The sequence below is a fragment of the Phyllostomus hastatus genome, unplaced genomic scaffold (genome assembly GCF_019186645.2).
Source record: "Phyllostomus hastatus isolate PE091 unplaced genomic scaffold, TTU_PhHast_1.1 phas_contig_549, whole genome shotgun sequence".
NCBI lineage: Eukaryota > Metazoa > Chordata > Mammalia > Chiroptera > Phyllostomidae > Phyllostomus > Phyllostomus hastatus.
Window position 1 is genome coordinate 1,013,194 of NW_025333907.1, and position 53,885 is coordinate 1,067,078.

At 38.8% G+C, this 53,885-nt stretch overlaps 2 protein-coding genes and 1 pseudogene across 2 annotated transcripts; 1 reads left to right on the top strand and 2 right to left on the bottom strand.

Moving 5' to 3' along the window:
* Positions 1–4,744: 4,744 nt before the first annotated feature.
* LOC123824194 (vomeronasal type-1 receptor 4-like) lies at positions 4,745–5,770 on the bottom strand. Its single transcript, XM_045847319.1, has one exon. The coding sequence runs from the start codon at positions 5,768–5,770 to the stop codon at positions 4,745–4,747; it is 1,026 nt and encodes a 341-aa protein (XP_045703275.1).
* Positions 5,771–24,428: 18,658 nt separating this feature from the next.
* LOC123824128 lies at positions 24,429–26,079 on the top strand (annotated as a pseudogene).
* Positions 26,080–32,420: 6,341 nt separating this feature from the next.
* On the bottom strand, positions 32,421–33,407 carry LOC123824199 (vomeronasal type-1 receptor 4-like). Its single transcript, XM_045847322.1, has one exon. It carries the CDS (start codon positions 33,360–33,362, stop codon positions 32,421–32,423), a length of 942 nt encoding a protein of 313 aa, XP_045703278.1. The 5' UTR covers positions 33,363–33,407.
* Between the last annotated feature and the right edge of the window lie 20,478 nt (positions 33,408–53,885).

Consider the following 53,885-nt stretch of genomic DNA (forward strand, 5'->3'; position numbering starts at 1 on the left):
ACCCCCCAGCTCCTCCATTGCACAGACTCAGTAGTACCTCTTAACCAACAATAGCAGCAGATCACACAATGAGCCTACAGGGACCCAATTCTGGTCAATCAATTCTTTGGGGGGAACAATATGGGGACTCATGTGGGGTGGACATTTTGGAAGGTGTTTCTAGAGAGAAGGCAGTCTCTTCATCTGGACAGCTGAGCTCTGAGAGCTCTCTCTCCAAGTGCCAGCCATAGTGCAAAGATCAATCCATCCTTGCCCTCTCAATATTTCTACATCTAATACATAAAAATACACAAGAATTGAAGGGTTGTAAAAGCTATTCTATGAAAACAATCAAAAGAAAGAGGAAATCAAGAGAAAAAAACAACTAATAGGACAGAGGAGCATTTCATGATGAATAAAGATTCTCACCAGGATAATCTAACAATTAACTACATGAGTTTGAAATACATAAAGCAAAAATAAATAGAATTACAAGAAGACATTTAAAACTCACATTTATAAAAAGAAACATTAATATACCTGCCTTATTCACTGCCTGAATAAGGTGACAAAAACTAAGAAGACTGACAAACATGTTACAATAAACAGTAAACATGACTTAAGGGTAATGAAAAGAGCTGGAACCCATCAAGAAAATTCTCATTCATTCTCACTCTCTCTCTCTTAATTTTTCAAGTACTTAACTTTTCAAGTACATGTCAATCTTGTAAGAAAATTCTTCATATATTTGGCCAAAAGATAAGTCTCCACTCGTTTCAAAAAACTGAAATAATACAGAGTATATTCTCCAGCTGTCATGCAATTAAGCTAACAGTCAGTAACAAAACTGCAAAATCCTCATATATTTAAAAATTATTAAATACATTAAATAACACATGGGTCAAAGAAGAACATACAATGGAAATTAGAAAATACTTTAAGCTCTGACCAGTGTGGCTCAGTTGATTGGATGCCATCTAGCAAAGCTAAAGGTCACCAGTTCAATTCTGGGTCAGGGCACAAGCCTGGATAGAAGGTTTGGTCCCCAATCAGGGCACATATGAAAGGCATCCAATTGATGATTCTTTCTCTCATCAACATTTCTTTCCCTCTCTTTCTCTCTCCCTTCCCCTCTCTCTAAAAATAAATAAAATAAAAGGAAAATACTTCCAACTGAATGTGACAGTGTACAGCAGTAGTACAATAATGTTGGTAAACCCAGAATTTCCTACACTGCTGGGGGAAGTAACAACTTCTTCAAACATTTTGAAAATTTCTTTGGCACTATTTCCAAGACATGAAAGCTGACTATTCCACTGTCACATGCATCGCCAACAGAATTGTGTATGTGTGTCATTGAAAATTATTCTATATTCATATACTAGGACTCGTCCTAACAGTCCCAATATGAAAACTTCCCATATGCCAATGAACAGAAAATGATTAAGTATTTTATATTCACACAAAAGAACTCTACAGAACAATGCAAGAATTCATTCCAACATGCAACAATAAATACAGCAAATAATGTAAGGAATGAAAACCGTGGAACACTAAAAGCTATTGCTCTATGACTGCCTTTATATGAAGTGCAAAACAGACCCCAGGGAGCTATGCTGTGAGATGTTGGAGCAGTGCTTATCCTGAGCAGTAGTGACAAGAAGAGAGCACAGGAGTCTTCTGATGGTCTGATAACATTCTATTTCCTGATTCAGGTACTGAGTGTAAGAATGTATCACTCTGTTAACTTTCATTTGGCTGAACTTATGACCTGTGTGTGCACTTCAAATTGTTCAAAAATATATCACCAATCAGATATATGGAATATGATGAATAGGTAAATGTTATAATATCCCTATGTTGTAAAGGTGAAGTTGAAGAGCATCATATGAAACAAGGGTATGGATACCATTTAAATGTATGCTAAAATATTTTGATAGAAACTAAAAAATAATGAGTATGTAACTTTCCAAGAAAATGAGTCAATCATACTTGATAATGATAGTGTGAAACTATAATATATAACAGTAATGTAGATTTATATTAAAAATCTTACAGGAGAGTTCTGGCCAAGACAGAGGCATAGGTAGAGACCCTTCACTTCCTTGCACAATAAAAAGGAGGATAACAACCAATTTGAAAACAATAAAAAACCAAAGTGCCAGAAAATCAAACTGCATGAAACTCCAACAACAAAGGAATTAAAGAAAAAATCAACCAGAACAACCAGACCAGAAAGGAGGTGGACCTCACAGGCCAACTCAGAAAAACCTCAGCAACCCGGCAGACCTTGGGGGCGCGGCTGGCTGCCCAGCTGGACACTCAGAGGTGGCTATGGGCTACAGAGGTTGAGGCGGTAGAAGCTCCCAGTTTCACCAGAAAAGTAGGCTAGAGACAAGCTGGTGAGCTGCACTGTTCCCTCTCTGACCACTCCACCACTGGCTGCCCTGCAGGGCAGCAAAGAGGGTTGCTCTGCCTGGGTGAATACCTAGACCCCACCCCCTTACAACCTATCAGCTGTGCCAAGACAAAGAAATATGGCCCAAATGAAAGAACAGAGTAAAGCTTCAAAAAGAGAGCTAAGCGATGAAGAGATAGCCAACCTATCTGATGTTGAATTTAAAGCCCTGGTAATAAAAATGCTTACAGAACCAATTGAGCTTGATCAACAAATGAAAAAACAAATGAAGGTTACCCAAAGTGAAATAAAGCAGAATGTTCAGGGAACCAATAGTGACAGGAAGGAAACCAGGACTCAAAGCAATGATTTGGAACAAAAGGAAAAAAATAAACATCCATCCAGAAAAAAAATGAAGAAACAAGAATTTGAAAAAGTGAACAGACTCTGATAAACCTTTGGGACAACCTGAAACATTCCAATACCCCAATTATAGGAATGCCAGGAGGAGAAGAACAACAGCAAGAAATTGAAAACTTATTTGAACAAATAATGAAGGAAAATTTCCTCAATCTGGTGAAGGAAATAGACTTCCTGAAAGTACAGGAAACCCAGAGAGTCCCAAAGAAGTTGGACTCAAAGAGGAAGACACCAAGACACATCACCATTAAGTTACCCAAAATTAAAAACAAAGAGAAAATCTTAAAAGCAGCAAGAGGAAAGGAAAGAGTTACCTATAAAACGTGTTCATAAGGCTATCAGCTGATTTCTCAAAAGAAACCTTGCAGGCAAAAGGGAACTGGAAAGAAGTATTTCAAGCCATAAAAAGCAAGGACATACATCCAAGATTACTTTATCCAGCAAAGCTCTCATTTAGAATGGAAGGGCAGATAAAGTGCATCCCAGATAAGGTCGAGATAAAAAAGTTCATCATCACCAAGCCCTTATTATATGAAATGTTAAAGAGACTTATCTAAGAAAAAAGAAGATCAAAAGTATAAACAGTAAAATGACAACAAATTCACAACTATCAACAAATGGATCTAAAAAAAAAAAGAAACAAAAACAAATTAAACAAACAACCAGAGGAACAGAATCAGAGAAATGGACATCACATGGAGGGTTTTCAGTGGGGAGGGGGGGGAAGGTACAGGGAAAAAGCATAATTGGTAGGCATTAAATAGATGGAGAGAGGTCAGAAATGGTATAGGAAACAGAGAACTCAGAGAACTTAAATGTACAACCCATGTACGTGAACTAAGGGGGAAGAATGTGAGAGGGTTGAGGGGGTGCAGGGTGGAGGGGGGATAAAGGAAGAAATATTGGGAAGCTGTAATAGCATAATCAATAAAATATACTTTAAAATATATATATATACTCATTAGTTGAAATAATTCATTTCTTTCTCAAATTGTGAATTATCAACACTTTGCATCAGTTTAAGAATGTAAATAAATAAATAAGTAAAAACCTATATAAAAACCTGTCAGGCAATTGAGAAAATACCCACTTTGCTTTTTGGAAATCAAGAAGCCACACATTCCACATATCTGTTTTTCCTTTCAAATGGCCCTCATTGCACTGTTCCAAATTTAACAAAAGCCCCCACCATGAACTAATGTAATGACTTTAGAGACAAGTTTGCACCACCAGACCTCCTTCTGCCAACATACCCAGAGCACCTTCACAAAGAAAACATCTGTCTCCTGTGGATCCAATTCCATGCAATTCATGTCTTTTAAAATTGTCACTCACCTCACCCTGGCTGGTGTGGCTCAGTGGATTGAGTGCCAGCCTGCAAACCAAAGGGTCACTGGTTCGAATTCCATCAGGGCACATACCTGGGTTGTTTGGCCAGGTCCCCAGTAGGGGGCGCACAAGAGGCAACCACATATTGATGTTTCTCTCCCTCTTTCTCCCTCCCTTCCTAGAAATAAATTTGTTTGTTTGTTTGTTTGTTTGTTTATTGCTTGCTTGCTTGATGTGGTTAAAACATCAGCTACAATGTAATTTCATGCTCTCCTTTGTCCCTGTTCAGATCAATCTGGTCATTTTCTACATAAAAGTTATTTACAAGCTCATCCATTTATAATATCATTATTTCTAATAATGCCCACCACCTCTCCAGAGGTATCATGTACAAGAGCATAACTAGCTTTCCACAACCTTTCTCACAGACTGAATTTACTTCTGGCACCTATGGCTTCAGCTTCAGCAGAGACCTGCCACCTGCTGATTTTTTTTTCATGTATTTTGCTTAAATTTCTTGCCTAGTTCTCTCCTGGAATATTCCATTTGATAGATTTAACATACATGCAATCTAACTGACTTACAATTTAAGCTTCATAGTTTTAAAATGTATAAAATTTACATATTTCTCATAAAAGTAGGGAATTTTGCATTTTTAATCCAGGCAAAGCTGAGCCTGGAGACACTGGAGTCACGGCTCATGATCAGAAAGGGACTGACAGTTGGGAAACTCAGAGTGATTAATATATAGATGTTGTAGAGAAGCAAGCTGGGATTGCTTAAAATGGCAAAAACAATATGAAAGATGAAAGAAGAGGTGTTCAAAAAGACAAAGGTGCTCACCAGGAGAAGAATGGTTTTGGTAGCTCTGGACTCGGGGGAGGATTGGGAGGAGACAGGGGTCCTGTGAATGTGCTGGATCCTCAGTTTGTGTCTGTGCAGGATGAAGACCATGGAGCCGCTGGCCCAGAGCATGAGCACGAAACATAAAAAATCAGGGGATGCTACCAACACTGCATATAATGTGTTCATTGTTTCATTAAGATAAATGTAGGAACAGAATCCCAACTTTTTTCTGTTTCTGAATTTTTCATTGCTCAAAGTACTAGACATATGCATAGGAAAAATGACATTTACCAGCATTTGCAGGATCCAGTACAGGAAAATAGAAGCAACAATGTACTTGGGAGCCTTTCTTTTAAGCCCTGCCCACCTGGAGTTCATGGGGCTGATGGTAATGGCCTGGAAGACGCTCAGGAGGCAGGTGGTGCCAATGGACACAGCCCTGCCCACTCCACGCAAATAGGAAACAAATCTGCATCCAAAACCACTGAGATGGTCATATGATCCAAAAGATACCTTGGTAAAGCTGATTCCACTAGAGAACAGAACCAAGGAATTGGCCATGATCAGGCTGTTGACAATCAAATCTGTGGGCCTCAGCCTGTACCCAGTGAAATAAAGGAAGAGATAATGATAAAGCAGAGAGAAATTCCCCAGGACTCCAAGTATTGTCTGTAGTAAGGAGATCAGTCCTACTGCCAAATCCATGACGGACCCACTGTCTGTTCTCAGTGACTGGTTTCTGTCTTCTGAACAAGAGGACCCTGCATGAGAATAGGAGGCATAAGGCACACATATCATGTCTGTTGAACACACTTAATTGTCTCCACTTACCAACAATTGAAATACTGAGTTAAACTTTTTATGCCATTTAGAGGCTTCCAAGTGAATGTGTAACCATTTAAGAACACTTACAATAGCATACTCACTGCTACAAAGGTTGCACGCAAAATAACTTTGTTATCCCTCACAAGTTCAAGAGGTAGTCACTACTGCATTTCTTATAAACGTGAGGACCACATATGCATAGAGAGGTTAAAGGTTTCATCCGAGATCACACACTGGTTAGGGGCACAGCGAGGATTTGATCCTGGCTGTGCTGCTAACAAAACAATGAATTTAACCCATAATATATTAACATACTTGTTACCTGTGTTCTTCAGAGAAACCAACTATTCTTAAGCTCTGTCATTCTGAATCCCATTGGTGGTATTTTACTTTAATTTTTTGGCAATGCCAGTGTCCACTTATTTTCATTATGAAGACTTAATCTATAGGCAACTATAAACTTTGAATAAAGCTTTAGAGATCTTCATAGAATGCAGATGCACTGACTGCAGAATAAACTGCAGGTACCTGTCCCCCACAAGTTGGGTGTGATGAACGCAGGAATGGTGCAATATTAGGAGAGCAACAGACTCATTTGCTTCATTCCAAGAAAAATAAATTCAATTACACAAGTAACAAGAACTATAGAACAAGGAGCATATATCTAATAAACAGCATATATAAAAATAAAGTTGTTATTAATTTCAGATCATATATACATCTATTAATAACTGAGTAAAATAAGATTCTTAGCAATAAGGCAAAATTTGTATAAAACACATGAACATATAAGGAACATACAAAATGTAATGTTAAGGTAAAATACTTCTGTATGGTGTAAAGGACATATCATGTAAATGACCCATGTGTAAATGGCATGTATTACATGCATACATGTGTGTGATTTACAATGTATTGTGTATTGGTATTATAATATTTAAAATCAGCAGAATATCAAATTATATATTTCAGCCTGAAATTTTTAAAGTTACATTTTTTAAATGCTGCCTCTTTTGATAGGGAATGTGTCACCATACTAAAAATATGCACAATTATTAAATATGTTTAGCAAATAATATACCCAGAGTCAGAGGATACATTTCTATTTTGGCAACTGCTGTCAGACACACTTTGCTATAGATGTACAAACATGCAGGTACTATGCTCTAGAAACCTAAAAATTACATCTATGTTTCCTGTAAAATCGACTAAATAGAGATCAACTCTAAAACTCCAGCCCTTAAGCACATTAAAAATCAGGTTCATGATCACTGGATTGAACAACCACAACTGAGAGTGAGGACAACACTACATCACATCAGAAGCCATCAGAGATTGGAGCAGCTCTATGACCCAACTGTCTTTACCAACTCAGCTCAAGCCTCATGAATTCCTCCCTCTTTCCCCTACCCTTGGGCTTTGGTGCTGGCCCAGGTTCACCCACACAAGATCCCTTTGTGCAGTATGTTCACTTACCCACACTCCTGATATACCTTCCCTTACAGTTTCTACCTCTCAGGTTGATAAAGAGAAAACCCACTGACTTCTTCCTGCTGCCTGGACACTGGCTCATTGTGAAGTCAGCACTATCAGTACAGGTAACAGAGAGGCAGCCAGACCCTGAGATATAGGTTGTGACTCAGTGACCTCATCTCCCCTCTGAGCTGCAATTATCACTTCACCAGTACCAGCATTGGCACTGACAGGCTTGGGAGCTGAGAGTATTTATGAACAGTTTCTTTCCAGTAGCTAATTACCAAGAACAACTCCAAGTTTTCACCAGCATCTCTTAGGAGACTATTGGGGTGTTTGTGAGAGGCTCTTTCTTTCCATGATCCCTGGAGCAGACAGGATTTTCCATGGAGTACAGATAGCAGGGAGTTCTGATGTCTGACCCCTGAGGGGTAGGGTGAGTCTGGTGTTTCACTGGACAATTGCTTCATCGGGAAGTTTTAACCAAAGAGTTTTTTCCAAATCTCCTTACAAATGAGCTGCAGCATCATTGATATATGGAACAAAGAAAATAGAATGATTCAAAATATGTTAGAGGGATTTAGAATGGGGATAAGTAACAGGAATACTATGTTGTCATAATGTGCATTACATATCATTGAACCCACTGGCTCAAGTCCATATCTCCTCATATGGAATCTGTAGGAGAGAAAGAATCCAAGATGGCTTCAGAGTAAGTGAAAGCTACACACACCTTTTTCTGGTGCCAAACCAGATTTATAGTTAAAATAAAGACCAATCAACCTGAATGACCAAATAATAAAAAATTGAACAGAAGTATTATGTCTAAGGATCTAATGAAGAAGCTACACAGAGCTTGGTAGGAAGGGCAAAGACATGTGGAGGACTCGTCCCTGCAGGCAGATGTGGTGGCTGAGAAGTTGGAGGGAGACTTCAGCTGCAAAGTCCCCCTTCAGGGGAGTGGGGTCTCAACCCCTCACCAGTACCCCAAACCAGAGCACCAGGGCCGGGAAGAGGAGCCTGCATAGCTCTGCCAGCAAAATTCAGCGGGGACTCTGTCCACTGGAAAGAGGAAGGAGTCTGCTAGAATCCCAGGCGCTCTCCTAAAGGGCCAGTGAACAGGAGCTCACTCTGAGTACTCACAAGGGCTCTGGTAGGAGGAAGGAGACTCAGGGCACACAGAAACCATAAAGAGAATATATGGGTGGCATGCTCTGGATAGAGATCAAGGGTTGACTACTAAAGTTAAGGTCCCATTCATGAGGCAACATCCCACACTGCCCTCAGGCGCCACCTTCCAGAGCAGACCACTCCTATTCTTACAGCACCAGCTGGGGGAAGTGCACTAACCCAGCACTCCAAATACTGATGACACCACCCTGCCAAATTCAAGTCCAGCAGAAAGGACTGTCAGCTATACCCAACAGAGACTTGAGGTGTGCTTTTTTTCTGGAGAAACTATAGGCAAAATCTCAATGTTCAGTGAACTGAGTGGCTTTAGAACAGGGGCTAGTCTTTTACCCTGACTATGGATAAGGCAGGCTTCCTTGGGGAGCCTTCCCCAAGGAAGACTCCCTTGTCAGCATCTCTGGCATTGTGCAGCTGCGAGGTAGGGGCAAGCATACAGCTTGCTTCCCTCCTGCTGGCCTGAGCTACCCCTATTGTAGGGCTACCTTGATGTGTCTTTATGAGCTTCCCTGACCCCATCCTGCTGGGCTCATGTTCACAGGAGAATAGCAACTCCACTCAAAGCTGGGACATTCAGAGTTTATCTAAAGCAGAGGCTCCAGTCCGGGACTCAAGCAGCCATGACTACAAAGCTAATGGGAGAAGTGCAGTTTTCTCCCTACATGTGGCCCAGCCAGTACTACCTGCAATGGAAGGCTTTCTTGATCTATTTTCCCAAGTTCTGGTAACCCCATCCTGCCAAGCTTGCTCCTGCAGTGGGGACAGCTGACTAAGCCTAACCTGAACCTGTGGTACACTCATCCTGAGGAAGCCAGAGTTAGAGATTCCAGCAGAGACTGATGGTGTGGCTCTGGAATAAGAGTCACATTCTTCCATTGAGTGCCTGACCAGGCTGCCCCAAGGTAGGGGACCCACTGACCACATCCTTCCAAACTGTTTGCCCTGCCCTACCAAGCTTGAGCCCTATGGAAGGGTGGTGGGATGCAGCCAGCTTGGGCCCACTCTACAGTCTTTCTTCATAAGGCTCTGGAGGAAGTCTAGGCAATATTAGCAGGGAGCGGGGTGACAAAGTAGCTGACAGGTGGGAACGGATTTTTACTCACCTGCCTCCAGCTCAGAGTGCCAGGAAGCAGTCCTGGTACACAGCCTGCCCTCTCCCCCACACACCCTCAGGCCCAGTAGACACAGACACAAACAGTGATTGGCGTGGTAGCTCCACACAGGTAGCCCAAAGCCAGTTACACAGAACATCTGACATCGACCTGCACTGAATCCCCAGCCAAAGGGGCCCAAAACCAACACAACCAGTGGTGCGCTTCAAACCACACCAGAGTACAACCCAGCTAGCCACATAAATGGCACAGCCAAAGGCAGACACATGCAGACACCAGACCCTGCCAGGAACAACTCTGCTTTGGGGAACAACCCCTGAACACTGGCTCACACACAATGAATGAAGTCTATCCTTATAGTCAGCCAGCACTCAAGGGTTAACTCTACCCACAAACAGGCCAACAGCACTCAAGATTCAACTACAAGAGGGCACATAATTCACAAAAGAAACACTTCAGGTGATCTAGAAGATTGCGCCACTGAGACCTACGAGACACATCAGCAAGACCTCATGACAAGCTTGAGAGTCATAGGAGATCTACCTAATACACAGAGACAAACAGGAAAATGCAGTCAGAATGGGGAGACAAAGAAATATGCCCAAATGGAAGAACAAGGAAAATCCCCAGAAAAGGAAAGAGGTGAAATGGAAGCAACCAAAATACCAGATACAGAGTTTAAAACAATGATTATAAGGATGCTCAAGGACCTTAGGGAAAAGAATGGTTGATGTCAGTGAGAATTTAAACTAAGAGAGAGTAATCAGTAAAAAGGACAGCTAAACCATAAAAAAGAACCAGCCAGAAATGAAGACTACATGAAAAGGAATCAACATCAGGTTAGATGAAACTAAGGATTGAGTCAGTGATTTGGAAGGCAAGGTAACAGTAAGCATCCAAGGAAAGCATTAAAAAGAAAAGATAATTTTAAAAAATGAAGAAAGTCTAAGGGACACCTGAGACAACATCAAGCATAACAACATCCACATCATAGTAGTACCAGAGGAAAAAAAGAGTGAGCAAAGGATACAGAACCTATTTGAAGAAATATGGCTGAAAAATTCCCTAACTTGGTAAAGAAAAAAGTCACACAAGTTCAGGAAGCACAGAGAGTCCCAATCAAGAAGAACCCAAAGGGAACCATACCAAGGCACATAATAATTAAGATGCCAAAGGTTAAAAACAAAGAGAGAATCTTAAAAGCAGCAAGAAGGAGACAGTTACCTACAATGGAGCTCCCACAAGGCTGTAAGCTGATTTATCAACAGAAATACTTCAGGGCAGAAGGGACTGGCATGAAATGCCAGAACATATATTCTCAAGTGCACAGTTAAATATTCACAATGATAAAACAGCAAGAACCTACCATCAAGACTACACTAAACAGCAAGGTTATCATTCAACATTGAAGGTAAAATAAAGAGCTCCACGGCGGGGGGGGAAAGAAGTTTATTACCACTAAACAAGTATTGCAAGAAATCTTAAAGGAACTGCTTTAAGAAAAAGAATAAATAGAGAGAGAGAAACTTAGGTACAATAAAAATGGCAATAAATAAGTATATATGTATAATAACCTTAAATGTAAATGGATTAAATGTTCCAGTCAAAAGACATCAGGTAGTGGAATGAATAAGAAAACATAACCCATACAAATGCTGCCTACAAGAGACCTAACTCAGAACAAAAGATTTCCACAGACTGAAAGTAAAGAAATGCAGAAAATATTCCATGCAAATGGAAACAGACAAACAAAAAAAGCTGGGGTAGCTGTACTTATATCTGACAAAACAGACTTCAAAACAAAGGTCATAACAAGACACAAAGAAGGTCACTACATCATACTAAAGAGATGGATCCAACAAGAGAATATACCCCTTGTAAATATATATGTACCCAACTAGGAGCACCTATATCTATGAAGAAAATTTTGTGGACATAAAGAAGAGATTGATAGCTATACAGTCATGGTACGAGATTTTAACACCCCACTGATATCAAAGTATACATCTTTCAGACAAGAAAATAAACAAAGCAACAGCAACCTTCAATGACACACTGGATTGAATGGATTTAATTGATATTTAGAGCACATTTCTTCCCAAAGCAGCAGAACATATATTCTCAAGTGCACATGGACCATTTTCAAAGATAAAAACCACATGTTAGGACACAAAACAGTCTTAATAAATTCAAGAAGATTGAAATCATATCAAACTTCTCTAATTACAATGGTATGAAACTAGAAATCAACTACAATAAAACCTGAAAAACATTCAAACACATAGAGGCTAAATAGCATGTTATTAGACAATGAATGGGTTGATAATGAAATCTAGGAAGAAATAAAAAGTTACCTGGAAACAAACGGAAATGAACACAAAACAACCCCAAATCTGTGGGACATGGTGAAAGCAGTCTTGTGAGAGAAGTTAATAGCGTTACAGGCCTACCTCAAGAAGAAAGAAAAATCTCACATAAACAATATAACCCTACACCTAAATGAACTAGAAAAACAACAAAGCCCAGAGTAAGTACAAGGAAGGAAACAATAAACATCAGAGCAGATATAAATGATGTAGAGACTAAAAAACCAAAACAAAAGATCAATGAAACCAAGAGCTGGCTCTTTGAAAAGATAAGCAAGACTGATGAACCTTTAATTAAGTTCATCAAGAAAAAAAGAGAGAGGACACAAATAAATAATATTGGAAATGAAAGAGAAAAAGTAACAACTGACACTGCAAAAACAAAGGAAAGAAGATACTATGAACAACTATATGCTAACAAACTGGACAATCTGGGAGAAACAGATAAATTCCTAGGAACATACAATTTTCCAAAACTGAATCAGAAAGACTCAGAAAACCTGAATAGACAGATTGCAACAAATGTAATTGAAGCAGTAATCAAAAAACTCCCAGCAAACAAAAGTTCAAGATTGATGGCCACAGGTGAATTTTACCAAACATTCAAAGAAATCATACCTATCCTTCTCAAACTATTCCAGAAAAGTCAAGAGAGGGAATGACTTCTAAGTTCTTTTAACAAGGCTATCATTATTCTAATTCAGGATCTAATTCTTTCAGAATGAAAGAATTCTATTCAATTCTTTATCTGGATTAGAATATCCTTTGATATTCTAATCCAGATAAAGACACTACAAAGAAGAAAATTATTGGCCAATATCCCTGATGAATACAAATGCTAAAACCCTCAAAAACATATTAGCAAACCATTAAAAAATTCATACACGTTGATCAAATGGGATTTATTCCAAGGATGTAAGGTTGGTACATTTGCTAATCAATAAACATGACATATCACATAAATAAAATGAAGGATAAAAAAATCACGTGATTATATCAATAGATGCAGAAAAGCATTTGATAAAATTTAGCATGCATTTATGATAAAAGCTTTCAGCAAACTGTGAATATAGGGATCACACCTCAACATAATAAAGGCCATATATGACAAACCCATAGTCAACATTATACTCAATGGACAAAAACTACAAGTGTTTCCCTTAAGATCAGGAACAGGACAAGAATGTCTGTTGTCACCAGTTTTATTCAACATTATACTGGAAGAACTAGCCACAGCACTTAGAAAAGAATAATAATAAAAGGCATTCAAATTGGAAAGGGGGAAGTAAAACTGTCTTTATTCACAGATGACATAATATCATACATTAATAACCCTAAAGACTCCATCAAAAACTACTAGATCTAGCCCAGACTGGTATGGATCAGTGAGTTGGGCATTGTCCCACAAACCAAAAGGACACTGGTTTGATTCCTGGTCAGAGTACATGCCTGGGTTGTGGGCCAGGTCTCCAGCTGGGGACATGCAAGAAGCAACTGACAGGTATTTCCCTCCTACATTAGTGTTCTCTCCCTCTCTTCCTGCCCCCTCTTTCCCTCTCTCTAAAAATAAATAAATAAAATATATTTTTAAATTTTATTTTAATTGTTGTTGCAGTACAATTTTCTATATTTTACTATTTTAAAAATATATAAATATAAATTTTTAAAATATATAAATTTAAAAATCATAATTAAAATTGCATCAAAAAATACCTAAGAATAAATTTACCAAGGAGGTGAAAGACCTGTACTCAGAAAATGTAACACACTGAAGTAGATACAGATAAATGGAAGCACATACTGTGCTCATGGATAGAAATAATTAATACTGCCCTGGCTGGCGTACCTCAGTGGACTGAGTGCGGGCTGCGAACCATAGTGTCGCAGGTTCGATTCCCAGTCAGGCTACATAACTGGGTTGCAGGCCATGGCTCCCAGCAACCACACACTGACGTTTCTCTCTCTCTCTCTTTCTCCCTCCCTTCCCTCTCTAAAAATAAATAAATAAAATCTTAAAAAAAGAAATAATTAATACTAAAGTGTATATATACTTCCCAAAGTAACCTATAGATATAATGCAATTTCTATCAAAATATCAAAGGCATATTTTGCAGAACTAAAACAAATAATATTGAGCCACAAAAAGAATTCCACAGCAATCTTTAGAACAAAGAACACAGAAGTACCATCCCACCTGATGGCAAACCATACTAAAAGGCTACAGTAATCAGAACAGCACTGGCATAAAAACAGACACAGAAATCAACAGAACAGAAGAGAGTCCACAAATAAACACAAAGATATATGGTCAACAAACCTATGACAATAAAGGCAATTATATACAATGGGGTAAAAACAGTCTATTCAACAAATGGTCTTAGAAAAAGTGAACACATAGCTGCAAAACAAATAAATAACTACTTTCTTACAAGGATAAAGTAAAAATAAATTTAAGTATAAATATAACACCTAAAACCATAAAATTCCTAGAAAAAATTTATATTGCTCTTAGTAATAATTTTTTGATATATCTACTCAGGCAAGAGAAATAAAAAATAAATAAGTGAGACTATATCAAACTAAGGGTTGGACAGGAAAGGAAATCAACAAGAAAATAAAAAAACAAGCTACCAAATTGAGATAAATAATCACCCCTGATACATGTAATAAAACGTTAATATCCAAAATTTATAAAGAACTTACACAGCTCAACACCAAAAAAGAAAAACAATCCAATTTAAAAATGGGCAGAGGACCTGAATAGACACTTCCCCAAAACGGACAAACAGATAGCCAACAGACATGTGAAACAATGCTCAACATCACTAATCATCAGAGAAATGCCAATTAAAACCACAATATTACTTTACGCCTGTCTGAATGGTTATTATCAATAAATCAACAAAAAAGTGCTGGCGAGAATGTGGAGAACAGGGGATTGAAAATTGGTGTTGCCATTGTGGAAAACAGTATAGAGGCTCCTCAAAAATTTAAAATACCTGGCTGGCGTAGCTCAGTGGATTGAGCGCAGGCTAGGAACCAAAGTGTCCCAGGTTCAATTCCCAGCCAGAGTACATGCCTGGGTTGCAGGCCATAACCCCCAGCAACCGCACATTGATGTTTCCCTCTCTCTCTCTCTCTATCTCCCTCCCTTCCCTCTCTAAAAATAAATAAATAAAATCTTTTAAAAAATTTAAAATAAAAGTACCACCCTGGCTGGTGTGGTTCAGTGGATTGAGTGCCAGCCTGTGAACCAAAGGGTCGCCAGTTTGATTCCCAGTCAAGGCACATGCCTGGGGCACAGGCCAGGTCCCCAGTGCAGGGCTCACGAGAGGCAAACATGCATTGATGTTTCTCTCCCTCTCTTTCTCCCTCCCTTTTGCTTTCTTTAAAAGTAAATAAACAAAATCTTTTTTTAAAAAAGTACCTTATGACCCAGCAATTCCACTTGTGGTTATACACTGAAAGAAATCCAAAACACTAATTCAGAAAGATATGTGTAACCCTGTATTCCCTGCAACATTATTTGCAATGGCCAAGATATGGAAACAGCCCAAGTGCTCATAGATAAACAATTAGATAAAGATATAGTATATACATAGTGTAATAGTATTCAATAAAAAAAAGAATAAAATGTTACCATCTGAAATGACATGGATGGATCTAGAGAGTATTTGTTTAAATAAAATAAATCAGAAATGAAAATACAAATATATATATATATGGTTTCACTTATATGTATAATCTAAGTAACAATATAAGCAAACAAAACACAGACTCATAAACACAGAGAATAAACTGAGAGTTCCCAGATGGAAGGGGAGTCAGGGGGCTGGATGAAAAAGGTGAAGGGATTAAAGACGCACAAATTAGTAGTTACAAAGTAGTCACAGGAATGTAGAGTACAGCACAGGGAATATAGTCAATAAGCCTGTAATAAGTACAAGTATGGTGCCAGGTGGGTACTAAACAAAAAAATTTTCAAAAACCTTCACAAATTATATAAGTGAGTAACCACTACGCTGTATACCTGAAACTGGTATAAAATAATACGGAACTGCAACTGTAACTGAAATTTTTTTTAAAAAGATGACATCATAGCCAAGTAAAATAAACCCCTAACTCAAAGGACTGGTGTTATTAAAGGGGACTTAGAGGCATACATGCACACAGGAGAACTCCACAAAAATACTGGAGTTACACTACCACAAGCCAAGGTACTGGAATCTGGGGTGGTGTCCTAGAAAAGATTCTTCCTTAGGACCTTCAGAGGGAGCAGGGCCTTGCTGACACCTTGACCTCTGTCTTTCAGCCTCTAAAACTCTGAGAGAATACATTGTTCTTGTTTGAGTCACTGGGTTCACAGTCTATGGCAGCCCTAGCAAAGGAATATAACTTTTCTTGCCACCTCCTTATCCACAAGCAGAAGAACACTGATATGCCAAAAAGGCTGTCTTTTCCTGCCTGTTCTTGTCCTTTGTCACAGATGGATCAAGGACAAACAGCTCTGATCCGAAGGTCATAATGTGAGTTTCTACACCTGTCTTCAGGGATTTCCCTCCTAGCAACATCTCAGATCCTGTTACAGGCACTGGGGAAGTGACTGGACCAAGATTCATCCCTATAAAACCTATCTGAGTATCCCGCCTTGTACCCTCCCTCCCCAAGGGCCAGAGCTTGGGCTGTGCTCCTGTAAATGTGTCCTGAAGGCTCCGCAACCAGTCACAATGGAAGAGGGGGGATGGGAGAGCACAGGTAAGGGTGTTTCCTGACACCCCCAGGCAATCCTAAATGTGAAACCAATATTGAGGATAAAACCAATAGCAAATCATTTTTTAAAAACAAAGTAGAATTTAGCCTTTAGTTAAAATTATTAAGTTAGTCATTTTAAGAATTAGGTCTGCCTTGTCTGTCACCAAGCAAACTAGAACTGAAGAAAGAATGTTAGTCATGTCCTGGGAGGCCTTCCTGAAAAAGAGGTTCCAGGAAACATCCTGCTAAAGATAATGGAAGAATGTGGCCTGTTAAAGCCAGAGATGAACAAATCTTGGGTTTTCTCCTGCTCTTAAAATAACATCACTGACTCACAATCCCAAGATGAGATGCAGAAACCTGGGGTTTTTGCAAACAAAACTGATCAATCAACACAGCCCACAAACTTGAAGCCCTTACTTCCCCTTCTCTTGCAGATGCAAGTCTAATGACTTCTGTACTTTAGGGTCATGTGATTACATTCCACCCATGGGGTGATGTTGGGAACAAGGAAATTAAGAACTAAATTTAACCTTAATAGACAAGAACCACATTGTAGCTAAAAAGAAATGATAAAAGAGACTAAGTACAGTTAAAGCAAACATCCTGTGTCTAGCAGACGCTCTCCCCTGGGTAGGCCAGATAAGCAGTGCATTGTAGTTTTTAATGAGAAAATAGAAAACTAGCTAGCTAGAGCCAAGAGATTACTAGGTTAATGAACAAACATCCTGCCTTCCCGCCTTATGAAAGAATGCTTGGTTTGAAATTCCCATGCGCAGTCTTTGTAAGCGAATTACTAACTGCCACGTCTGCTTCTGTATAACGCTTGCTTGCCCGCCCATATATAAGAACGTAGTTGTAAGCGCTCGGCGCGGCTATTGTTTGCAGCTCCCTGTGGGCACTGTGTCGCTGGACACTTTGAGAGTTCACCCCTGCGCAGGTTAAACTTGGCCAATAAATTAACATCTTCGATACCCTGAAAGTCTCCGACATTTGTTCTCGCGCTTGCTGGATGCTACAGGTGACATCAAGGAAAATGCTCTGCCTATCTTACTTTGAGACAAGTTGAGTTTTACAACATGTCCCTCATGAATAAAAACCCCAGGACCAGATGATTTAACAGGCAGATTCTACCATTCTTGTATCTGCCAGATACACCAATCTAAACTTCTCAATTCAACCACACTGAATGATTACCATAGTTCTTTTGAGTTATTTGATCTGAAATTTCATCAAGAAGCAAGCACTCAGTGATTAATTAATAAAGAACTATAAAATAGAAGAGCCAAAAATCTATTCTTTACATTTTCCAACAGACAAATCCAACATCTGATGCAATGGACAAATCCAGGTATTACTATCCACTTCCCCTGCAATAGATTTATTCCAACTGAGAAGTTAGAGGAAGACCAACAGTCCACAGGAGACCAACCTCACTTATGACACCAACAGCAAAGAAGTTCCCAAAAGCTACCCACAGCTTCTACAATTCTCTAGAAGGACTCACAGAATTCACAGCTGCTCTACTCACTGTAATTGTATATTACAGGGAAAGGATACAGACTAGCACCAGCCAAGAAAACAGGTACCTGGGGGAAGAGTCCAGGAAAAGTGCCAAATGTGAAACTTCTAGTTATCCCTTCCCAGTGGGGTCATGGAGGTGTTACTTTTTAGGTTGACAAGACTCATGGAGTATTGCCAAAGAGAGATGCTCACCCAAGCCTCAGTGCCTAGAGTTTTTACTACAACTCTACCACTTACTTTCTGGGTGACTGTCCTTCAGTCTCCAGTCTGTCCCCCAGGTTGTCCTCTCCCCCTAGCTAAACCCTCTCCAACTACAACACCCTGGAGTCCCAACTCCCCCAATTTGCTGTTACCCTTCTCCATGTAGAAGCCCTGTGTGGCCTGTCCTGTCCCTGTTCTGCCTCATGGAGCCATGTGTGATAAAGAGTTCCTTCATCTATCTAAGGGTCACTGTATTGTGTCCCACCACCAAAAGAATCTTTCCATCTTCTAAAACATATGTACCTCATTCTGCTTTGTCCTTTAACCTACTGCAGACATGAACCCTCTTATGCCCTGGGATCATCTGTGTCTGCTGTCACCCTCCCCAATATGTCTTTGGTTTCTAGGACCTTTGTATCCCTTCTCCCCACAGAGTCCAGTATGTGCCACACTCTTTCTTTCCTTGCACTCTGCCCACTGTGCCCTTAAGCCGAGTGGCGCATTTTAAACACTCTGGATACTTGACCCTGGTGCACTTTAGCCCTCTCTGCACTTACCACCACCACAGCCCCCATGCTCTCTGTACCTCCATCTTACTCTTACAACTGTTGGTTTCTATAGATTTTTTTGTTGTTATTGTTTAGACTTCCTGTCATGGCTGGGGTCACTACTGCCAAACTTTACTTTTTCTAGAAAATTTCCATATCATCATTTCCAAATTAATTTGCATTTGGTTATGCAAACCAGTACAAAAATTTCAGAGGTAAATTATGAATGTCATGTTTTTGCTTTTACTCTTTACTCATTAAAATCCTTTTCCTTCCTGACCAATGTGGCTCAGTTGGTTGGGCATCACACCACAAAGTGAAAAGTTTGCAGATTCGATTCCTGAACAGGGCACATACCTGGGTTGCCAGTTCAGTCCCTGGAAGGGGCGTGTACAAGAAGCAACCAGTCAATGCTTCTCTCTCATATCAATGTTTTTTCTCCCTCTTTCTCCCTCCTTTACCCTCTCTTTAAAAAATAAATAAATCTTTTTATTAAAAAAAGAAATCCTTTTTCATTAGTTTATCTGATACTATATATCTTGAATATTGAAGTAGTTGTTCAGCTTAGGGTTTTGAAGATTAAGAATAAGTTTGGGTGGGAGTGTAAGTAAAGTTTAGGGAATATAGTCAATAATATTATAATAATTATACATGGTGTCAGGTGGACACTAGACTTATCACACCGATCATTTTGTATGGTATGTAAATGTCAAACCACTATACTGTACACCTAAAATGAGTACAATACTAAATATCAACTGTAACTGAAAAATTAAAAATACTTTTAATTAAGTTTTTAAAATGAGTTTTATTTGAGGTAGAACACCTCAACAAAACAGGGAATCCAGTGAAACAGATGTGGTTCCCCTGCAAGTCCCTCCTGAATCAGACCTCAGTATTTTTTGCTTTTTTCATGTGAGACCGTGTCTGCCATTAGGGACCATGAAAAAAAATGTGTCTCTCCCAAAGTCAATAGTCTATTTGAAGATACACACAAGGAACTTGTAATTATTCTTGATAATTAGCAACTGGGAAAAAAGTTTTTCAGCCAAGTTCTTAGCTCCCCAGACTGCACTGTCATCGCCATGGCAGGTGAAGTGATAACTGCAGGTCTGAGGGGAGGTGAGGAATCACAGAATCACAATCCATAACCAGGTCTGGCTGCCACGACCTTCACACTGAGCCCAGGGTCCTGACAGCAGTAGAGAGTTGGGTATTTTCTATTTCCATCTGAGAGGCAGAGTCTGTAAGAAAGGACATCTAAGTAAGGATGCATGTCTCCAAAAGGATTGTGGAGTAGAAACAAATCCATTGGGAGGAGTCGGAGGAATAACTCCTTAAGTGTGAGCTGAGCTTGTAAAGAGAGATGAGAATCTTTGACCCTACACCAATCCCTGATGGCTCCCAGAGCAATTTCATATAATCTTCACTGAGCACAATTATTGATAAATAGTACCAGTGATAGTGAATTCTGTTTTGCTAGATTTTTAAAGACTGTAGTTATGAAACTGGTCTGCTGTTCACATTACCTCACCTGAGTCCTAAATTACATTCTCTGTATTAATAGAGGTATGCTTATATCTTCATGCTTATAATAAAGAGCAGGATAAAACTATCAGCATAACCTCACTTTGTGCAGAAACCAGGTATCTGAATTTATGTGTGAAATAAAAATGGTTTTTCAACTGTAATAGCATAATCAGTAAAAGATTTTTAAGAAATGGTTTTTCATCTAATTCTGGGTTTATGATGCAGTGAGACCATCTTTGTGTTTCCACTGAAAACACCTGTGCTCTCATGATTATGGTGAGACTGCTTTCCCTCTTGAAATTAGGGACTCAACATCTCAAAAAAGGAAACTCTAATTATGGGCTTTGGACAATAATGAAGACCAAATGTATGTTGTATTATTTTCTGATTAATAACATTCTAACATCAATTCCCAGGTTCCTGATCATTTCACTAGGATTCAATGTATTCAGTGCATAAGATTCCATGTTTTCCAGGCTCCATTCTATGTCTCTTGTACTCTACATTGCACAACCTTTGCTTTATAGTTGTTACACTTTACTCGTGCATCTAAAAATTGATGTTATGTGAAATTAGTAATAACTTAGTTTCTATGCTAGTGTTTTATTCTATATTAGTGTCTTCTGTATCATAACTTAGGAGAAAAGTAATATTGTTCAATAACTTTTTTTTGGTCCATGCCATTGTATTTTTGCTCCAGCATTACAACCAGAACAAAATGAGTTTTCTTACAGCCAAAGTGATACTGAGCTAACCTCACACTGATTAAACCCAACTTGTTCATGGGCCAGTTTACTTCTGAATATACTGTATTAGTGCATCTACATTTTTATTAGGATCTCTAAAACTTCATTCACATTTGACATTGACTTACACAATAAATATTAAAATAAAAATGGAAACATCACAACCAATTCATAAAATACACTACTAAAAATGTAATTTAAAATGTCAAGTTATAAAAACAAAAGTAACTATAGATGTAAAAACACAGCTGATGTGGTTTCTTTGTGCAGCACAATGACTTCATTCGCCTCTGCTGGGCAGACCATGATCTCTGCACACAGCCTAGCCAGGTTCAAGGCCCCACTCTGCACCAACCTGCATGTGAATTTAGACAGATCACTTAACCTCTCTGAATCTAGGTTCTCCTTGTCTTCACAATGAAAATAAGGCCAGTGCCTACCTCGTTCCGTTATGACAATCTAGAAGGTTCTCAATGTGCAGCTTCATAGCAGTGATTCATATATTGTAAGTGCTACTTAAAGATTATATTCTAGGAAGCCTCCATATCCAAATCATTTTAAAAATTAAGAGACCACTTAAGTATTATTTTACCCTTGGTGAAAACATTACATTTCAGCTGGTCTGTTACATGTAGCCCACCCATGTTCTCACTCAAGCTCCTCGGGTCCTCAACTTGTATGCCCATCACCAGGAACTGGCATGGTGGCCTCAGTGGGTTGGCAGTGGAGCTGGTCGACTTGCCAGAATGCATAGTTGGGATCCTGGCATGTTCACTCTCCTTCACCACTATCTCTTTCTTTACTGCACTGGGTTCAGATGAATAGTCAACAATTTCATTCTCAAACACCTATTTACAGTCACTTCCCAATCATTCTCTTTAATGGTATCCCCAAGACAAAGACAGATTTTAGGTTGAAGCCTTTCTTCTCTGAATATAAGTTTGATTTCTCTCCTCACCATGTTGGCAGAGTGTGTCCACTGGCACCACCCACCTCTTGAGTATCTCCAGCCATTCTGATGAGTCCCCAAGAACTCTGGGTGCCAGGAAATCAAAATAAATCTCCAAGTTCATTGGTTTTCCCATTTTCCTCTACTGGGTCCCATATATTGTGGTATTTATCATTTTTTTTCTGTGTATATGATTGCCAAATATACCCTCTTCTTAGTCACTACCCAAAGGGTATAGTTCTGGTGGGTATAATTGCAGGAGTGAAATTGTTGGGACATAGGATTGCATCTATTCCTACATTTAAGAGATCAGGTCACTTTGCCTGTTTCATACTTTATATAAATGGAATCATACAACATGGCCTCCTTCAAATTTAAGTTGCTAAAATTTCATGATTTGTATTAATGTATCTATATTGTTGCATATAATTATTGGTATTTATTAGCACTATACAGTGGATAATTTTATGTGTCAACTTGACTGGGCCACAGGGTACCAGACATTTAGTCAAACATGAGGGTTATTCTCACGTGTCTGTGTAGGTGTTTTCAGATGAAAGTAACATCTGAGTTAATTTGAGTTAACTGAGTAAAGTAGATGGCCCTCCCTAATGTGGGTGGTTCTCATTCAATCCATGGAAGACCTAAATAGAACAAAAAAGGTAAAAGGAATCTTCTCTTACCTGACTATGCTGGGACATAAGTCTTCTCTCATCCACAAGTTGGAATTTACACTATAAACTCCCAGTTTTCTGGCCTTTGGAATCATACTGGAACAAACACTGTTGGTTTCCTGGGTCTCCAGCTCTCTGACTGCAAATATTGGGACTTCTCAGCCTCCATAATCATGTGAGCCTTACTTACAATATCTAGCTAGCTAGCTATTTATCTATATACACAACATATATAAACCCATTGGTTCTGTTTTTCTGGAGATCCCTAATGCAGAGTGTTATATAGGATTTCACTGTGTAAATATCAAACAATTAATTGAATTATACTGCTATTAATGGACATGGGGATGGGTTTTTGGTGTGAAGCTATTATAAGTAGTGCTGGTATGTAAATGCTGTATCTTGTCTTTTGGTGACACATGCACAAATTTCTGCTGGGTATATTCTTATGAACAAAAATTTTGGATGTAGGTTTATATCTGTTCACCATAAGTAGTTACTATCAAAGATGTTCCCAGAGATTAAGAAGTACAAATAGGTAGTTAGAGAATAGCCATGGGGATGTAAAGTACAGTGTAGGAAATGGAGTAACCAAAGAATGTATACACATGACCCATGGACATGAACAATGGTGTGGGGGTGGTCTGAGGGAATAGAGTGTGCTGGGTGGAGGGGGACAAAGGGGAGAAAACTGAAACAACTGTTAATAGCAAAATCAATTTTTAAAAAAATTAAAGATTTTCCCAAAATGTTTGTATGAATTTTAACACCCAACAGCAGTGCAGGAGATTCCTGCTTTATCTGCATTTTTGCCAAAACTTGATATTTCCTGTCATTCTCCTTTTTTACTTTCTGATTGCTATATGATGGGAACAGGTAGGAATTTTGACTTTTTCTCATTATTAAGCATACCAAACATTTTTCCATAATTATAATTCATTGAATAACCTCTTTTGAAGTTTCTGTCACAATATTTTGTCCTGTTTTTTATTCTTTTGGGTAGTCTATAACAGTTCTTTGTGCTGGAAACAAGTCGTGTGTAAGAGAGATGGGGGGCGGTGAGGGTGGGTTTCTTTTATGAGAACTGCACAAATAACTTCAATATCATCTAATTTTTCATTTCACCTTCATAGTTAATGTATTTTGGATGGATGATGAAATATTTTTAAGAGACCACAGAAATATTTGTTCTTCAAAAATTTCAAAATGTATCTTTAATATGTAGATCAGTAACCCACCGAGAATTGATTTATTCTATCGTGTAGACAGTGACTGAGGTTGTGCTCTGTTTCAAACGTGAGCAACAAATTTCAGTTTTCTGTAAATGTTGTATTGAGCATTGTTTCCATTTGCTGTCACTTGTCACTGTTTCCCTCAGGCTCACACCACATCATCCTTAGTGCTGACTTTTCCATGAAATATACTGGTGATTCCCTTTATCTCCTCTTGCCTCTTCAAGTTTTTGGTAACCCCACAGGAGCAAATATCTGAAGCTGCCTTTGATGTCCAAAATTTCCAATGAGTCTTTTTGTTCACAGAAATGATATTGTCATAATTTAAAGGAAAACATGTTAAATGAGAAAATAGCCTCCAAGGATTTGACAGTAGGAATAATCTTCCCGTCACTGACTCTATTTGGAATCCTGAGCAATTTCTCTCTTTGCCATTATCTCCTCCATTATCAAACTGAATGCAGGTTGAGGGCCATAACTTCTATTCTCAAGCACCTGTGTGTAGCCAATTCCTTGGTCATCCTATCAAAAGCAGTCCCGCATACAATGGCAGTTTGGGGGGTGAAACATCTCTTCAATGATTTTTGGATGCAAACTTCTTTTGTCTGTTCAGAGAGTGGGTAGGGGCATGTCCGTTAGCACCATTTCTCTCTTGAGTGTCTTCCAGGCCATCATGATCAGTCCCATGAGCTCTTGTTGGCAGGATCTTAAAGTAAAAGCTTCCAAGTGCACTGGCTTCTTCATTTCCATCTGCTGGATCATGCATATGATGGTAAATTTTATTTTTCTTACATATGTGTTGTATGTGTCTGGGAAATGGAATAGCACAAACATTACAAAGAAATGGGATTTTGGATATTGTTCTGTTTCTGGTTATGAAACAATCACAGGTTCACTGTTTGCAGCATTATTAGTATTCCCTGAAGTTTCATTTTCTGTGCTTATGTGCTGGGCTAGTAGAACTATGGTCTTCATACTATACAGACACAAGCAGAGGAGCTGACACATTCACAGGAATAATGTCTCCTCCAGATGCACCCCTGAGACCAGAGCCACCCAGAGCACTCTTGTCCTGGTGAGCACCTTTGTGTCCCTCTCCTTACTGCTCTTTTCTATAATCCCACTTGGTGGTTGGTGAACACTGCTGCCCTACTTTTTGTGTGTTTTCCAACTGTCAGTCCCTTTCTGATCATGAGCCAAGACTCCACTGTCTCTAGGCTCTACTTTGTGTGGATAAAGAATACAAAATCCCTTAATGGTATCAGAAAAATGTTTATTGTATGTTTTTTCACAATGTTCAGTTGTTTATTCACTTCTCCTCCTCAGAAACTCAACACAATCTTAAGGAGAAGCCACATATTTTCCTAAGGAAGATCCTAATGGGTACTGCAGTTTCAATGGCTAAAAGTAGAAACCAAATGGGCATAAATGAGGCGAATAAAGCAGGTTAGCCTCATCTTGATATATGGTATTCTCTTAAAACTATTGTTAATCAAATATTGCCTATGGATTCAAATTAAATGGATTCAGTCCCAGTCATTTGTCAGATTCATCAGTGTTGGAACATGTGATGTGTTTCTAAGAAAATTGTGCCAGGGACTGATACAGGCAAGAAAAGAATGTTGAATGTTGTTGGAAAACAATTGTCATATTTGTAATCCTTTTAATCCTGCAAACAAACACAAAGAAAATATTTACAATATAAAGCCTGAATCTGTGAGGGGTAGAGCCGCACAAGGAGCCTGAGTGCTGGTCCCAGTTTAAGCTGGGAGCAGGACATGTGGCCTGGGACAGAGCACATGACTTCCAGAACTCATCTTCCCACAACAGGCCCCTAGTCTGGGTCCACCACTGCTGGATGAGATGCCCCCCAATCACCTGTGTGCAGATGCTGGAACCTGCTGTCTCTGCCCAGGTGGCAGGGGAGCTGGTGCACTTTGTCCCTTCACATGCAGGAGACAGTGGCCCTCAGTGTCAGAGGTTGTAGAACTACCACTGCCCAGTGCCCAGCATTTTCTCCCATTTTGTCATCAGGGGCATTCCGGTATGTGCAAGGGGTTTTCACAAATTTGTTTGAGAATGAACAAGTGAAAATATTTTAAATGGAAAACGTTAGAAGATGTTTGAATAACTTGTGAACAGACTGAAACATCTGACAACATGACCCTAGGTACACAGTTGATGACACATGAAGGCATTTATGACATTAATCCATACAGCTGATCATCACCAGGCATCTAGAGACCATCAGATTATTTCTGTTTCAATGCAATTTATTCATTGTAGGTGAGTCAGGTATAGAATATGATGTGTGAACAGCATTTATATACTTTAAATAGCTAAGCAAGCTTTTCACTGAGTTATAGGATGAAGGCTGGATTTTATTTTATAGTTTCTCAGTTCTGTAAAATTTGTAGGTTCAGATGAAGTTTAAAAATGTGTTTACCCCTGGCTGGCATAGCTCAGTGGATTGAGCGTGGGCTGCGAACCAAAGTGTTGCACATGCCTGGGTTGCAGGCCATGGCCCCCAGCAACCGCACATTGATGTTTCTCTCTCTCTCTCTTTCTTCCTCCCTTCCTTCTCTAAAAAATATAAATAAATAAAATCTTTTTTAAAAAGCTATAAAAAATGTGTTTACCTTTTCTGGTATGTTTGAGAATGTTTGATCTCTTTCAAATGTTACACAAAGTTTTATTCCCTATATAACACTGTCACTGATTCATATTGTTATAAGATTAAGGAAGGTAAATATTTAAATTAGAAAATTATCGGTTTATTTCAAAATTTTTTATTACTCTGCTTTCAAAATGTTTTGCCTAAGATAATGATTCTTAACTGGAAATGATTTTTTCCCCCAGTGAACATTTGGCAATAGTAAGAACTTCAATTTCTTCTCAACTGGTGTGTGAGGGCGGTGGGGGCAGTATAGGTTGTTACTGGCATGGAGTGAGCAGAGTCTTAGGTGCTGGTTACCACCTAAGACAACTATGAACCAGGGTCCTGCATTTAGGGGAACCTCAGAGGACTAAGCCACTTAGTGAGAGTGGTGTTGGCTACAGCATAGAACTTAACAGTTTCCTCCAAGAGGACAGGTAACACTTGTTCATGTAAAGCTGAGATGTCACTGGGGCCAGTCTAGCTTCATTCTCTAATATCCATTTTCCAGAAGAATCAGGACTTTCTGGGTCCTTCCTACCTTGTTGGTAATGGAGTCTAACTGAATTCTCTTCAAAAAGAGAAAGATCAAGGAAGAGTCACTATGTTTCTAAAGGTCACGCCAAATGACAACACTGTCCTAGCTGGTGTGGCTCAGTGGACTGAGTGCTGGCCTGCAGACTGAAAGGTCACTCGATTCCCAGTCAGGGCACATGCCTGGGTTGCAGGCCAGGTCCCAGGTTGGGGATGTGTGAGAGGCAACTGATCTATGTTTCTCTCACACATGTTTCTCCCTCCTTTCCCTTCTCTCTAAATAAATAAATACATAAATACATAAATAAATAAATACAATCTAAATAAATAAATGACAACCCTCTAAGTCACAGAGACATGTGCTGTCTCCTATCTTCTAGGAGTCTAGTAAGGGCTGGGCCTCCTGTAGATGATGGGAAGCCAGAGCGACAACAGATAATCCCTCACTGCTGGAAGGACTGAGTTCAGCACATCTGCACACAGGGCCCCAGTCAACTGTCCCTGGAAATCAGGACCCTGAATATGGTCAGGGTACATCAGCCTCCCCAACTGACAGAGAGGTCATGGCCCCTTGTACAGGGCTGTGGAGACTGAGGCCTCCAACCTGAGAATAAAGAGAATATCATTCATATTCTAAAAACTCTATATATATCATATATAGATATATATATCAGGTGGCACTTGATCTAAACTCTCACCCACCCTCTGATGACAGGTGACAGGACAGTTTGTCTTACTAATACTTCTCAACCTGACCTCACTGACTGGGATAATCCATCCTGGCACTAAGGGGCTGAGGAAGCACAGGCATGTCACATGTAATCCCTATTATATTCTGATGTAGAAACAAAAGAATGTTACCTTTTCCCAAGCGGTCCTGCTATGATCTGTGTATGTTCCACAAAATTTACATGTTGAAACCTGATCCCCAAAGTCATGGAAATAGGAGGTGAAGCCATTGGGAAGTGTTTAGGCTATGAGAGTACAGTTCTTCTGGATGGGACTGGTGGTCCATCACTGCTGGATGCCTGGGAGATGCCTGAGAGAGCTTCCTGGCCCACTCTCCTTTGTGAAGATATAAGGCAAGGTCTGCTACCCAGACAAGGGCCCTCCTCTGACTATGCAGTACCCTCACTTCACACTTTTAGCCTCCAGAACTGGGAGATCAAAATGGGGGTTTACCAGCCACTCAGTTGGAGGGATTAGGTCACAGTTGCCTAAGACAACTGAATAGGCCCCAACTATCTCACCAGGTCAGCTTCGTTCTGCTACAATGAAGAAGCATACAGGCTATTTACAGATGGCTCAGTCCCCATCTGTCCTCACTGCCAAGACTTTCAGAAATGAAAAGAGTGTAGGTTTCACCCCATATGCAAACCAACAAGCAAGGCTGCCATTTCTAAGGATTCTGGACAAGATACGAGACTCCTAAAACTGAGAAAAAGACATTATTATTCATAGAACAACAGGAAGCCAGAGTGTTCTGTTTGCATCTTTTCCTAATGCTCCCCTATACCCCATAAGGCCATGCAAAGAGGTCCAGGTGGATGCAGTACCCACAGCCGGTTTTGGGCACAGCTGGAGAACATTAAGCTTAAAAAAATCCAATCTCTCTGGTTATATTTTGCTTGCTTGTTTGTTTTGTTGGTTAGGTTCCACTTATAGGTGAGATTATATGATAGATGTCTTTCACCACCTGGCTTATTTCACTTAGCATAATGTTGTCCAGATCTATCCATGCTGTCACAAAGGGTGGTAGCATGGATGTCACCCTTTCTTTCTGTTGTATAGTATTCCATCATGTAAATGTACCATAGTTTTTTCATCCATTCATTCAAATTAAGAACAAACTGACAGTAACCAGAGGAGAGGAGGAAGGGGATAATGGGCAGAAAAGGGAGAAGGGTTTTCAGGAACATGTATAAAGGACACATGGACAAAACCAAAGACAGGGTAGGATCGAGGGTGGGAAGCAGAGATGGGTGGGGTTGGGGGGACTGGGGGAGGGGGTTTGGGGAATGGAGACAACTGTACTTAAACAATAAAAAAGTGAAAAAATAAAAATAATAAAAACAATTTCATGAGAGGTATAAGTACACCTGCCCAACTCAAAGGAAGGTATTATCTTTATTATATCAGTCTGGAAATTGTCTTGTCTAATCTGTCTTGTCCTAAGTAAGACACCAGTGCCATGTTCCAAAGCTGCAATACAAAATTTCCCTGCAAAATAGTCCAGAACTCAAGCTGACACAAGAGATGAAAAGAATTTCAGATGCTCATATAGAATTATTTCCTAATAGGCGAAACCTTTACCCTTAAAATTTGGAAATAACTGATTGAAATAATCCATTAAAGATTTTGACACCAAGACTGAAATTGGTTGTGTAGAGCTGGGGTTTGTTAAAGACTTAAGCAGGCAGGAGACACACAGATTTTCCAGGATACATCACAGGAAACACAGATACAAGGAGGAGGTGATGTTAATGTGAGTGAGCAATGAGAGAGAGCACAAAAGAAAAGACTATATCCCAGTTTTTTAGTGAATGTAAATTTGCTAGATCATTTAAAAAAAACATAACATTCTCCATCCATACATACAATAAATCACTCCTGGATTAGTTATCATTCTGAATTTTAAAGCTATGCTAGTTTTTAAAATGCCACTATGGAGTATATATCCATGGTTTTACAATAGAAAAAAATCTTAAACAAAATAAAAAACATTCCTAGGAAGAATATATCAAATTATGCTAAAATTAAGACACCCTCCTTATCACAACACATACCCATACACACACAGAAAGCATTAAAGAGAGAGCCAAAAAAAAAAAAAAACCATGTCCAGCAGATGTATAGAACTGTTACAATTTGATAGGAAAAAACAACACAATTGAAAAATAGGCAAATTAACACATATTCAAAATGTGGCTGTCCTTTGTGTAATAAATATGGGAAAGTATGTTCAAATTTCATGATAATCAGGAAATGCAGGTACATAACTTATTACTTGTTTCCACTGCATATCAACCAGAAGTCCAACATAAAAATGAAAAAAATATTAAAAGTGGTACAATATGTTGGTAAACAAAGAGTTTCTTACACTGCTGGTGGAAGTGGCAACTGCTCCAAACATTTTTTAAATCTCTTTGGCACTACTTCCAACACATGAAACCTGATTATTCCACTGTCACATGCATCGCCAACAGAATTGTGTATGTGTGTCATACACACATACACAATTATTCTATATTCATATAGAAAATTATTCTATATTCATATAGAAAATTATTCTATATTCATATAGAAAATTATTCATATACACAATTATTCTATATTCATATTGAAAATTATTCTATATTCATATACTAGGACTTGTCCTAACAGTCCCAATCTGAAAACTTCCCATATGCCAATGAACAGAGAATGATTAAGTATTTTATATTCACACAAAAGAACTCTACAGAACAATGCAAGAATTCATTCCAACATGCAGCAATAAATACAACAAATAATGTAAGGAATGAAAACCGTGGAACACTAAAAAGTTATTGCTCTATGATTGCCTTTATATAAAGTGCAAAACAGACCCCAGGGAACTATGCTGTGAGATGTTGGAGCAGTGCTTATCCTCAGCAGTAGTGACAGGAAGAGAGCACAGGAGTCTTCTGATGGTCTGATAACATTCTATTTCCTGATTCAGGTACTGAGTGTAAGAATGTATCACTCTGTTAACTTTCATTTGGCTCTGAATGTATGACCTGCACATGTACCTTTAAATTTTTTAAATATGTATCACCAATCTGATATATGAGATATGGTGAATAGATAAATGCTATAATGTCTTTATATTATATTATAAAGGTGAAGCTGAAGAATATTAAATAAAACAAGAATGTGTCTACTTTTTAAATGTAAGCTAAAATATTTTGGTAGAGCTGTGACCAGTGTGGCTCACTTGGTTGGGCATTGTCCCACAAGGCAGAAGGTCACTGGTTTGATTCCCAGTCAGGGTACATACAAGAAGCAACTGATAATGCATAAATGACTGAAACAACAAATCAGCGTTTCTCTGTCTCTCTCTCTCACCCTCTCTCCCTTCTTCTCTCCATCTAAAATAAATAAATAAATAAACTGTTAAATAAACAAATAGATTTTTACTATATTCAGTCATTTTTTCAAGAGATACGGTGCGATAATGAACATATAATACATATTTCTATGGATTTTAAACACTTAAACAACTAGCATTACAATATACACATAGGATAATGCACACACTAAGATTTTTACTGGTATTATTTTAAATTTCTATAATGTGCAACCTTCCAGTATATTGATTGATGAATGACAACTATAATTGGCCCATGAGGTCAAAATAATTTCTTTCTTTCTCAAATTATTGGATTGTCAAATCTTTGAATCAAGTTCCAATTGTAAATCCAGAAAAAGCTATACAAAAATCTCTCAGGAAATTGAGGATATATCCCTTTTGCTTTCTAAAAATCAAGGAGCCCTAAACCCCACATGAATAATATAGATTTCTTATTTTCTTTTCAAATGCCTCTCATTGCACTGCTCCAGATTTCATGGAAGTCCCCACCATGAACTAACGCCATTGCTTTAGGGTCAGGAGTGTGCACCTGCAGACCAACCTTCTGACCAACATACCCAGATCCTCTTCACAAAGAAGAAACACATCTGCCTCCCACAGATACCAATTCTGTGCAATTCACATTTTTTAAAAAGTCACAATCAACTGATATGGTTAAAACATAAGCTAAAAAGTAATCTCATGCATTCCTTTGCCCCACCCCGCTCAATCTGGTCATTTCTACCAGAATTTATTTCCAAGATCATCCATTTATAACATCATATTTCTAATAAATGACTGCTTCTCCAGGGGTGTCATGCACAAGACCATAACTGACTCCCACAAGCTTCCTCATGGACTGAATTTCCCTCCAGCACCAATGGCTTCAGCTTCAGGGGTGACCTGCCACCTCCTGATGCCCAGTCACATAAATTTTCTTACAATTCTATGCTAGTTCATTTCTGGATGATTTAGTGTAATAGATTTAACATACATACAATTTAATTAATTTACAAGTTAAGTTTCATACTATTAAAATACATATAATTTATATATTTCCCATAAGATTAGGACATTTTACATTCCTTATCCAGGCAAAGCTGAGTCTGGAGACACTTGAGCCACGGATCATGAGCAGGAAGGGACTGACAGTTGGGAAACACAGATTGATTAATAAATAGATGTCAGGGAGAAATAAGCTGGGATTGTTCAAAATAGATATAACAATAAGAACAATGGAGGAAAGTGTGTTAAAAAAGACAAAGGTGCTCACCAGGAGAAGGATGGTTTTGGTAGCTCTGGACACAGGGGAGGATCGGGAGGAGACGGGGGTCCTATGAACATGTCGGACTCTCTGCCTGTGTCTGTGCAGGATGAAGACCATGGAGCCGCTGGCCCAGAGCATAAGCATGAAACATACAACATCAGGGGATGTTAACAACACTGCAAATAATGAGTCTTTGGTTTTATCGGGATGAAGATGGGAACAGAATCCCAACAACTTTCTGTCTGTGATGTTTTTGTTGCTCAAATTGCTAGACATAAATATAGGAACAATAACATTTACCAGCATTTGCAGAACCCAGTACAGGAAAACTGAAAAAACAATGTACTTGGGAGCTTTTACTTTAAGATCTGCCCACCTGGAGTTCATGGGGCTGATGGTGATGGCCTGGAAGATGCTCAGGAGGCAGGTGGTGCCAATGGACACACCCCTTCCCACTCCACGTAAATAGGGGAAAAATTTGCATCCAAAATCATGAAGATGGTGATATCGCCCAAAAGATGACATTGTATAGTGGATTCCAGTAGAAAAGAGAACCAAGGAGTTTGCCACAATTAGGTTTATGACCATCAAATCTGTAGGCCTCAGCCTGCACCCAGTGAAATGGAGGAAGAGATAATGATAAAGCAGAGAAAAATTCCCCAGGACTCCGATTACAGTCTGTAGTAAAAAGGTCATCCCTACTACAAAATCCTTGGTGGCCATGCTGTCTGTTCTCAGTGATTGGTCTTTGTCTTCTGAACAAGAGGACCCTGCATGGGAATAGGAGGTATAAGCCACAGGTGTCATGTCAGGGGATCTCCAACATTCTCCACTATCAACAGCTCCAAATGGAATACTGAGTTAAACTTTTTCTCTTAAAGGCATCGAATAGTTGGATGTGTAACCATTTAAGAACACAAAAAAGATTACTCACTGCTACAAAGGCCACACATAAATTAACTTTGTTATCCCTCACAAGTTCAAGAGGCAGACACTACTGCATTTTTTATAAAGGTGAGGACCCTATCTGCAGAGAAGTTAAAGGTTTTGTCTGAGTTCACATTCTAGTTAGGGGCAGAATGAGGATTTGATCCTGGTTGTGCTGCTAACTCCTTTAGAGACAGGAGTGTGCACCTGCAGACCAATCTTCTGACCAACGTGCCCAGATCCTCTTCACAAAGAAGAAACACATCTGCCTCCCACACATATCAATTTCATGCAATTCACATTTTTTAAAAAATGTCACAACAAGACAGTGCATTTAATTTTTAATATAATAAAAAAGTTACCTGTGTTTTTCAAAGAAACCAATTATTTTTGAACCCTCTTATTTTGATTTCCATTGGTGGTATTTTATTTGAAATTTTTAGAAACATCTAGTGTCCACTATTTTCATTATGAATACTTAATCCACAGACAAATATAAACTTTGAATAAAGCTCTAGAGATCTCCGTAGAACATAGGTGCACTGACTGCAGAAAAACTGTAGGGACCTGCCCCTGACAGCTTGGGTGTAATGAATGCAAGCAAGGTGCAATATTAGGAGGACAACAGAAAGTGTCATGCTTTATTATAGGGAAAATACAATTACATGAGTTACAGGAACTATGCAACAAGAAACACTGGTATCTGATAAACAGCATATTGCAGAAATAAAATCATTACTAATTTCAGATCATATACATAACTAATTTTTAATAACTGAGATAAACGAGATTCTTAGCAGTAAGGCAAGATTTGTATAAAGATAAGAACATACCAGAAAACATGGAAAATGTAGAGTTAAGGCAAATAACTTGTATATTATATAATGAAATACACAGATTGGTTAGATTGGTATTATAAAATATAAGAGCAACAGAAATATCAAACTATATATTTGACTGAAAATACTGTCTAAAAGTTTTAAGTTATATTTTTAAATGCTATTTCTTTAAGTGGGAAAAGAGTCACCATAGTGAAAATATACACAAATATTAAATATGTTTAGCAAATAATATATCCAGAGTCATAAAATACATTTCTACTTCAGTAACTGCTGTCAGACACATTTTCTGCATCAGGTCCAATGATTCCTGTGGACGTAAAAGCAGGCAGATATTATTGATGCACCACTAGAAACCTAAAAATTAGGTCCATGATTCCTATAAAGTCAGCTGAACAGAGATTGACTCCAAAACTCTGGCCTTTAACTACATTAAGAATCAGGTTCATAAAAAAACATGATTGTGAGTGAGGACCACACTACACCACATCTGGAGTCATCAGAGATTAGAGGAGCTCTAGGACCCATGTCTCTTTACCAGCTCAGCTCAAGCCTCAGGAATTCCTCCCCCTACCCTCTGGCTTTGGTGCTGGACCAGGTTCATTCACAAAAGGTCCCTTTGTCCAGTATGTTCACTTACCTGGACTCCTAATACAACACCTTCCCTTACAGTCTCTACCTTTCAGACTGATAAAGAGAAAACCCACTGATGTCTCCCTGCTGCCTGGACGCTGGCTCATCGTAAAGTCAGCACTGTCACTATATGTAACAGGGAGGCAGCCAGACCCTGAGATATTGGTTGTGATTTGGTGACCTCACCTCCCCTGTGAATTGCAATTATCACTTCACTGGTAGGAGCACTGGCACCAACAGGCTTGGGAACTGAGAATATTTCTCAAAACTTTCTTCCCAGTTGAAAGTGCCAAAAACAATTCCAGGTTTCCAGCCAGAATCCCTTAGGAGACTACTGGAGTGTTTGTAAGAGGCCCTTTCTTTCCATGATCCCTGGAGCAGACAGGATCTCCCGTGGGGAACAAACAGTAGGGAGTGCTCACTTCTGACCTCTGAAGGACCAGAGTGAGTCTGCACATCTCATGAGACATTTGCTTCATTGGGAAGTTCTACCCAAAGTAAGTTCTTTCCTAATCTTCAAACAAATGAGCTGCAGCATCACTGGCATATGGAGCAAAGAAAATAGAATAAGTCAAAATATGTTAGATTTAGAGAGACAAGTAACAGGTAACATGGTGTCATAAGGTATATTACATATCATTGCACTCATTGGCTCAAGTCAATGTTACCTCGTATGCAATTTGAGGGAAAATATAATTGACCATTATTGTCTTCTATTAGTAATAGGACATAGATACAGAACAGAACTATAGATTGAGATGAAAGAGAAAAGTTCTACAAGAATCCCTCATAAATAAAGTACCAGAATGGGATGGTTTGACAGGCATATGCTGCCATTCTTGTAACTACCAGACAAGCCAATGTTCCTTATGAAATTCTAGAGTATCCAAGGGTTACAACAGTGCTCTACACTTATTTTACGCTGAATTGTCAGTTAAGAGCCCTTGTTGCTTTCCTTTTTAAGAAACATAAATTAGATATTGAAAGTGATTTTTTGGTTTGTCCTACAAACAAATCTGAATAAAATCTATTTCCCTATGCAAATACCTTCAAGTTTCAAGTCCAGGGATAATGGAAAGCCATTCAGATAACACAGTCACAGGAACTCATTTCTACACTTACACATATGCAAGGACACAAACACAGTCACAATCACATACTTATGCACATACACAATCAGTATTACACAATTTTAGTTGTATATTCACATTCGCTCACATTCACACATAAATACTCTCACCCATTCAGACACACTTGTGACCTGTAAACACACATAGCCAATTAAGTTGTTCAGTACATTAAGTTACATGTACTTTTATAGAATCAATGTATACAGTCACTATGAGTCTTTCTTCATGATTCATTCATTTACACAAGAATAACTGTATCTCCAGACTACTACATGCTCCAAAAGGAGGCCCTTTCCATCCTTTGTGATCCTTCCAACTGGGTAACAACCAACAAGGACAATGTTCATAATATATACACAGCCTTAAAAATTGCTATGAGAACAAGTAAAAAGAAAAGTCTCAGATAAATAATCTAACTTTTTAGCTAAAGGAATTAGAAAAGGAATAACAAACAGTCTCAGGTGGGTTTAGAAAGGAAACAATAAAGATCAGAGTGGATGCAAACAAAATAGTTAAAACAAAAACACACAAGTTCACTGAAACCAAGAGTCACTTCTTTGAAAAGATAATCAACATGGATAAACATTTAACCACACTCATTAAGAAATAAAAAGGAAGCCAAATAAAATAAGTAACAAGAGAGAGAATCAATGGACACCACAGAAATACCAAGAATTATAAGAAATACTATTGAGTTGGCTAAAATGTCTGTTTGGTTTTTTTCTGTAAGATGGCTCTAGTAGTAGTACTTAGCTGTCTTGAACTTCATTTGAAGATTAGACTGTACTGTGACAGCTATTATATCAGTGTGCATTTAAAAAGAAAACACTAAAATTGGTGAATTTGGGGGTAGCAATTTTAATATTGAAAATGGAAGAAAATATGCAAAATTTTCATCATATTATGCTTTATTATTTCAACAAAGGTAAAAACACAATGGAAACTCACATACACAAAATTTGTGTAGTGTATGGAAAAGATGCTCTGACTGATAGAACATGTCAAAAGTGGTTTGTTAAGTTTCATGCTAGAGATTTCTTGCTGGACGATGCTCCATACTCAGGTAGACCATTTAAGGTTGACAGTGATCAAATTGAGATATTAATTGAGGACAATCGATGTTAATACCACACAGGAGATAGCTGAAATATTCAAAATATCCAAATCAATAAAGTTATTGGTGAAAAATTAAAAATGCGTCTTTAGCCCTGGCTGGCATAGCTCAGTGGATTGAGCGCAGGCTGCGAACCAAAGTGTCGCAGGTTCGATTCCCAGCCAGGGTACATGCCTGGGTTGCAGGCCATAACCCCCAGCAACCGCACATTGATGTTTCTCTCTCTCTCTCTCTCTATCTCCCTCCCTTCCCTCTCTAAAAATAAATAAATAAAACCTTTAAAAAATGTGTCTTTTATGAGAAAAAAACATGTAGACTTTTTGGCTAACCCAATACAAACAATTATATGCCAACAAATTGGACAATCAGAAAAATCTGAGTAACTTCCTAGAAATGTACAATCCACAACTGAGTCAAGAAAAAAACAAAATCTGAACAAACCAATAATTACTAACAAAATCAAATCAGTAATTAAATACTTCCCACCAAACAAAACACCTGGTCCAGATGGCATCCTTGGTAAATTTTTTTATGTATGTGCTTATTTTTTAAAATCGTATATTTGTTTATACAGAGAAACTATTTGGATTATTCCACTTAGACTTTTTCAATTCTCACTTCCAATGGCCAAAGATAATTCATGTAGCCGTCAGCATTTACTTGAATTGATCACCATATAGATCTGCCATGACACAAAGCTGTTGATCCACTATTAAAGACCAGGATCTCACTTGAACAGAAACACTTTACAGGAAGTGACTAACTAGTCATTTTCCCTCTTGTGAATAAATCTACCAAAATTGATCTAATATGGTCAAATTTTCAACATATTTCATTGTTGCTTTTCAAATCCAGTATTTTTAGGCATTGTAAAACAAAGGAAATAAAGTTCACTTCCCCCAAGCCTTCTAAAATTCACCCTCAAGTTTAGCTTTCACTCTCTCCTCTCAGATTATGGCACATACATCTTTAGTTTAAAAAAAAAACTACTCTTTTTTTTTCATTCTTTGGTATCTATATAGGGATGAGGGTGGGTTTCTTTTATGATAACTAGGTCATAACTTCAAATAATCTAATTTGTCATTTCATCCATATGATTAACCTATTTTGGGCAAATGATGAAATATTTTCTTATTCTAAGACCACAGAAATATTTTAGCTTTTCAAAAATTTCAAAATTTATCTTTAATATTTAGATAACCCATTCAGAAATAGTTCCTTTTAAGGTGTAGACAGTGACTAAGGTTGTGTCCTATTTCAAATGTGAACAACAAATTTCAGTTTTCTGTAAATGTTATATTAAGCATTGTTTCCATTTACTGTCACTTCTCACTACTTCCCTCAGGCTCAACCACTTCATCTTTTGTGCTTTGCCATGAAATATACTAGTAATTCTTTTTATCTCCTCCCTCCTATTTTTGGTCACCCCACAGAAGCAACCAACCAAAGTTACTCTTGATGTCCAAAATTTCCAATGAGTCTTTTTGTTCACAGCAATGAGTGCTGTCATAATTAAAGGAAAATGTGTGGAATGACAGAAAAGCCTCCAAGGATTTGGCAATAAGAATAATCTTCCTGTTACAAACTATACTTGGAATTCTGGGCCATTCTTCTCTTCTTTACCTTTACCTCTTCCATTACCACATTGAATGCAAGTTGAGATCCAAAAATTTAATTCCCAAGCACTTGAGTATAGCCAACTCCTTGGTCATCCTAATTAAAAGAGAACCTAGAAAATGGCAGCTTCAGTTGAAACATTTCCTCAGTGATTCTGAATACCAACTTGTTTCATATGTTCAGAGAGTGGGCAGGGTCATGTACATTAGCACCACTTCCTTCTTGAGTGTCTTCCAGACCACCATGATCAGTACCATGAACTCCTATTGGCAGGATCTTAAAGTAAAAAGCTCCCAAGTACATTGGTTTCTTCATTTCCATCTGCTGGAATTTGTACATAGAGGTTAATTTTATTTTTCTTGAATATGTATTGTATGTGTCTAACAAATGGAGTAGTAAAATACATAAAGAAATGCCATTTTTGGATATTGTTCTGCTTCTGGTCATGAGACAATCACAGGTTCACTGTTTACAGCATTATTAGTATTCCCTGAAGTTTCATTTCTGTGCTCATATTCTGGGCTAGTAGAACCACGGTCTTCATCCTATACAGACACAAGCAGAGGGTCCGACACATTCACAGGAATAATGTCTCCCCCAGATCCTTCTGAGACCAGAGCCACCCAGAGCATCCTTTTCCTTGTGAGCACCTTTGTGTCTTTTCAGACCCTCTCTTACATCTTTCACATCTCTATTACTCTTTTCTATACTCCCAGGTGGTGTTTGGTGGACACTACTGCCCTAAATTTCTGTGTGTCCTCCAACTGTCAGACACTTTCTGCTCATGAGTTGTGACTCCACTGTCTTCAGGCTCTGCCTTGTGTGGGTAAAGAATACAAAATCCCCTAATGTAATCAGAAATATGTTTATTGTATGTTTTTTTTCATAATGTTCAGTTGTTTATTCACTAACCCCCTCAGAAACTCAACACAAGCAGAAAGCCATACATGTTTCTAAAGTAGGCCCTAATAGATATCGGGATTTCTTCAATGGCTGAAAGTAGGAACCTCATGTGCATAAATGAGGTGAATAAGGAGGTTAGCCTCATCCTGATATACAATATCCTCTTGATAGCAGTCTTAATCAAATATTGTTTGACATAAATTAAACAGATATGTTCCCAGTCCTTTGTCAGTTTAATTAGTGTTTGAACAAATGATCTATTCATGGGTAAATTGTACTAGGAGCTGATATAGTCAAGAAATTAGTGTTGGATGTTTTTGGAAGACAGTTCTCCATGGGTTTCTCATGTATGTGCATGCCTTATGGACAGAGGGATAGACACCTTTTGTATAAGACTTCACTTTCTCAGATGTTTGTGTAAAAAAAAAAGAAACCAATAGAGACTTCCGGCAAGATGGAGGCATAGGTGGACGCACCATACCTCCACGCACAACCAAGATTAGAACAACAACAATTTAGAGGCAGAATAACACCCAGAACTGACAAAAAATTTATCTGAATGGAAGTCATACAGCCAAGAAGTTGAAGTAGACCCGTTCATCCAGACCAGTAGGAGGGGCTGAGACAAGCAGCCGGGCTCAGGTTGCAGCGCGGGTCGAGGTGCAGAGAGCAGAGAGCAGTGGGCGCTTAAGGCAACCAGGAGCGTGTGAGGCACCCCGGGTGCACAGGATTGCAGCAGGTGGACCCTGAGTACGCGAGCAGCAGCTGGCAGACCCAGTGAGGCGGCAATTGCGGACTGGGGCAGAGCGCGCAGCCCAGGATCCCAGGGAAGGAACTGTGGTCTCAGGAGAGAGGAGCTACTGCTATTGTTCCCTCCCACCCCCCGCCCCTGCCCCCCGCCCCTGCCCCCCGCGCCCCCACATACAACGTCACAATCTAGCGACTGGGGTGCCCAGCCCAGGTGAACACCTAAGGCTTCACCCCTCACCATAACAAGAGCAACCAGACAAAAAAAGAGAGAGAGAGACATGTCTCAAAAAGAAAAACAGATCAATGCCCCATGGCTCATCCTTTTGAGCAACCAAGAGATAGCCAATCTATCAGATGCACAGTTCAAAACACTGGTGATCAGGAAGCTCACAGAATTGGTTGATTTTTGGGCGCAAATTACATGAAAAAATGCAGGTTACCATAAAAGAGATCAAGGAAGATGCATGGAGAACCAATAGTGTTGGGAAGGAAACTGGGACTCAAAACAAAGGAGTGGACCAGAAGGAAGAAAAAAAAAGAACCAAACAGGAAAGAATGAAGAAATAAGAATTCAAAAAAAACGAGGAGAAACTTAGGAACCTCCAGGACATCTTTAAATATTCCAACATCTGAATTATAGGGGTACCAGAAGGGGAAGAGGAAAAGCAAGATTGAACACGTATTTGAACAAATAATAAAGGAGAACTTCCCCATTCTGGCAAAGGAAATAGACTTCCAGGAAATCCAGGAAGCTCAGAGAGCCCCAAAGAAGTTGGACCCAAAAAGAAACACATCAAGGTACATCATAATTACATTAGCCAAGGTAAAAATGAAGCAGAGAATCCTAGAAGCAGCAAGAGATAAGGGTACAGTCACCTACAAAAGTGTTCCCATCAGACTGTCAGCTGATTTCTCAAAAGAGACCTTACAGGCAAGAAGGGGCTGGAAAGAAGTATTCCCTCCCTGTCATGAAAGGCAAGGACCTATATCCCAGAATACTTTATCCAGCAAAGCTTTCATTTAGAATGGAAGGGCAGATAAAGTGTTTCTCAGATAAGGTCAAGTTAAAGGAGTTCATCATCACCAAGCCCTTATTTTATGAAATGTTAAAGGGACTTATCTAAGAAAAGAAGATAAAGAAAAAACATGTATAGTAAAAGGACAGCAAACTCACAATTATTAACAACCACACTTAAAACAAAAACAAACTAAGCAAACAACTAGAACAGGAACAGAACCGCAGAAATGGAGATCACATGGAGGGTTAGCTACAGGGGAGTGGGAGGAGGAAAGAGGGGGAAAAGGTACAGAGAATAAGCAGCATAGATTGTAGGTTGAAAATAGATAGGGGGAGGGTAAGAATAGTATGGGAAATGTAGAAGCTAAAGAACTTATAAGTATAACACATGGACATGACTAAAGGAGGGGATATGGGTGTGAGAGGGTATACAGGGTGGAGGGGAGTGAAGGGGGGAAATGGGACAACTGTAATAGCATAATCAATAAAATATATTAAAAAAAGAAAGAAAGAAACCTTGGAAGATAGGAACAGCATTACCCACTGGAACAGTACAGTGAAATAAAAACAATGTCTTCAAAGAGTGGGGCAGGTTTCCTGGAATCCCCTTTTAAAACATGGGTTTTCTTTTTTTTTTCTCAAAGTTGTTCTTTAGTTGTCCTACCTTTTTCCCCATTGCTCTCCCCTCCCCCATCCCCCACCACTCCCACAGTCAATCCCCCCTCCAATTGTCCATGTTTGTGATGTAATCCCACTGCATGTTAACATTCACCTGAACCTTTTTACACCACTCTGACTGGCATAGGGGGTGACAAGAAAAACTTACAATCAGTATATTCATGCTGCCTGCTGTGCCCTTAGTAATAAAGCCCTTTGATTTCTTTTACCAATATTTGTAAGAATTAAGGCTGAACTTCAACATTCACAGTGCCTGAAATAACCATAGCTGTAATTCAAAACAGATAGATAAAACATAGATAAATAGGTAGAAAAAATAGAGAACTCTGACTATTCTTAAGAAGTTGGATTATACTAAAGCAAACACTTACCTAATCTCTAAATCATGATAAATTTAGTTGTTCCAGTTCTGTAGACCTGAGAAAGCCAGTTGATCTGTATCAAAATGTTGAAGAATGTAATTTGTTTGGCTAAGTCCATGCCACAAGAAAGAGGAGAGTAGGACCAGCAGGTGGGGCATTGCATAGACAGAGGGGAAGATCCAAGAGACTACAGGTAGAGCAGCCCAAAGGGACTTTGGAAGAAAAGCAATTATTATAAAAGGATATTAACTTGCCAGCCCTAAAGTATTCTGGTACCTCTCTCATTTTTACAATATCTTCAAAAACAGACACTTGCATCACTGGATGGTTTGGATTTGTTTGTTTGTTTGTTTGTTTTGTGAAAGTGGATTCTTTTGGAAATATCCATTGGAGGGCTTGAGTTTTATGTCTGTACTTAATAAGGTAACATCTAATATTATGAGGACGGCTGAGATAAGAACACAGGACATCTTGATCATGAAAATTATAGGAAGGCAGCACAAATTCATGGTAGGTGGAAGGTAACATCTCCAAAAGGTAAAACTAGACCACTTGTTATCTGAGTTATGTGCAGAATAAATAGTTATCCCAAAGGATGTGTTCATATGGTAGGAAAGGAAGGAAAATAATAAGATGCTGAAAAAAGGGATATGGAGTTGGCCCTATAAGGCTGGAATCTGCTAGACTGAACACTGGGGAAAGTGTGATACAACTTTACTTGTGCTTTCTTGACCAAGTTTTGAGGCCTGGTTAAACACCCATCATTTCTCCATAATAAGCAGCTGATTGAGTCCACACATTCACCCATAATGGGCCTTGGAGCATTGCAATGTGCCCTAATCCCATCCACCCCAGTCTCTTCAGCTCCATGGCAGCCTTGAAAAGCAACCACCTTGCAACAACAGTAACAGTGAAAATCAGCAACCTAGCACACACTGGAAGTGACAAGAATGTTTTTGGAACTCCCCAAAAGCCAACCCCCTCACCCTGCCTGCAGTTTCACTATTTAACCTATCCAGCACCTTAAAGAAAAGCTCCATTCTCATGGTTTTCCTTTATGTGACCTGGCTGGAAGCTTGATTTTCACAAACACTCCTACCCATAGAAAATTTGTTTAAAATAATTAGTAGCAACTGTTTAGCACCGGAATGTTTGGGAAGTTACAGTGCATAGGTGCATGATAGAGTGGGGTGATGAGATGCACGAGAAAATGGGGGGAATGTGGTAAGATGGTAGTAAAGAGTCAAGGTGTGGGGTATAGTGAAAAGCCAAAGGGATAAAAAGCAAAAGAATATTATGTAGGGGTTAAAGTACCCCTTGTACAATGTCAGATTTAAGATTATAAAGGAGCAATATGTGCAAGGAAGTTAAGAGTTTAAGGTAATTGGGATCTGGGAGGATAATGTGTACAGGGTGACATGGGAACGAAAAAAAAATGATGGCAATGAAGAGCGAATGGGAAGAAGTGGGTAAAATAGAAAAGCTACATTATGTAAACTTTGAGAAGCAAATACCAAGGTACATCTTCATGACACTGGATTTCATGAAAGTTTCTTAGGCATGACAACAAAAGCACAAGCAACAAGAGAAAAAATAGATAAACTGGACTACATCAAAATTAAAAAACTTTTGGGCATCAAAAAACACTAGCAACAAAGTGAAAACACAACACAAAGAATGGAAGAAAATATTTCCAAATCATATATCTAATAAGAATCTAGTAAACAGAGTATGTACAGAACTCTTATAACTCAACAACAAAAACCCAAACAAAAAGTGGGTAAAAGATTAAACAGACATTTATCTATAGAAAATATACAGATATCCAGCAAGCATGAGATGTTTAATGTATTTGGTCATTAGGGAAATGCAAATCAAAACCACCATATCTCACATTCATTGGAATGACTACTATAAAACAAACAAAAAAAGTGATGTGTTTGTAAAAACATAGAAAAATTGGAACCCTTGTATATTGCTGGTGGGAATGTAAAATGGTGCAGCTGGTGAGGAAATATGATGGTTCCTCAAAAAACTGAACATATAATCCAGAAATTTCACTTCTGGGTATATACCCAAAAGAACTGAAAGCAGTGATTCAAACATGTATTTCCACCAATGCTCACAGGGCATTATTCACAATAGTCAAAATATGAAACTAACCTAACTAGCTACTATAAATGAATGAATAAACAAAACATAGCATACACATGCAATGGAATATTATTCAGTCCTATAAAAATGAAATTGTGATACATGTCATAATCTCAATGAGTGTTAACAAAATTATGCCAATTTAAATAAGCCAGACACAATAGCACAAATTTGTATGATTTCACTTAAATGAAGTATCAAGAGAAGTCAAATTCATTGAAACAGAATATAATATAGTGGCTGTCAGGGACTTGTAGGAGGGGAAATTGGGACTTGCTCAATAGGTATGAAGTTTTAGTGTGTGATGATGAAAAAGTTCTGGAAATAGATGGTGATGATGGTTGCACAATAATGTAAATGTACTTAATGCTACAAAACTATGCACTTAAAAAAGTTAAAATGTTAAATTTTGTTATGTATTTTAACACAATAAAAGACACTGAGAAAACTACTTTGCACCTACTACTATGAGTATAATAATAAAAAATTTGAAAGAGCATGTGTTGGGGAGAATGTGGAGGAACTGCGACTTTCCTACATTACTGGTGTGATGTAAAATGGTGCAGCCACTGTAATAATTTGGCAATAGCTTTGTAAGTCAAACATAGAATTACCATGTGACCCAGAAATTCCACTCCTAGATATATACTCAAAAGAAGTGAAAATAGATGTTCAAACAATAAGCGTACAAGAATGTTCATAGCAGCAGTATTCAAAGTAGCCAAAAAGTGGAAACAATGCAATGTCCTTCAACTGATGAATGGATAAACAAAATGTGCTACATACAATGGAGTATTGCTCAGTCATAGAACAAAATGAAATACTGATACATATTACAACATGGGGGAATCTTGAAAACAGTATTCTAAAAGAAAGAAGCCAGAAACAAAAGGCCACATATTTTATGACTCCATTTATAGGAAAGATCTAAAATAGTCAAATTCATAAAGACAGAAAGTATATAAATAGTTTTCAGGGCTGGGGAAAGTGGAATGGGAGTGAATTGTTAATGGCCGTGAGATGTCTATTGGAGTCATTAAAATGTTGTGGACCTAGATAATGGTGATAATTACACAATGTCATAATGTTCTAAATTCCCACTGGACTGCATCCAAGAAGTGCTTGATAAGGTCAATTTTGTGACACATGTATTCTAGCTCAATTTTAAAATATATATATAATCAGAAATCCCACTTTGCTCTCTATTGTATTGAAACTAAAGCCCTTCTCTATATTGGGACATAGATGTACAGTTTAGTGTTTATAATAGTGGAAAATTGAAAACAACCTTAACGCTCATCATAGGAGAATGGATGTCTATGCATCATATACACTATATGCTCTTTGGTATGAAAAGATCACTTGATACATTCTGAACTAAAATGAGCAAGTTTCAAGTAACATGTTTAAAATTATCCCATGACTGTAAAAGTAAAACAAAAATAACCACAACTAGCCCTGACTGGTGTGGCTCATTGGCTTGGGTGTCATCCCACAAACCTACAGGTCACCAGTTAGATTCCTGGTCAGGGCACATGTCTGGGTTGCAGGCTAGCACAGGTCCCCAGTTGGGGTTCAGGCAAGAGGCAACTGATTGATGTATCTCTCTCACATGGATGTTTCTCTCCCTCTCTTTCCCCCTCTCTAAAAAATATTTTTACAGATAAACACAAATATTAAAAAAGCCCATGCAGATCTGGGCCTTACTATCTCCCATGGGTAGAGCCTAGACTCAGTACTCAGATCTACCACCTCAGAACCTCAACATGCTGAACTGTGGGCTCACAGTAGAATTACCTGGGCCACCTGTTTGAACCAACATGAATCACAGGCCCTACCAAAGATCAACTGAACAGAATCTCTGGAAGGATGCAGGTGATGCTCGTTCTTAAAACCAACCAGGTGATCACAATAGCAAATCAGAGCTGAAAACCGCTTTATTAAACATTGTTCCTCAAACTTTAATGTGCATAGAAATCACGTGGGGATCCCACACTCAGAAATTATGGCTCCCCAGTAGCTGTTAACTGGCCTCTGGCCATGTTTCTCCATGATGTCCAAGTGAGGTAAAGTGTGCACTGGGCTGGTTTTTCTCTTGTATCATCCTTTGAAACCTGAGTACTAGCCCTGGTCCACAGTGGTCAGAAAAAAGGATTCACATGGTAACTGTAGGTGATCCAAGCAGGAACACTAAACACTGAAGGCTCAGATAATATTGTAGGAGCATCCCTGATTGAGCCGGTAAATTAACTTTAAAAGGTTTTTAAAACAAGAAATGAAGTGACATTGAATGACATCTACACAAGGTAAAATATTGAGAGTCGGACCTATTGTACCAAAAGCTTACAAAACTTGAGGAGGATGAGATATTTCCCAACTCACTTTTCTTTTTCTGAAGTCTACCTTGCATGACATTAAACTAGACACTCTAGCATTCATATTTTTTTGTAAAAGTTCCACAACAGTATTATCAAGGTACAATACATGCACAATTCATACACCTAAGGTATACAATGGTCTCACTGGTTTGTAGTATGTCACAGCTGTGCACATATTAATAGAACTTTTCAATACTTTCATGTCATAAAAATGACATGTAAGCTACCACCCTTTAGCTACCACCCAGTTCCCCCATCGCTCCCAACTCTAGGCAACCATTAACCTGCTCTGTTTCCACAGATTGACCTTTTTTGGACATTTCATATAACTGGAATCATACAACGTGTCCTCTGTTGTGACTGGCTTCTTTTACTCAACATAACGTTTTCAAGGTTCCTCCATACTGTGGCATATATCAGCACTTCATTTCTTGTTTTAAAAACCTTTTAAAGTTTAATTTACATACAGTAAATTTCACTTTTCAACATACACTTCTCTCACTTGACAAACAGAACACTTCTCATCCCTCACCAAAAAATAAAATCTCCCTTTATAGTCACTCTTGCTTCCCCACAGATTGTTCACTGAGACCCAACACATAAACTTCCAACGGCCCTACACTTGAATCCATAGGGATTTCCAATCTTGGATCCATGACAGATTCCTAGTCAACGACCACCTGCGGCCCTTCAAAAATGAATCCTGTGAGCCACTGCTCCCCCTCAAGCCTACAGCCCTAAAAACGGATTCCTCAGGCCTCCTCACCGGGACCAGCCCGGAGCCCAAAACTGACCTGTCCTCCTCGACGCCCTCCAAACCACACTACAGGCTGTCACTGTACAGCGCACACTTCTGCTTCTCACTCACAGCATCCACGGTTGCTGGGGCCCTGGCTCCAGCCCAGGTCCCAGCCCAGGCCCACCCCCAGGCTGCTCCCCTGCACCCTTCTCACAGCGCCCTCAACTGCTGAGGAAATGGTGACCCGCCTCCGAAGCGCAGGTTCAGTACAGGTGGCCAACAGCCAGAGGCATCTGTCCAGGAACTAGGATTTTATAACATGGCTGCTAGTCAGTAGCTTCCTCCCAGAAGCGGACGTTAAAAAATGTGGCTTGGTTGCTCTTGTACTGGGGGCTTCGCAAAGGCTTTATGACAAAGCCCTCATTCGAAGGTGAGGTGTCAGAAGTGAAAGCCCAGAAACAGCTCAGGTTGGGGACCAAACACCTTTATATGGTTTACAGTCATTCCCACCCTCAGGAGAAGGGTGAGCCAGAATCACATGGGCCACATCCTTATTCAAAGATACCAAGCAAATAAGTGAGACATGCATTCTAGGAAATCATCTGTTAATTCAGTAAATTTTAATACAATTTAAAAAGATGAGCTAAGCAGTCCTGAACTACCTCTTTCCTTGGCCAGCGTTCAAGGCTCTGCCATTGGTTGAGAAGCCATGGAAACTAACCACCTTCACCCATCTGGTTCCAGCACCACCACAAAGCTGAGCAGCATGCTCCAGCTGACACATGGAGGTGATTCGTATTTTTTAAATGAGTAAAACACAACACTCCCTTCAGAAACCTTCCCATTAATGTCCTCTCACAGAAACTCCCCTCAAATACAAACACTCATTCCCCAGACTGCCCCCTCCCATTCACCTCAGTCCTCATCCCCCAAAAGCAATTGGTACCAACAAACTCTCCAATCACCAAAACCTACTGTTGAGCTGATAACATTGAACTACACAGGATTGCCTAACGGTGTTTAAACACCAGAACCCAAAATGGCTCCTCTTCTGCTTGTTAATTATTGCCTATTTTTTGAAGGAATGTAAAATTTTTTTTGAAAGAATGTAAAATTTATAAAAGCAAATTTATATTGCTAACTGCTGAGTTATCATGTCCTAGTCATCATATCCTAGAACACTACATGTTACCCAGTAAATATTTGGGATCAATTAAATAATATTAAACAATTAAGTATCCTAAATTATGATACATTTTCTCTTAAATATTCATTTGATGAACACAAAGGAATATTCAGAATTCATGTCTTTGAAATGGAAACTGTTTTAAAGGCTCCTAAAAAACGGTTTTGAAAAGACAGACCCATAGGAAACAGGAAAGCAGTTCAGAGGAGCAAAGTGTGTCACAGAAATAACAATCAATGCAGGAAAATATTCTTGACCCAATGATAAACAAGCAGATGCAGATTGAAACCAAAATGCACTATTTTTACCCATAAAATTAGAAAAAAATTAAGAGTAGTAAGTAATGGCAGAGATGTAGGAAAATATATCTTCACATACTACTATTGGAATTGAAATTATTACACTATCAAATAGCCATCAAAATTTCAAATGCCCATAGCACCTCACCAGACAATTCCACTTCTAGGAATTTAATCTAAAGATGAAGTTACTAGGAGTAACTCTTAAAGAGCCTGCTATTAACTTATTTGAGGGCTGCTATTGAAGACACTGCCCACATTACCTACATAACTAGCAAACACCTGAAATATCAGGAAATATTTCTCTTGCTGGAAGAACCAGTCTGCTTTCTCCCTATGAAGAAAACATTTTCCCCCTAAGAAACCATAAGCATTCATAAGTTGTTTTGTTACAGCCATGTGTAATATTAGGGATAAGCATGTAGATCAACTTTGGTACAAATGTGTAAGATTTATAATGTGTGTCTCTACATGCTAACTTCAAACACTCTTTGTTTCCATGTCCACCATGTCTCTGTTCCAACTTAGCCCTGGTCTAAATCATATAATCTTAGTATTCCCCCCTCTTCTTCTAATTGTTTTTCATTTTTTCTTTTTCGCCTAATCATACAAATTGTTAAAACCACCACAAATCCATTGGGGAAGCAAGAGGTCAATCAATAAACCAAAAAGCAAATGAATATTTAAATTAATAAATAAGGCAAGTATCAACCATTCATCTAAGACTTGTTCATTTTTTTCCTGTACCCTGATAAGGTCAAGGAATTCTTGGATCTGTTTTGTCCAGTGACAAGTCTTGATTAGCCCAAATCTCCAGTAAGTGGCCTGTAGTTAAGAGTGTCTTGGGTAAAGATGGATTCCTGGTGCTGTGGCATTCTTCTCCTCACTTCACTTACAAGTTCTGTACCTAGAAAGCTGGGAGCAGTGGATTCAGGAGCAAATTCACTTTAAGTGGGACACTAATCACATTCAAATTTCTGAGAACTCAACCAGAATTTCATGTCTGTAGACTCCAACCATTGCTCTCGGGATAAAAACCCAACAAAGTAGGCAGGAGGACCTTGGCAAGCTCAGTCACACTGTATATAACAAGAACCCCACAGAGATGCTGAGAAAACCTAAAATCACAATTACTACATCTGAGATACTCTCAATATTCCCCTATGAAAATATCCTGGGGCTACTTGAGAGTAGATTAACTTGCTGGTTGAGATGAGTTTTACACAGGGTGTATATGTTAGAAAGCACACAAGATTTGGGGAAAGAATGCCTGGATTTTCATTTCAGTTAGTCTATGTACTCCCTAAACTACTTCAGACAAGAATCCCTACTTCTCTGACACCCAGCCTTCATAAAAGTTAAAATGGAGAAAGACATACAGGACTCACAGATATCAAATATGTACCTATCACATTGCCTTATAGTAATAACAATTCTAATAATGTGGGAGTTTAATGATAAATAAGTTAATATACTAAACAAACAATATACATAATTATATTTTATCATCCTTAATTATTCCTATTTTAAACTTGAGGAAGCTAGAATAGAAAGTTGAAAGACCACGTAAATAACAGGACCATTGTCTTTGTTAGTCATTTTATTCATTAGAATAACAAAAACTCAAGAATATTTATGAAAAACTGAAATGGAACTTCCAGTAGACATATGAACAAGGTGTGCCTAAACCACTGCATAAAGTAAAAGCTACAAACACAATCTATGTAACAGAAACTATGAGGCAAACTAAACTATAAAGAAACAAACTGAATGAGAAATGGCAAGAGTAAAACAGGAGTGAGAGACCCACAGTACAGGGTTGAGGCAGCAAATGAAACAATAAAACGTGATAATGTAATGAACACATAAAAAGAGAAAGCTGACTGGGACAAACAAAGAAAACAAAATGAGGTGACTGGCTGGTTTTCTGAGACACCTGCATCCTTAGAAAGCACTCAGCGAAGATAACAATGAGAAAGACAAAAGCAGGATCAATCAAATGTAGATAACTGATTCAGGGGGAGCAACAGTCATAGTAGCAGGTATGAAAATTTGATATGAGATGTATTAAGTGGAATAAAGTAAAGATTGATAGGGTAACATGAGTCAGAAGTTATATGTGGCTACTGCGTATAGCAAATAGAAGGGAACTAAATTTCATCAAACAAATGCTATAACAAAAACAGAATATTGGACACAAACACCACTGGCATACAGGATATTAAAATACCACTGTAAATTTGAGACAGATAAAACCAGCAAATACTAAGTACATGGTCTAAATATTAAAACTGAAAGTTTTGACTTCAGCAATCCATTAAATAAAATATACTACATATTGAAAATATACATCCTTTGCAAATATCCATGTGTTCCTTTTAAAAAGACCATATATATTGAACCACAATTAAAAGTTCAACAAAGTCCTCAGAATTATGAATAACAAGAAATACAGCAACAAAAACATCTCTATATATCAGAAAATAAAAATAAAATAATTTGTCCTAAATGCCCCTTTTGTGAGTAAGAACAGAGTAGGCAATTATTGCATCTTTATAAAATGACACTAAATATTTAAATGTGAAAACTTATGGTGAAGCAGGAACACAATCAGAATAATTGTGATTATTTATTTGATTACAGGATGGAAACAAGATTAGGATGTTATTAAGGATATCATCTGTCTACATGAACATTAAAAGCAAGTAATGAAAAAATAATTAAATGTTTTATACACCTTATTTTCCTAAAGTACTATACAAGGGGGGACCCAAATAAAACCAGAATTATCTTCTGGAGGGCAGGCCCCTTGTAATACAGGTTTCTCCCTGCTAGGTGACTGTTGCGCGTGGGTCACCGGCCAGCAGTGACCACGGAACGCTGTGGATGGCTCGACAATAAACACGCAAGAAAAAACAACACATGCACAGAGACAGACTAGTTTCTGTGGGGAAGTAGGGACAGAATGGCCACCCCCCCTAGTGGGGAGCGCGCCGATTTACAGTCCATACCTGCTTTTATTGGGCTCATTTTGCATAATAATTCAGGTAAAGTACAGTACTCATTAGGGGGAAGTAAGGAACTATAGAAAACAAAGAACTCTGCCGGTCTATTGAGTTGGGGGTCAAAGAGCTGTAAGACTGAGGAACTAACTAACTTCCTCCTAAGACCCTTCTCATTCAACTGAGAACATTCTAAACAAAGAAGGTTTCACAGTAATTTACATATTCTTTCTTAGGCCTGATCACCCTGGGGAATCCGCACTTCTCAGTACCGAGCTGCACCACCCTGTCATTGTTTCAGGCTTAGGTGGAGCAAGGGAACTAGGTAACCAAGAGATAAGGAGATTTTTTTCCCAGACGCTGAGAACTCAGGCTATGTCAAAGCCAAGGAGCGAGGGTCCATCACCCCCCTTTTGCTGCAGCCCCCCCAAGTCCTTCTTTTGGGGGGGGCCTCCCAAAGTGATCGTGCCTGTCTTAGGTCGTTCCCCCCGTGGGGAATCTTACCCGTCTTTGGCTAACCGACCAAGCTTTTTGGGGTTCAGTTATGAATAAAGCAGCAGAAGCAGCATTCCTGCCAGGAAGATAAGCTTTTATCTCCTTGCTGGCTTACGGTTCCAAGGGCGTTCCCTTAGCCTTAGCTAGGTGGGGGTTTCAGCCTCTGATACCAGTCAGGGCGGTTCCCAACAGGTGACTGTTCTAGCTATCTCTATCAGTGTATCAGCTAGCATTGTTGTAAGAAGCTGAATTCAGCTTAAGTGAATTTTTTTTAAGACTCTTTCAACGCGTTTGCCCATTTCATGGTGGGTGATTTACCAGTGCACCTGCCCACACCAAGCTGAGTGTTCAGCAATTTTGGACCAAAAACAGCATGACCCCCATGCCCCACCCTCCCTATTAACCCAATCTCACCCCCAGGGACATTTTTTTTGTTTCCCTGGATGAAAAAAAGACCTCAAAGGGAAACATGTTACCAGTGTGGAAGAGGTGAAACAAAAGATGGCAGAAGCACTAAAAGGCATCAAAATTAATGAGTTCAAAAACTGTTTTCCTCAGTGGACAAAATGCCTTCATAAGTGTACTGTATCAAATGGAGAGTACTTTGAAGGTGACTGAAGTCTAAATATGTAAGAATACACAATTTTTAAATAAATAAATAAATTCCAGTTTTTCAGGGGTCCCCCCTTGTATAATCTTAATGTAAAATCAGACAAAATTTTGAATAAACATACTACTTAAAATATATTTTTAGGTAAGTAATAGATTACATGGTTCAATATTTGCAAGGTACTAAAGGCCATGGGATGGTCCGTCTTCGCTGGTGGTTCTTCAGCCTAGGAAACAATTTTCCTGGAATTTGGTGACTCCTTCCAGTGGCATTCTATGCATAGACAAGCAAATATGTTTAGACATATCAGTTTGGATTTCCTTAGTCTCTGGTCATTTCAAAACACTTAACTTTTATAGAGATAGTCAAGGGAAGGGACAACTTGGACAGAGGAACAGGTTTGAAGAGTGGC

Coding starts and splice junctions, on each gene's coding strand:
- LOC123824199 (XM_045847322.1), bottom strand. CDS start 33,362: ATGGCCACCAAGGATTTTGTAGTAGGGATGACCTTTTTACTACAGACT.
- LOC123824194 (XM_045847319.1), bottom strand. CDS start 5,770: ATGATATGTGTGCCTTATGCCTCCTATTCTCATGCAGGGTCCTCTTGT.